We start from the raw sequence: 72,089 nt of genomic DNA, 5'->3' as shown, positions 1-72,089 counted from the left end.
ACTCATGGATGTAGTATTTTCAGCAATAGGGTCTTAGTGTCAAGTTCTAGCAGGCAAATAAGAGCAATAGCAATAATTTTAAAAAGAGTGGGGGCCTATAGGATCTCACTGGCCAACAACTCCAAAAGAGGTGACTCATTCTTTCCTGGTATTGAGCTTTTTGTTGCTGTTGTTGTTGTTAGTCTACAGTGTCATCTTTTTGAAGGGTAGCTCCATTTAAAATTTATAACGCATGTGTACACGCACACACACACACACACACACACACACACACACACACACATGCACGCACGCATGCACAAGCTTCTGCAGTGGTAGAGTTTCATGTGACTTTTAGAAAAGATCTTTGGCATTAGTTAGCCTTCATGTATTTTTCTTGTCTTAGGTTTTAGGTTACTATTTCCACACCCTAGTCCTATTTTCTGCTCCTGACTTCTTCAGTGATCTTCACTGGATATTCTGTATTAGCCTCTGAGATACGGAGCCATCTGTCTATGGGGCTGTTCTGCTCTCTACCTTGGGCACTATCTAGTATTACCTATTCAAACCTATTGAGCATTTAAGTGAGGTCAATCCCCCTGATTTTCTCTGTGATGGATAGAAAGATTAGCATGATTTCTAACTTAGATTTGTAGAGTGCAAGTATTTTTAGCAGGACTGATAAACTTGAAAGAAAAAGTTGGGTCAATAAGGAATACTTAAAAACGAGACAAAATAAAAAAACTAAGCAAATAGAGAATAAAAACCAACTTTTCCAGCATGCTCAGCATTGAGTGAAACTTCAAGAAAATAAATGTTTACTTGCAGAATCTGAGCTGGAGGCAGGGGGAATCCAAGAGCAGTTGAGAGACTTCTTAACTTTAGTTGACAGAGACTTACAAACAAGCTGGAGAAAGGCTTACTTGCTCTCCCATCAATGGAATAAATGCATTAGTGAGAGAAAGAGGAGTCAAAAAAAGAGTTGGCTTGTGGATTTGGAGACTCCACTGAGCAGAAAGCTGCATATTAAAATAATCAGAATTTTAACCCAAATGATTAAGAAGAGGGAGAGTAAAGAACCAGCCACGGGATATAGGGAGGCATTGGTAGCCTTGAGTGGACAAGGCAGTAAGTGGTGAGGAAGAAAGGCAGATTCAGGAGTCCAGACAGTGACTGGACTGGAAGGAATGTATACACATGGACAGGATACACATCTGGACATTTGCTGTCTATCAGCTGCAGTCCCCATGGTATATCACAGGTTGAATGACTGATGTACAGTAGACATTTATGTCTTACTTTTGGACATCTAGCAATTCCAAAATGAAGACACCAGTGAATCACTTGTCTAGGGAGGGCCTTCATTTTTTTTCTGCTGGCATCCCTTTGTTGTGTTCCCACATGGTGGAGGATAAAGAGGACTAAACTCATGCAAACTTTTCATCCAAGGGTACTGATTCCATTCATGAAGCTGGATCCTCATGACTTGATTATCTCCTAACAGTTACATCCATTAATATAATGTTGTAAGTTCAATCTCAACACAAATTTTGTGGAGACACAAGCATTCCAACCACAGCAAGGAGGAAGATGAGTGAGACTATAGTAAGAGTTGTTGTGAGACTATAGTAAGGTGTCTCCAAACCCACCTGATCTAAGCACATGATAACTAGACCCTGTTGCCCAGAACAGCCAAATAGCTGCAGATCTGCACCAAGTATAATTTGTTGAAGACTTACAGATAGAAACATGGTCTTGAGAGACAGCAAGATGGGGTAAATGCTCATGAATTGTGTTGGAAACAGGAGACTTGTATGGTCAGGACTAAAGTGACTTTTCATCCACGCTAGAATCCATCTGAGTTCTCTTAAGCTAATATTAAGGGCATGATACTTTCCTGTCACTGATAAGTCCAGGGTGATTTTAAATAGATGTCTATTTTGAAGACATCTCTACGTCTTTGTCTTCCCAACTCCTATCAACTTTTCAAGAAGTGATTTTTTTTAATTTATTTATTATGTATATAATGTTCTGGGCACCAGATCTCATTATAGATGGGTGTGATCCACCATGTGGTTGCTGGGAATTGAACTCAGGACCTCCGGAACAGGAGTCAGTTCTCTTAACCTCTGAGCCATCTCTCCAGCTTAAGAAGTGATTTTTTAAAAGAAGATATTTCTACTAAGTTGCTAATAGTTCACAATGATCTCTCTGCTTCTGATAAATTTCGAAAACATTGAGAGATCATGAAAAGGTTAGTAGATACAAAGATTTAATATCTGTTTGGACCACCATCTTGAGACCAAATAACAGCTAGTAAATTGATAGGGGCAATTCTCTAACCTACTGTGGACCAAAGTCCCTGTGTAACTTCATACACTTTCTCTCTGTTTGGCTCCTCAGCATCTCTCAAAGAGACAGTCACAGCACAAAAAAGTTATGAGTTAAATGGAACAGTCTCATCAGATTAAATTAGTTAGATTTCCAATGTAAAGCAGGCAGAGCTCAAAGCCAGAGACTGGATTTCTATACCTCACCTGGGAGAAGAAGGAGCACCAGGAAGACACATCTATTTTCTTATATTTGATTTGTTTGTTTTTTATTCAAAAACTATTTACCCTGTGTCTTTCACATCATGCATCTTGATCCTACCCATCTCCCATCCCCTTGGCATCTGCCCTGTGCTGCTGCCCCCCCATAAAATGAAATAAATTTAAGATTAAAAAGTGGGAAAGGGGAGGGAAACAAATATGAGAAAATGGATGCTCCTGATGTCCCTTCTTCTCCCAGGTGAGGTCTAGAAATCCGGTCACGACTCACCATGTCGCACCGCAGCTTTCACGATGAGATACTCGGTTTTTAAAACAAAATGTGGAGCAGCTTTTCAGTCTCAAAGGATGGAAACACTGAGGAACTGGCTTCTGTTCCCACATTGTGCTTCATATCCTTGGTTCACTACTGAAACCTCTGGCTCTCCAGTGCTTGCCTCTTCCTGGTCCGTGTTTATAGGTTCCCCGCACTAAAGGGTCGGGAAGGACTTGACTGCCTCATTGAAACCTCTTATTCAGAGGTCCCTTGTCATGATGCTAATCTTGGTCATAAGTTAGGTTTCCAATCTTGTTTTGGGGTCTTATCTTTGAAGCTCCTGTTCTGTATTGGACCTGGAGTCTGGGTAATGTCATCCAAATATAAATATTGCTATCTGGGCAAAAGTAATATTTTGCCTTGTTTGTGTTTAATGGTTTTTCCCATGATAAGCAGACCCAGTACTGAATTTTTAAATAGTATTTTAACTTACAAAAATGAGTGCTAAAAATGTTTTCTAAAATATGTGACCCGCCATTATAGAGGAAATACTGGATATCTTCTCTCCCTGTCCGTTCTTTTCATACCAAATCCACCATGTATACGCACTTAGGCATGACGTTAGTGATACATCTTTCTGTTAAGGTTAGAAAACCTAAGGATTCTCATAGATCAGGAGTTTTCTGTCCTGGTGTATAATCTTACATATTTCACCCATTCATTGTGTATATATTATCTTATCAATTGGTTACTGTATATAAAGCAGAATTCATTTGTGCTTAGTAAAGTATTAAATAATTCAAGAACCGAACTTGTGTATTCATTTTCAGTATAGCCTTAAAAAGTCACACACATACACACACATGTGCCCACACATGCACACACACGCACGACTGCAGGAGATGAAACAGTGAAGTACATGAGTTTAACTGCAACGTTATTTGAAGAAAGAGACTAAAATAATATAAACTATTTTTAGTAAAGGGCCTAGCTCTTCCTGGAAGGTCCTAGGAAATGATGAACCAGCCCAACACTACTGCAACATTTTTCTCTTACAGCCTGGCTTTTAAAAGGTCTATTTTATTTGAACACTATGTTCCTGAGTCAAAAGAGTACTTCAACAAAATCTGCTTTTCCTGGGGGCAAAACTAATTTTACCCAGAAAGGGTTTCGGAAAGGGAGATACTGCTGAACACTGACAAAAGATATTTTTCCCCTCCAGCAGAAATTGCTCAAATTGCTTGAGAAAGAAACACAATATGATGTTTACCCATGTTTACAGATGTTTAAGCAGTGCCCCTTTCGCAGGGTCATGTGACTACAAACAGCATCATGGTAATTATATCTGCTGCTGTAAGGAACAGATGTGTAAATTGGTAGTTTCTTGAGGGAAAATAATGCCAAGTCCACTTTCCAGAAATGGACACAGTGCAATGTGGTGCAGCTGTGCCACACTGTGTGGAGTTTTCTTCAGTGCTAGAGTGTGCCCACACTTGGGGAATATGAAAATTCAGTGGGATGCTTAGCCAGAGAATCTGGGGAGAACTAGAAAATGACTCTAGTGATTTGATGAATGTAAATTTTTCTGCTGATGTTGGACAAGTCTCAGTATTCAAACGGGGATGTCAACCATTTTTGTTTCTAAAGTTTCTCAGGCGGGAAGTAAGAACAGTGTACACTGGGGCGAGGGTAGAATTAATAGCATCTCAAACTACTTGGACCTTTCTGTGAGTGCATTTTAGATGCAAACAAGTCCTAAGTGAGGTTTAACTGTATCACAATAATCAAACTCCTGGCCTGTGAATGCCAGATTATCCTGAAATTTACTACTGATGGGTCTGGCAGGGACTTGAGAACTAGAGTCTAATGGTTCCTTATTTCTTTCATACACCTCTATCATTGTAGACATAGCAAATGAGATGACAGCGTTTCTATCATTAAATTTATCGTAGTGAGATGTGCATATACAGTCGTCAAAATTATCCTGAAAACTCAAACCAAAGGAACACCACCCAGCTTGTTGCATTCGAGTAATTTACTAGAAAGGTCTGTTACCACCATTATTCTCACTACTTTCTCTGTATAAATTCCATTTTGCTCTTAAAGGGTGACAAGCGGTGTATGTAGAATGTTGCACTATGTTCTAGTTTGTGTCTGAAGGATGGGAATTACTTATATTTTCCTAGGTATAGAAACTTTGTAGATGACTAATAGGTAGCCTAGAACTTAGTAGACAGAGGATTAAACAAAGTTAATTTACATTTATATTGGCTATTATATTTAAGAAAATTATGCAACAGGAGCCTTGCTCCTGGGGCAGGAAAGGGTAATGTGTTCTTTACAGGCCACACATTTCAGCTTTTCTGAGCCCGTACTCACTACACAGACGCACCAAGCCATGTCTCTATGATTGAAATGTAGCAGAGGATGGAGCTTGTCGGCTAATCTGTATCTTTCAGGCCCAGAATGGAAGGATAATAAATTGAGACTTGCCAAATGCCTGAGGCGAAAGTATGCCTTTGACACTAATGATCTAATTCAGTTATCTACTTTGTCCCATATTTAGCTTTCTCATTCAGTGTGGCCCTCAGAACTCAGAGGGGGTAGGAGGACACTGGAGGTAGAGAGGGTTAACCAGCCTGAGCCCTGTCGCTGGAGGGCTTAGTCTGTAAGTTTGTTTTCAAGGTTGTGCGGTAACATGGCATTATGACTTTACTTTTATTGGAAGTTAAAGTAGGAATCACTGGGCATTCTGTGGAGATAGCTATTAATGCTGGCTATCCACTGAAAGGAATGGGGTAAAGAAGAGATTTCTGGCTCGATCAATATAGCCATTTTCAATAAACTCAAAGAAAACATTTTCAAGCAGAAGTGTGGCTCAGGTGACAGCCATCCCTCAGTGTAATCTACGGATCACTGACTACAGCTCACTGGGGTACCCATCAAAAATGCATCTGGTACTTCTCATCAGATTCCTTTACTCAGTATCCTTAAGAGGTAGAGCGAATGAATCTGTTTTTATGATCACAGTAGTGGGCAGATATAAACACTGAAAGTTGCAACCCCCTGATCTAGATTGCCTGGTATTCTGAAGTCTGGTTGAGAGAAAATCATGTAATCGCCCTAAGTCTCAACTTTGTAATAATATGCCCTCCCATTTTCCAGAAAGCAAAGGTATATTAGTAGAAAAGCCTCTTAGGGAACAACCTCTTCTTTTATCTCAAAAACAACAATTGTTAAACTTGAAACTTAAAACACCTTCCCCGCTGCCATAATAACACAAGATGATGTTAAAACCTCTACCTCTGTCTATAAAACTTCACGTGGATCCAAAATGTAGCTGGAAAGCTGTACATCCGTTATGGAAACAAGAAAAATAACATTTCTGGATTATGAAGATAAAGTCATTTTTAAATTTATTGTTAATGCATTTTTATTAGCAGAGATAAATTAGACACAATAATGGTTTTCATTATGACATTATCATACATGTACATTATGTATTTGAATCATGCTCACATCTTCTCCCTTTCCCATCTTCCTTTTTATCCCTCTCTCATTCCTGATAATCTACTTTCTCTTCCTTATTCACTCCTCTTCTGATTTCATGTCCATGGATGTGTGTGAGTGTGCGTTTGCTTGTGTGCATGTGTGTACCAAGTATACTAACTAGTTTCATTAAGGTTGTTTACAGGATCATGGGGACCTTAGCAAGGGCCACATCACCACAGACAGTTTTCTCTCTCCTTCTCTCATCAACAATTAACTTCATATAAATCATCAGTTAGAGCTTTGGTTCTACAAGTTGAGTTCTTCCCTTAACCATGACAGGATCTTCATGTCTCTATTCTTGTACATGTGATCATAGCTACTGAGCATTTGAGAGTGCCAAAGCCATGTCCTGCTGGAAGACAGAAATCATGTATTTATATCTGATTTCACTGAGGGAAGGCTGTGTGCTTAAAACCACATATACACACCTCTCCTTTCTGATCTAGGTTATGCTAGCCTACCCAATGCTGGGAACCTTTGTGTCAAAATGAGACTCTCAAGAGCAATGCACTGGGAGTGGAGAGCTAAAAAGAAATTCAAAGGAACCTTCTTGCTGCCTGGCTAAATGGTAGAAGAAACTATATGTTGAGGAGAGAGGACCAAGAGAAAAGATATATTGTTAGTGGGTGCCTGAGAAGGTGATGTATTGAAGTCTAAGTACAGGATAGGAGAGAAGGTCAGACCTGGAGAGGAAGAGTTGCTATGTGGTCACTCTCAGGCAGAAGAAAGGAGCATTGGGATTTTTCAGCTACGTGTAATTACTACTGAATGCGGAAACTGATCCAGGACAGCTAGGGTATTGGCCAGTTCATTGTAAGGAAGAGACAGGAATCCAAATTACTCAATGGCTCCTTAATTACTTCCACAAGTGTTTATAGAGTGTCCCCTAAGGCCACAAACCATGCAAGGAACTGATATTAAAATGAAAAATGGGACAAGTCCCTGCCTTCAATCAACTTGACATTCAAGAAAGAGAGACCCTTCCTCATGGGTACTAAGAGGCTAATTCATCTGCATGAGTGAATGGTCTTTGTGTGCAGTGAGGTTCAAGTTCAGAGCCTTTTTGTCTGATGCAAGGCTGTCCCCAGGGAAAACTGAAAGACCACTAGTCCCCTTTCTCCAGCACTCTGCCCATACTTTGGGTGGTATACCTCAGGGGCATGCTTGGCAATCTCTTAGTTTCCCACCATCCAGTCTTCCGTCTCCTCAAAAAAATTTAAACTGCCTTCAGCGCTGTTCTTAAAATGTTTATCTTGGCTGGATGGTGGTGGCCCACGCCTTTAATTCTAGCACTCAGGAGGCAGAGGCAAGAGGATCTCTGAGTTGGGGGCCAGCCTAGTCTACAGAGGAAGTTCCAGGACAGGCTCCAAAGCTACAGAGAAACCCTGTCTTGAAAAACAAAACAAAACAAACGAAAAGTTTATCTTGGTTAGGAAACTGGTGTCAGTCTTATTAACCAAAAACGTTATCACCAAAGTCCTCCCTCCTATCATTTATTGTTAGGTACTTTTTATGTTTTGATCTTTTTAACATAATTCGGCCTTTTCTGGAGATAAGAGGAAAAGAGCAGCGCTGACCTTAGAAAAGCTACGGGCACTCAGACAAGTAATCAGCTAAACACACTGCATGCTGGTTTGGATTTGGGACACCCTGAAGCTCATCTTCTCACCCCTCGTATAAAAACATGTATAAAATAAGGAACTAACAAAATCGTGGGCAGAGCGGAGGAGGGGGGCTGAAGGCAGCTCGCTTTAGCAATGCCGGTTTAGACTGCCCTCTCTCTGCAGTTTCCGCTCTCTCCTGGACACACTGACTTTTGGCTTCCTTTCCTTGTTTTGGTTTTTCTGCTCTGCTCCCATATTTTGACATCTGTTTCCTTTGGTCATCCCTACTTTGCGCTTCATTTTCTGTCTTCTGAGATGGTCTCTGGCTCCTTCCGGTGATCTCATCGCTTTGTTTCTCCAAGCACATCTCTCAGGGGCCCCACCCCTCAGCTTGTGGGAGAGTTGAGGGCGTGGCACAGTTCTCCCGGATCCTAAGGCATAGCACAGAGGGCTCATTGCTTGCATGCCCCACGTGCACACCGCTAGTGTCACCCAGAGGTGCGGACACCTGCACCCAGTGGTGCCGCTCCTCCTCCAACTCTGTAAGCCTTCCCAGGGGCTTATTGCTCTCTCAGGGCTCTAGGGAATTCTTGTTTAAGAGATAATTGCTTCTTCCTAGACTTGCCTGGGAGAACAAAAGCTTGAGCCTATGCCCCAGACCTTTTAGAAGAGCAGTGAGGGACAATGAGCAGGGTTCCTCCTTAGCCTCCTTAGTTAGTCTGATTGAACACCCTGCTTATTCACACAGAGACCTGGGTAGTGTCAAGGTTACACAGCTGGTGAAAAAGAATGGGAGAGCTAGCAGGATCAAGTGGAAGCCTGTCTCTCCATTTTTTCCCCTGCCTTGGATGCTGCAAAGGGTACATTAGCATCTCAGGCTATGTTCACCTTTTCCCTCAGAGGGTCAAGGGATGGATGGTTTCTTTACATCAGCAGTCCCAGACCTTTGCAAACTAAGTAGAAATCCCTTGTCATAGATGATGTCACAGGAAAGAAAGCCAGCCAAAGCAAAACCAAAGATTCCATTTGAAAACAATGGTTCTTCATAATCATAGTTTTCTCTTCAGTTTTTTTAAGTTCCTTGAACAACAGCACACAAGTCTTCCTTCCTTCCTTCCTTCCTTCCTCCCCTCCCCTCCCTCCCTCCCTCCCTCCCTCCTTCCTTCCTTTCTTCCTTCCTTCCTAATTTTTAAACTTGGGAGGACAGTAAATGAAGCGGGTGGAAGGAAGTAAAATTACTGTAGATGTTGCCAAATTTAGACGTTGTGAGATTTCCTCTTACCCTGGAAACTCCTGGCACCAGCGTTGTTCATTCATTCAGCAACATGAATGAATTTCAGACACTGGCAATGATACTGGTTGTGTATGACTCCCAAATGGAGAAAGAGCGAAAAGTCCGGCAGCTAGCTTCCATGGGTCTCCACATAAGAGGTGGTGGCTGTGAGAGGACTTAGAGCATTCAAAGGCTGCTGCGCAGAAAGGTGGCACTGCACTAGCCAGCAGGATGCTGATCGCAGCTAGATTTTTCTTTCCCTGCTTTCTGACCTCCTTTTCTTGCGTAAATGGGTTGAAATCAATGGTGGCAGAGAAAAATAGTGGTTTGCACATTTTTTTTATTTTAGCAATCTGCATCTCTTTCTCCAACTGGCATGCACTCATTCTTCATACACACTCTCTGTGGCTTTTTGAATGATAGCTAAGGCATTCCTTTATAATCTTTGCCTCCTGTATCATAGAGGCTTTGCAGAAGTTATAGCTTTCTGCTGACTAATTAATGATGTAGTTTGAAGAGAGCAGATTTCAATGTGTTATCAGCTGGTATTTACAGGATCATAGGTATCCATTTTGCAAAAAAGATGATTCATTTACTACCTCATAGGTACTATAGTAAAGGAACCCTGCACTGCAGAGGGTCAAACATTGGACCACAACTGCCACAGAAAACTGTTCCCTTTTAGCTTGTGATCTGTTGGAAATGGCTTATCTTCTGTTTACATATCTATGTAAAAATAACATCCAGATGTGTAATCATACATATGAATATCTATGTATAAAATAATGATGTGGTAAAGTCAGTGACTGCAGAGGACAGAGTCCAGGGAGGAAACCCAGTCCATACTACATTCTAGGATTAAATCACCAAACTTCTCAGATGCTTCATTTCTTGGGAAAATAGAAAATCAGAAAAAATATATATGAGCATTTGCTGATAGAGTTTTGATGCATGAAATGTTTGACTCTTCAGATAAACTAAAGTATAGAGACTTTCACAAGTCTCAGCTTGGGAGGGTCAAGTAGAAAGCTCTAGACTCCTGTATAATGAATCTGGTCTTTTATAACCCTCCTTCCTTCTTCCCTTTCTTCCTCCTCATTTCTCTAAATCCAATAAATAGACAACCTCTAAAAACATTTTTCCATTCAGAGTGCTCTTCAGAAGGAACTGTGAATTTTTCAGAATAGGTATGTTGAGAGTGGGTGATGTGGCCAGTATTGTTAGCATTAATGTGCCAAGTTCAATATTCCCTGGGTTAAGTTAGAGTCTGAACTAAGAGTGGCCAGCTCCAACTGGTACAGATGCTTCTGGTTCTTGTGGTCAAGAACACCTTGCCATAGCCCGCCTTTCTTCTTTGCTTTTCCTTCACACAGATGAAGCAGCCCTGGGGATTTAAGGAGTCTTTTATGTTCCTGTTGCCAGGTCACTGCCTGCTTCGCTAATGTGGAAGCTTTCACCGCCTGTCCTCAGCCAGGCTGAAGACTGTTAGAAATCATCTCCAGAGGCAGGTGTCTTAAGCTAAAGGGTGTGATCTTTTGTCTAGTGACTTAGCACCATTTAACTTGGTTCCACAAACCTTTCACACATAAGCAATTTGCTCAACTCTGGTGGCAAAAGGAATGCCTTGTTCTGCAGCACAAGTGACCTCTGGCTGTCACTCATCTCTTTTCTTCTGGGAGAGCAGCTGGTATGCTGTTAGCTCACAGGTCTGGCCCTTCCACTGGGTCCCAGAATGTGTTCTGTGCATTTCCCCACCATTCATTCCTTTCTGTACTTCCTCGTGTTACATTCTTTAGTTACTACACGTTTGGGTGTGGTTGTGTATGATGTAAGAAATCACTGGGCAAAGGCTCTCCTAAGGCAGGCAGACTTCAGTGTTGCCCATTGCTCAATTCTCTGAAGCTTGCTTACCTCCAAAGTGCCTTTGCCATAGCCCTGTAGATTGTCCTGTAGGTCCATTTTCAGTCTTTTTTATTATAATGTACTCTAAGGATAGAAATTAAAAGATACATATCACTATGTGTATTTCTGAGGCATTATTGAGACTTTAGTATGTGAAACGGTGAGAGATGCTGAACTCCAGTCAGGCAGCTAAGGCAGCCAAATCCAATCTCCTCTATTCATTAAATATAGACTATTCCTAAACATTAATTTTCTGATAAAAATAATATTACTTAACTCATATATTATAATTATAATAATGCCTACTTCATACATATAAGAATTTCCATGCAAAGTCTTAGCTCAGTGTCTGACAAGGTGATCAATGTAGTGGAAGCAGCGGGCTGAGTTCCCGCCCGGATCCTGCATGGCTAGTTTAGCCCCAGAACAGTGGAGTTGCATCCCACCACCGGCTAGCTTTACACAAGAAATAATTACACGGAAACTGTATTCTTTTAAACACTGCCTGGCCCATTAGTTCTAGCTTCTTATTGGCTAATTCTCTCACCTTGATTAACCCATTTCTAATAATCTGTGTACCACCATAAAGTGGTGGCTTACCAGGGAGATTCTAGCCTGTGTCTGTCTTGGAGAGGAGAGTCATGGCGACTGCCTCATTGCCTTCTTCCCAGCATTCTGTTCTGTTTACTCCGCCTACCTAATTTTCTGTCATATCAAAGGGCCAAGGCAGTTTCTTTATTAACCAGTGAAAGTAACACATAGACAGATGACCCTCCTACATCAGATCAATGATTGCTAACCCCTATTATCAACATTATTATTATGACAGTTTTCCTTCCCTCCAATAATTTAATGAGTAGTAAAGTATTGGGGAAGAAAGTAAATGTGTAACTTTAACTTTAAACCAAAACAAACACAGCTGGAGATGCAATGGGGATTTAACATAAAGTTAATAGCCTATCCCAGAAGCTGGCAAGCTGGTGAGCAAAACGAGAATAGCTTTTACATTTTTAAGTGGTTGAAAGAAACCCAAATCAATAAAAATATCTTGTGTCTCCTTGATATTAGCTAGAATGCAATCATTTTCCAATTCATAAATAATTATATTAGAATACAGTCATGCTCATTTATTAGGCATTACCCATGGGCCATTTCACACTATTGTGACAGAACTGAGTAGCAGAGAAAAAGACCATATCACTCAGAAATCTGTTTTAATTTAATGTGTAATTTGACCCATTGCAGAATAAAGATGCTTGATCCCACAACTGAGGCAAAGGCAGAAAGTTCTCCAGCCAAGGAGCTAGGGTTAGGGATGAGTCATGAGGAGGGATGTGAAGATCTTCAGCAGACTTACTGTAGTGTGAAGCGGCGGGGCTGCGTCCCGCCACCCGCCGCTGGCTAGCTTTACACCCGAAATAATTACACGGAAACTGTATTCTTTTAAAACACTGCCTGGCCCATTATCTGTAGCCTCTTATAGGCTAATTCTCACATCTTCCTTTAACCCATATTTAGTAATCTGGGTAGCACCACGAGGTGTGCCTTACCAGGAGAGATCTTAACCTGCGTCCATCTCGGAGAGGAGCAGCATGGAGACTCCTATGGCGAATGCCTGAAGCGTCTCTCTCACTCTACTTCCTTGTTCCCACAATTCTGTTCTGTCTACTCCACCTACCTAATTTTCTGTTCTCTTAAAGGGCCAAGGCAGTTTTCTTTATTAATAATGAAAGTAACACATAGATACTCCTCCATCACTTCCCCTTTTTCTGTTTTAACAAAAAAGAAAGGCTTCAACTTTAACATAGCAAAATTACATATAACAGTTATCAAGCAAGTATTACAGTTACAATATTTAAATCTATTTTATCTTTTATCATAACTAAGGAAATCTATAACTATCTATTTATTCTTCAACTCCATCAAAGACTCCAGAAGGATATATTACCTAAGTAAACAAGAAATAAGTAACTTATAAAACTCTAGAAATGACAGAGACAACTCGCTGCCTGGACAGTCACCCAAAGTTCCTCTGTACCGTTAGGGCATCCATCTTCGGGCTTCAGGCCCACAGTATCCAGCAGACATTTCCATGAAGCAGAAAAATTCCAAAGACAGTTCAGTCACTTTCTGCTGTGTCCTGCAGAACGTCTCGCAGACTCTTTCATGAATCAGGAATCCTGAAAGACCATCTCACCTTTAGGCAAGTTCAGCAGTCCTCTCTCTGCGGGTTCTTTGTGTCCAGTTTATGGAACAGTCCAGCCAAGAGCAGTTTCTTGCCCAAATTGCTAACAAACTCCATAAGTAGCCTCTTCGATGCCCATCTTCCTCTTGAAGTAGATTGGTGCTGCCAGGAGCAGACGTGTCTCATTGTCATGAAAAACCCTAAGTTATTAAAACATTAAATGCCATATTCTGCAGTCTTTGAAAGATATGAAGAATGTCTATCTAACTGAAATATGTCTCTACATATCTAGAAAATCTAATAACATGACTATAAGCTTAACTATTATCAATGATTATCCATTAACAACCTATATTTCCTAATTATACATTACAGTTTTTAAAATGAACTACAATCACAATAGCTTAATCAAGATCAGAAATACATATACATATAACAAAATTGACCTTAAAATCTATACCAAAGCAAATTCATATCTGTATCACTCCCCCTTTAAATGTAAAAGAACATTTATAAGCAATATTTGGGAAAATGGGCGCAGTTTTTTCTCTCCAAACTGCTTCCTGCTGAATGGGGGCGTTGTTATTTAGGTCTTTCATGGTATAACCTGTCTGCTAGGTTCATCTCAGTCGGCAGTTGAGCGAAGTAATTTTTTGAAGATGTTCACAGCAACCTTTCAGGAGGGCGTGGTCTATCATACCATATTGGGATAGAAGCAATCCACAGAGTCTCGTCCTCTGTGAAAACAAAAGAAGAAACTCTTTTCCAAAGCATCATGTTCTTAGATCCAAATCCTGAAGTCATACCGTTAAGATGTCCATTCTGGTCTAGCCTGGCAGCCCATATAATGAAATGTCTCTCTGTACTTAGCTCCTTTACAGTCAAAAAAAATCAAAGAAAACACAACAAAATACATAATCTAGACTCTCTGTGAATTTTCCATTTTTATGTGGCTTATTTTCACTCTATCACTTTACTTCATTCTGTCTCTTTAAAGACTTTACCCCTTTTTTCAAGCATTAACTTTATTTTTTATATTTTCTTCTCTCTCTCTCAAGCCTACATACATTCATCCAACACTGTGACTCATTTAAAAGTCTTTTATGTCTGAATCTGTCCTGTTGTGAATCTGTAATTTTTTAATATCCAGGAGCACTTCTTAAAAGGTTAACCACTTCTTAAAAACTTAAGTTGCGCCAGGTAGGGGTAATACGGTACCGCCTGTTTACAGCCAAGTCCAAACCTTAACTGCGCTGTTATTGTGGTAATTACGATAGATCCTGTCTGAGATCAGTACAGTTCAGCATGGCGGAGCAGAGCCAAAGCCGCTCCTGCCTCAGTCATTTGGTGCCCCTGAGCCGCACACAGTTCCAGGAACACAGCAGTCGACATTGGAGCCGCACTCAGCAGTTTAATTCTGAGACTGAGCGTGCAGCACAGAAACTCTTTTCATCCAAGTTACAGCCAAATCTGACACGCAGAGCACCACGCAGTCTGAAAACATCTCTATGGCGGCAGGAATCCGCCATGCTCTCCCGCTCGCCTAAGCCTGATTCCGCCATCTGCCCAGGTGCAGGAAGGGAGCAGTGAGCCATTGGCATGGTCTCAGAGTACTTTCTTTCCAATACCAAGCGGGCAAGGTTTTTAAGTGGATTTAGTGACCACGTTGGAGCGCCAATCTGTAGTGTGAAGCGGCGGGGCTGCGTCCCGCCACCCGCCGCTGGCTAGCTTTACACCCGAAAAATTACACGGAAACTGTATTCTTTTAAAACACTGCCTGGCCCATTATCTGTAGCCTCTTATAGGCTAATTCTCACATCTTCCTTTAACCCATATTTAGTAATCTGGGTAACACCACGAGGTGTGCCTTACCAGGAGAGATCTTAACCTGCGTCCATCTCGGAGAGGAGCAGCATGGAGACTCCTATGGCGAATGCCTGAAGCGTCTCTCTCACTCTACTTCCTTGTTCCCACAATTCTGTTCTGTCTACTCCACCTACCTACTTTTCTGTTCTCTTAAAGGGCCAAGGCAGTTTTCTTTATTAATAATGAAAGTAACACATAGATACTCCTCCATCAACTTACAAGACAGAGACCCCCAGGAGAGCCACATTGTCAGTGAGCACATAGACCTTGGCGAGTGATGGACTTATGAGGAGTGTGAAGATTTCTTTGGATGAAGTTAGAAGACTGGGCTGACTCCAAATTTCAAAGCAATGCATATCTTCTTAGCTTGATAAACAATACGCATGCTAATTTTTTGAGGTTAGGAGGAGAAACGTACTATGATAAAGACATCATTCTATTTTTACATAATATGTTGTGTGAAACACAGACTTTGTAGAAGAGATTCTTGGACTGAGTATTATAGTGGCAACACCTCATGCCAGTTTTAAAGTTTAAAATACAGAAATAATGTGCTCAGGCATATTTTGCTAATGGAAAAGAAATCTTCATCCAGATTTCCCTTGCCCTTTCGCCTCCAGCTTACCCCATTAGTTTCCTGATTCAACACCATGCTTCAAAACATGTGCTCCATGTTTCTGGGTTGTTCCTGTGTCAGATCACTGTAACTCTGTTGACACTATTTATCACAGGCTTCAGAGCTATCAGCTGGCTTTGGTCCACTCAGTTCTGTGTCTGTGGGTTTGCTTTGGGGACAATGTAAGGAATTACTTCAGCTAGGAGCCATCATATTGCCCCAGTCTCAGGGTGAGTTACTGGAAGAACCCTGGGAGTCTCTTCTCTGTCTCTTAATCTGAGACTCACAAACATGAGGAATAATGAGTTCATAATGAATAATCAGAATTTGGGGAAGAGTAGCCGGATCCTATCTCCTTAACTAAGATGCTGGGAACGCCTCCAGACTTTCCATGGACATCAGACTGTATAGGTCCTCCCTCATTTCCCCCATTTCACATGGTGATACACCAGACTGAAAGAACAGTAGCTTTTGTTAGTGTAAGTATGCCAGACTCAGACAAGACCCTCCCGTTTCACCTGCTCTAGGTGAACTGTTTTGCTCACAAAATGAGTTACCATCAAAACCCTTGGGAAAGCCACAAGAACTCACCCAGATGTTGGAATTTTTTTTTTAAGAGTTTCAAAACAGAGGGAAGCACGTTGCCTCTTCATAGGTAGATGGCTTTGAAACATGCAGGGTTTTCTTGGAAGACCACAGAGTGGGAGGGGTTATAATGGCTTCCACCACAATAGCAGCCATTAACGCAGGCAAAGCATTCCTCTGAGGAGCTAGAGGACATAGTATGGTCAGAGCTGGTCCCATAGATATCCCCTACCTGCCTCAATGCAGTTGGGAGAAAAGAGAAATAGGTGGTGCCAGGACAAGGCAATATTTAAACCGAAGCTTGGACTGGAATTAAATCCTCAGACTGAGGAAGAAGTCTCAGAGCCTTCCTTTTATACTTTCCTTTCTGTAAGAATTCACAAGGGCAACGCTGGTTCATCCTCTTATTTTTCACATTTAATTAAACAGCTGTAATTCCTAATCTGAGCCCCCACCCTCTTCTCCCCTTTTCTTTCAGAATTGCTTCCTCTGCTCTCTAATCACTTCTCTCTCCTGCTTACAAAATTAATAGGAAAGCTGGCCTCAGAGCTGTTCTCAGCATTTCAAGTGTGAATCTTTCCCATCAAACTCCTCACAAGGAAAACCAGCCACATCACCACTGGGGTGACAAGGTCATGGTGCCGCAGCTCCTGCTATGAAAATGCGTTTCTATTTTCTTTCTATGAAAGGGGGAGATGAAACTGGGGTGACAGCGTTGATAATTCTCTTAGAAACTGACCAGCGCTGCCAGACACTGGCTGTAACAACACCCTATTCCAAACTGTACTACCCAGACTCTCTTCCTCACTTTGTCTGGGAAGTTTGAGGGGAAAATCTGCAAAAATGAGAGATGGTCGGTTCTCACTTTGGCTTCTCAACTTCTTGCCTTTCTGGAAGTATTCCACCTCCAGGTATATCATTCAAGTATTTCATTTCAAATCCTAGCTCTGCTGTTTGCCAGTGTGTGATTCTGAAAATGTTAGTTAGTGCCCTGGTACTTTAATCCCTTCTGACATAAAACAATATTGTCTATTATAGCACTGGTGCTAGAGTTACACTAACTATTATATAAAATGCTTAAGATATTAACCATGTATTTTTTTTATTTGTTGTTAGCATTACACATAGAATCATTACCCTCAGTATTAGTTTTTGATAGGGGTATATATTATTTTTCAGAGTGCATAGACTTGAGAGTTCTTATTCATTGAACTGTGAAGGAATGAAAAGCATAAAATATTTTGGTGTGGAAGGTCCTTCTGTCTATGTGTTGCTTTTATTGGTTAATGAATAAAGAAACTGCCTCGGCTTGTCGATAGGGCAGAGCTTAGGTAGGCGGGGAAAACTGGACTGAATGCTGGGAGAAGGAAGGTGGAGAGAGAGAAGTCATGGAACTGCCGGGGACAGATGTTGGAAATTTTACCCGGTAAGCCACAGCTACGTGGCGATACACAGATTAATTGAAATGGGTTAAACTAAGATGTAAGAGTTAGCCAATAAGAAGTTAGAATTAATGGGCCAAGCAGTGTTTTAATTAATACAGTTTCTGTGTGGTTATTTCGGTTCTGGGAAAGCGGGACAAACAAGCAGTTCCCTGCAACAAAATTTATCAGAGAACTCATCTCTTTTCTGGTGTTTGTGAAATAACGAATTTCACTTTATTTGCATTGTCCTGCCCCGTGTCTTTTATAGGTACTATATATTGGAACTGATATGAGGATTGTTACATATTCAACGACACTTTCTAACTGTCTATCATTAAATAACTGTCATGACTCTGATAGGTGTGAACATTAGGTGAGATTATAAGTGTATATATAAGATCCATCCTACTAGCTGTGGAGCTATTTACATATTTCACCTATTAATTTCCTTATTTTTGAAAGGTGATAGCGGAGTAGCTCATTATGTCATTGGAATTCTTTGAGAAACAAAGTTATTATGTTTAAAATACTCCACAGTGAATCATACAATTCAAAGCACTCCTCCCCCAAAAATTTGTATTTCAAATTTCTTTTTCATCACCTACCAAATAGATCTCATAATAACACGCACTCTGGTGGTAGATAACATGTACCCTTTCTAGATTAGGTACATGACATTTGGGTATTTTAATTTGCCCATGGGGGTGTGTTGGATGAAGCTGAACAATCTGAAATTAAAATGCTTCTTTGTCATAGGAACCAATATTCACAAACTAATCCCCCACACAATGTGCGACATTCACATTTGTAACTTTTAATCAGCCACGGTTATTACCAGTCATAAATGCACAGTTTCTCTCAGAACCAGCTCAGGCAGCTTCACAGATGCGCAAGTGATGTAAGTGGATCAGTGGAAAGCACTAAAAAAAAAATAGTAGCAAAACGGGAAATGTTTTGTGAGGTGTCAGGTGAAGGTCATTTATCTTGAAAATGGTTAGATTTCGTCATTTCCTCTGGACATATGAAGATGGAGGACAGGCAAAATTAGAGAGGGAGAAGAAGGAAGCAATTAGTGTGTCAGGTGGGGCATGAGTGAGACTCTGATGTAACTTTGACAGTGTAAACACATCTCTCTCTTCCCAGGGATAGGAAAAAAACAAACTTGATATTGCCACATTTTTAGATAGCTTACTGCTTATACCTTTGAAGATAGATAGCTCAGCAGTACAGGGGAGCTAAGGAATGTCCCCACACCACCCCATCTCTGGATGGGTATGCCAACAAACCAGGTGATAGATAAAGTCTAATGGCTAAACCATCTTTTTTTTTTGTTTTTTTTTTTTTTTTGTTTTGTTTTTTTTTTTTTTTGGTTTTTCGAGACGGGGTTTCCCTGTAGTTTCTAGAGCCTGTCCTGGAACTAGCTCTTGTAGACCAGGCTGGCCTCGAACTCAGAGATCCGCCTGCCTCTGCCTCCCGAGTGCTGGGATTAAAGGCGTGCGCCACCACTGCCCGGCTGGCTAAACCATCTTTAGATATATATTTATTGACGGGTATTAGCTCAGTCTCTTGATGAAGTAAACATTACTCTGAGGGTGATAATGATAATGTTAGTGAATTTTTTTATTTGTTTGTGGGTTTTTTTTGAGGTTATAATGTCATGTAATGACCTTCAACTCAATGTAAGGCTGAGACTGGTCTAGAAGTCCTGATTTTCCTGCCTTTGAAGTGCTGAGATTACAGGCCTATGCTACCATGCCTGGTATATGAGTGTGATTATGAGAAAAATTTCACATTTACCCATCTGGAGCACATGCAGTGTGTCAGGGACTGTGTTAAATGGTTTCCGTACATGAACTCATTCAGCTATAACAACACAATGGGATAGTTCTATTGCTCTTCTGCCTCACAGGTTAGGAACCTGAGACTGACCCGCCCAAGGTGGTAAGCTAAGCCTGCGGTAGGACAGGATTTCAGACCTCCATAGCCAATTCTTTAAATAATCAAGAAATATTGACTTTCTGCATTTTATTTTAAAAAGCACTGAACAAATGAGACCAAGAAAGGGCTGTATCATTGAGCACCTGGGCCACACAGCTTCCTTTTGTTTTCTAAATGTCTGGGTTCTGAATCAGGCAGCATGATGTGCCCCTCGCCCGGTCATGACGAAGACTGAACTGAAACAGTGAATGTATACACTGTCCTCTCTTTCCACATGAAAGGGGTTGAAGGCAAAGGGCTGCTGGAGAGTGACTTGAGCATCTTCAGGATAGTTGGGCAGCTGGCCGAGTGTTCCTCCCGTCTGGGTTCAGAAACACAAAGTGGCATGTGTCACTTAAAAACCATGGATGACTAATTTCTACACATCGGTGATGGGCTGACATGATTTTAACTGCTGCGGTATAGAGAGTGTGCAAAACTGAGAAAGTTCTGTTCTCAGAGGGCTTCTGGTTCATAGAGTTTAGTTAATAGTGGAATGAAGGTACGTGCCAGTTGAGAAGGGAAGGAAGTAGAAATCGGTTAGTAGCACTATTTTGTATAGTAGAAAAAATAGCAATCTAAATAAATGTGTATTTCTTTGTAGTTTGTGTTCTTGAGTGTCCAATTAAAGGGATACTTGCAGTGCCTGTCAGGGAAGAAGTTTGCTTGATCTTGAGTTCTACAAGCCAGGGGCTTCCTTTCTGCTGGGCATATCTGACCATCTTCTCCAGGAGACTGGGATGTCGTTCATTCTCAGGCCTTTTCCCTGAGAAGGATTCACCCCTGGTGGTAGTTTGGTGTGGTATGTGGGCTACTCACCCATCTCTTCCTATATGTATTGGCCGACTGCTCTTTTTCCTTACACCCCAGTGGTCTCCAGATATGTTAGTTACTTTTCTGTTAGTGAGATAAAAATACCACAGAAAAAGTGACCTACAGAAGAAGGGTTTACTTTAACTGATGGCTCCAGAGAGAGGAGAATCTATCTTGGTGGAGAGGAATGACGTCAAGAGCAGACATGGCAGCAGGAACTAGAAGCTGAGAGACCACACCTTCACCAGGAAGCATAAAACAAAGAGCAAAAAAAAAAAAAAAAGCAGTGTGATGCTAGAACCTTTCAGTGGTGTGCTTCCTGCAACAGGGCTCCATGCCTAGCCCTCCCCACATAGTGCCACCAACGAGGGGCCAAGTAGAAGCCTCATAGGCTCTCTATAGTTGGTCTGTCAGTCTTTTGGGTGGCCTGATAGGGAGTTCCACTCTCTTCCATCTTACTTCTAAAGGAATAGTGACCTCTTGAGAGAGTAGAATCTACATGTACCTGTTGGTGGCTTTGAGCCTTGATTCAGTTAGACAACCTATCCCATGTCTGCCACATCCAAATGTTTTCTATAAGAGTTTAGTGAATTTCTGTCTAGCATGTGCTCTGTGAAATGGCTAGCATAAATGTATGCCTTTTTATAAGTCTATATTTTTCCCAACTCCAGATTAAAGAGGGGATTATGACTTAACTTCAGGGCTTAAGCAATACAGGGAATAGGTATCAATAGAGTAAGAGAGATTCTGTTATAATCTTCTTTAAATATCTTCAGAAATTTCACAGATATAGAAGAGGTAGGTATTGGAAACATTTTATTGCTAAGACTTGCTAACCATGGATGATATGATTATGTCTTCTGTCTAGACACAGTTGCCCATGGCTTGGCTAATTCTACGTGCTGACTTCTTGAGTTATCATCAGTAGTGACACGCCTGTGGTCTTGTAACTTCTTCTTGTTAAATTCCTCTTTCATCTCTATGCTGAGAGATACTCTTTAACTTCATTACTGGGAATAGGAGGTTTTTCACACAGTTGGCAAAAATAAACCCTGACGTCTTTGCCTGTCTTCTTTCTGAAATGACATTACTTGGAATGTTAAATGTTTGTTTAATTTTTTAAATTATACTGTATTTTTAGTATGTGTGCACAGGTGCACATGTGGGGGGTCAGAGGACAACTTTTGGGAGTCACTTCTCATTTTCTACCATGTGGGTTCCTGGGAATCAAGCTCAAGACATTAGTTTCTGTATCAAGTGCCTTTACTCGCTGAGGCTGAGCCACCTCCCTAGTACAAGATGCTGGAAATTTTAGTTCATCCAACAAATACTAGTTCAATATCTGTCATGTACTGATTTCTGCTTCAGTCTGAAAACTTGGAATTCTGCAGCACATATAGTCAAGTTCTCTCTCAGCTTCTCTGTTAGAAAACTGAACTATGTACGCAATGGTTTAAACCATTTAAAGCACACTACTTAATATTGTAGAGGAAGTAGGTGAAATGTACATGCTAAATCATATATACTATAGACTTATTTTTTATCACTAGCTATTGTTTGAGAATTTAATAGTAGTATTAGATAGAATCTCCCATATTTGGTTTCTATTCTGAGAACTGAAGATTTTTTTGTTGTTGTTCTCTTATTGATTCTGTAAGTGGCAGAAATATACTGCACATTTATCTAAGGGAAAATAGGATCTCCTTCACCAGTACTCCACCAAGATTTCCAGAATCCTTCTTTGTTCACACGCTCTTTCAGGGAATTACTCGGTCATGAAAGTATCTCACTTGGCCCATATCTAAGAAAGGATTTTTACTAGACCCCGAGTCAGAGTGGAATCAAGTTTTGACAGTTGTTGGAAAAGGCTTAAGAATTTCATTGCTTCTACCCACATTCTCTTTTATTTTACCTTAGAGGAACCTTCAAACCAAGTAAGTACAGTGTAGAAGAAAACTTGTGCACCCAGCTGTGACCAATCGCTACATCTACCCAGAAAAATGCTAAGACATTTTATCTAAGGAACTAGAGGCGGCTCCCCCATCCCTCTTTCTCATTTAGAAGGGGGCATTCCAATATATTTCTGGACCCTTAACTACATTTAAAGAAAGTATGGAGCCACTAGTGTAATCTGGTTTGATATTTGCTTAAGTTTTCTAAAGTATGTTGATAAAGTATCAATTATGATTGCAAGTGGAATACACTAAAATAGATTATTAATAAGAATAGAATGGATCATAGCTAGGTATTTGCTAAATTTTATATTTGAATATTAGTATTTTACTCTGGTTATTATATAGGTCACATCAGATTTTTTCATATGTATGAAAACTCTGCTGTGTTAGAGGAAACATTGCTTAGCACATCTCTTGCCTTTTGGTTATGTTTATTAAAAATAACTTTTGCTCAATCAAATTGCTCATATTTTAGTTTACCAAAGATATTCTCAGCTTCTGGATTCTTTCCTTTTGCTGCGATTACAAACACCCTCACAAAAGCAACTTCAGTTAAAAGGAGTTATTTCCATTGATAGTGCAAACATGCAGTCTATCGTGGTAGGGAAGTTAAGCTATAGGAGCTTGAAGCACCTGGTTGCATCACCCCCAAAATAGGAGGAAGAGAGACAAAGGCATTTGTTCAGCTCATTTTATCCTTTAGATCCAGTCAGGCAAGGACCTGAACCAAAGGAATGGCCACCCACTTGTAGGCTAGATTTCCTACCTTGTTATCTTCATAAACATAATCCCTCACAGGCATGCTCAATGGCTAAATTAATCACACAGGGGTGTTCTTGGAGGCTGTCAAGTTGGCAGTTAACACTAACCCATCACAACTCCATCCCTTGTCAATTTGATTCCCAAACACATCACCTTTAAGCCATCATCTTCCATTCTTGTTCCCTAGGTGAGTAGTCATCTTATAGTGCAAAAATACACTATAACATATATATGTATGTATGTATACACACACACACACACACACACACACACACACACACACACACATCAGTTGAACTTTAAAATCTCTATAGTCTTTAACAATTCCAATACCCTTTAAAAGTCTAAGGTCTCATCTGAGACCTAATACAATTTCTTACCTGGGAGTGCCTATTAACAACAACAAGAAAACAAACAAAAACAAAACAATAACATACTTTCATCCTTCTAACATATGATGTCTAATAGCATGGAGTAAGCTGACGTTATTCCAGGATGAAAATATCATAGAAAGAATTACCACACGATGATGGTTTTTAAAGTATTCAAAATTGGTCATATCTCAGAGAAAAAAAAGAAAAATTGAAATGATATTTGTAGCTGACAGAAATAAGTAGTATACCAAAGCTTTGCTTTGTTTGGAGGGTTGACTGTTCTCACAACAATTGTAAAATCTTAACTGCACTGAGGAATCCCAGAAAAATGCATGTTAATTTTAGGGATGAACCTTAGTCACTCATGAAACATAGCATCCATCTCCTTGCTAGTGTGTGTGTGCTTAGCATAGACACTCTGTACACAGTGACTGTGTTAATATGATGCTTCATGGAGTGTTGGCTACAAGAAACTCCAAGCAATACTTGGTTTGTAATGTAATAAACTTGGACTTGGAGGATGGGTGTACTTAGTGAAACGAACTTAGTCCAAACCTATACTGGACTACTGACTCAATCATGCTGTGGACGGGGCAAGTTGATTTTTCTGAGTAGTTGTTTTCCGGGTTGATATCTGGTCCCTCAGGAGTCAAGTGTCCTCAGCTTTGGTGAGAAACTAAAAGCAAGGGAACTCGCTGATTATTTTGGGGAGTTTAAGTATGGGTGGGGGTGGGGTTCTCTGGGGCCTCACTGATTAATAACTCATAGTGAGGGATCTCATTCCTGGCACTGAGACTTTCATTTAATAATTTGTGTCTTATGGGGGAAACATTGTCCACCCATGTAGGAGTTCAAATATTATTTTTATAAATTGTATATTTTTGATTAGGCTACAAAGCAGGTTTCCATGATGGCTTTTCATGCATCCTTAGGTTTGATTTACTCACCTCTTTCTGTTTTCTATTTTTTAAATATTGGTGTTATTCGTGGGACACGATAGCTTTCTTGAGACCCCAGAGGGCCTCTTCTGCATGTTGGTATAACATAAAATAACTGGTTTGTTTTTGCACAGAAGGAGTAGTATTTATATTGAAGAAGCACTTGGCATCAGTGCTCACATGCAGATGTCCTATCTTATAAGATAGTGCCTCATTGAGAAAATCCACAGTGGAGTACAATAAATAACATCTTGGCTTTACTCTGTGCTCCATTCACAACTGTTCATTTTACAGGGTTATGATTTCATCTCTGAGCAGAGGGCTCCTGGCAGGGACAGATGCTCTGCTGCCCCAGATTGTGCTGCGTGTGTCCCAGTAGGAGCCATCAAGAGCAGCAGGATGGCAGGAAGGAGGTGGTGCATCCAATAGCAAAGCATTTGCAGCTTGACTCTGGGAGGAGGAAGGAGGGAGGAGGATGGGCCTCATGAAACTGCTGTCATTCATCTTTCCTTCAGTGCAGAATCATATGCATGATGAACTGAAGGAAAAGAAAAGATTGCCTTGAATTTTATGGAAAAATACTGTCGATCTTGATTTTAGACTCATATGTGTCTTATTTTCAAAGACACCTTTGTGTATCCACTAAGATTGATGACGGACCTAAGCCATGACAGGTCTGTATATTTGTCCAAAGAATGTCAAACAGGACCACATCATGATTAGCTGGATCTGGGTCACTGGGGTTGGGCTGGTACGACAGGTGGAAAAGCATACTGTGTGTCGACCGCTGTGGCTTTCTTCCTAAACTAAAACAAAGGGCAAACTCAAAGCCAAGGGCAGATTAGCACCAAGCATAGGACATAGTACACAATAACCACTTTTATTAATTTTTTGAGAACAAGTAGCTATACTGCTTACTGCCATAACTCACAGTACCTGGAAGAGCGCTCACAAATGTGAACAAAAGCTAGATGCTCAAAACTTAGCCATTGTCTTCATGAACTCGCTGTGACACAGTCTGCACGTGATTGGGCCCCTCAACATTTCATCTTCAATGAGGAGGGCCTGTGAAACTCTGCTCCTTCCTGTGGGTCTGTGGGCTGTTAACAGTTGCTGGGAGAAGGTGTGGGTGTCATTTTCTTCAGGGGTACATTTTCTCATAGGTTGCCTGTGCTCCGGCAAATAATTTCCCACCCATGTTCATGCAAGCAACTCTAAACTCAGTGGGCCACACTTAAAAGGGAGGATGTGAAACCAGGAGTGTGACTTCTGGGAAAGAAGTGTTTGACAGTGAAGGAGGGGAGCAATGAGGGAGAGCAGGAGAGGGTGTGCAAAAACAAGTAAAATTCATTATATAAGTGAATGAAACTCTCAGAAATAAAATGCATATATGTGTGTGTGTGTATGTATGTGTATACAAACAGAGTACCATGGTTAACTTCAATATGATGCAGAATTTTGTGTGCTGACCTATTCATTTTTTTCCATGTCTATACCTTTTGTTCCTACCTTTTGATTGAATTTCCAAATAGAAAAAGGTTATTTGTAGCACATGTAAGACCGTAAATGTTATTGGCAAAAGATAAGATAGTTTATATTCTAATTTCATGCCTGCACTATTAGGATGCTTTATTTATAATAATAAAAACTGATTGTGGCCATCTTTGATTTGGGCTAATTTTTTTTAAACAATCAAAACAAATTTTCTCACCTTTTAAAACTCAACGATAATGACTATTTTCTACATTCCGATTTTGAAGGCCTACTATGTTCGTTGTCACTGTTGGGCCACACATTGAGATAGTTAAGCAGCTGGTCACCAGCATCATGAATCATCACATTCTGAATTCCTCAAAGCCCTGGAATTCATTTATATTTTGTACAAAACCCTGATGGGATTTACTATTGAAATAGTTAGCATGCTTCTTTCCTTGAGTATATTAATTTTCTGATTATGCTTGGAAGCTTAGGGGAGGTAGATGAATGGGTTATTGAATAATATTTCTTAAGTTGTTAAGTTTTAGAGTCTTCAGTAATCCTGGGAACCCAATATCTTTGAGGTTCCTTTTATGGAAATCTAGGTCAAATGTGATTTGAGTAACCAAGTTACATCAAAAACTGGGTTTGCACTAATTGCTTTATAGAATAACATTGACTTGAGAAAGGAAATACATACAAGTGAACATCAGTGATTTTGTTTATTTGCTTACTTTTTGTTTAAAGTAGAGATGTGTGTCTCACATTGTAGCCTAGGCTAGCCCTGAACTCACTATGTAGTCCAGGTTGCCTTTGAATTTGCCACAATCTTCTTACTTCAGCTTCTTGAGTTCTGGAATTGTAGGGCTGCTCTAGCACATCCTTCTAATGCCTATGATTCTTGGAGGTCAGAAGGATGGTAATATTTGGTCCGTAATTCAAGTCTGTAATTTCTGAACAGGGATGCTGAGAAGGAAGAAGTTCATGCTCCAGGCCAGGCAGGGTTATACAGCAAAACCATCTCTCCAAGAGCAGAGGAGTGGCTAGAGAAATGTCTCTGATTTTTAATTTTTCTTAACTGCCCAGTAAAGTGTTTAGCCCTGAGTGAATCACTCAAGAGCTATCTAATGACGCAATTTGAAGGAAAAGAACACCCTCTGAGATTTCCTTTTTGTCCCTCTTTTGTCCACAAAGGTTGAAAAGAATGATGAGGACCAAAAGATTGAGCAAGATGGTGTCAAACCGGAAGATAAGGCTCATAAGGCTGCGACCAAAATTCAGGCTAGCTTCCGTGGACACATAACAAGGAAAAAGCTCAAAGGCGAGAAGAAGGGCGATGCACCAGCTGCCGAGGCCGAGGCAAACGAGAAGAAAGATGATGCCCCCGTTGCTGATGGTGTGGAGAAGAAGGAGGGAGACGGCCCTGCTGCTACCGATGCAGCCCCAGCCACCAGCCCCAAGGCTGACGAGCCCAGCAAGGCAGGAGATGCGCCTTCTGAGGAGAAGAAAGGTGAGGGGGATGTGGCTCCCACAGAGGAGAAGGCCGATTCAGCTGAGACAGAAAGTGCCGCTAAAGCTACCACTGATAACTCGCCCTCCTCCAAGGCCGAAGATGGCCCTGCCAAGGAGGAGCCTAAACAAGCCGACGTGCCTGCTGCTGTCACTGATGCTGCTGCCACCACTCCTGCTGCAGAGGATGCTGCCACCAAGGCGGCCCAGCCTCCAACGGAGACTGCAGAAAGCAGCCAAGCCGAGGAAGAGAAAGGTGAGTACTGCCACAAGGGTGGGGCCATGGGCGTGGTGCACCAGGGACATTAAGTTCGGAGCCAGACCACTCCCACCGTCCAGGAGAAACTGTCTAGACAACTGTCTGGATATCGCGAAAGTTATGCTGAATTCCCCCAAATCTACAGCTGAGAAAGAATTACATGGCAGCCAGTACTGGAGAGTCAGACAATTATCTTAATTGGATTGATATAAACAGTCAAGCTTGATAATCCCAGTTAAAAGAAAATGTGCTGTATGCTGATAGACTTAGTTTAATAAGTAATTACTGAGACTACATTTATTTCATGGGTGGGAATTAGCTAATGTGATTATTTGGCTCTAGGAAGAGCCTCCTATAAATACAGCCAACTCTTTATTGATTATCTAGTGTGTGAACTGCCAGCAACAAAAATGTAATCTCAGCTCTCCTTTCCTTATCCCACAAAATGTTTCTGGGCATTCCACCCATCACCAATTGGTGAATGGTATGTGTTCATATGTGTATGCACCGGAGAATGTTAGCTATGACACTAATTAGGGTCAGACACAATTAGGAAAATAAGTCGGTTGGTTTTGCCAAAAACAAAGGAAAAAAAAACCCAAACACATAAATTATCATTTTATTATCAAATACACAACTCTCCTATGCATAACTAATTGAGATTTGGCTGTGAATATGAAAAGGTACTGGATTCTCTTCAGTTTGGAGCTTGGAAGTTGGAATGTTTTTAGTATGATGGCCCAAAGAGCCTGCACAGAACTGGAAAGGAACATCCTAAGAGTAAGACAAATCTAATACACTTTCCTACCTGGAAGTTGGTTCTGTCCCTCAATCCAGCATACCCACAATGTGATGTCTCCAATGTCTTTCACTAGTTTTGGCATAACCAAGAATACCTTTTATGTTGCCTTCATCTCTGTGATTATTATACAAGAAAAACAACTTAAGGAAAAGAAGATTTTGTCACATAGCTTCAGGTGTTTGGGTCCATGATGGGGTTGCTCTGTTGTCACAGGCCTATAATAAAACAGAATATTATGGCACCAAGAGTGTATGGCAGAGCAGAATTTTGTAGCTTGTGGTAGCTATGACGAGAGAGATAGGGGATAGAGATAGATGGATGGATGGGTGGATCGATTGTTAGATCAATAGATAAGTGATAGATAGATGTTAGATGGATGATAGATAAATGATGGATGGATACATAATGGATAGACTGACGGATGGACAGACAGACAGACAGATAGATTGATAGATGAGGTGTCCTCTTCAAAGGCATACACATATTGTCTTCAACTAGACCTCCTTAACCTCACTAGCAGTTCAAGTCTGAGTCCATCAGTGGAAGAAACTATTGATTAGACAAAGCCTTCTGAATCTGATCCTCCCTGGGATTCCTCTCATGGACACGCATACACTCTGAGGTGTGCTTTACTGATCTCTTAGATGACTCTCATCAAACTGACAATCAAGATTAACCATTGTACCTCTCAATTCCAAAGGTTTTTAGAGATAAAGTTACTTTTGGACCAGTTTAACTGGGTTGCCTTGCCCCTTTATAACTTTATAGATTTATCCCACATACTAAGGGTCTACATTTAGGCCAGACCACTGTTTGGGGGAAGTTTATGAGACAAGATTATGAGACTAACCTAGGAATGATACAACTTTTGATCTTCAGATTGAGAAGGCAATCACTGACTATTTGCCTAGATATTAAAACATGGCAGATGATTATTCTGTAGTTTCTTAGGAATATTTTTTCATATTAGCCCCCATAGTCCATAAACCTCTAGAGTGCAATAATTACCATAGTTATCAGCATACTCTCGCATGATTCTTTTTACCAGTGACTTATTTTCCCAGGAGCAGCAAGGTACGGTACTAGGACCTTGGTTTCAGTTCATCCAATAAAAGTGTCTTGATTTTTTTTTTTCTTTCGGCTTAGAGTTTAAGCCTAAGATAAGATGTCTGGGAATCACTTAGCAGATAACTAGAGTGTCATTCTGTAACTCTTCGAAGCCAATCATGCTTTCAAGTTCATGACATGTTTGATAGTCCTAGATCATAAACTCAGATTTTTAAAGTTTGGGGGGATAGACATAAAGACGCAACAGTAATTATACACAAACACACATACACACACACACACACACACACACATATATATTCTTTGGTTTTATAGAAAGAAATTGGTGAACCAATGAAAAATCAAATACATATTTTTAAGGATAGGCATGGAACTTCATTTTCTTATTTAAGCTTTGATTATTTGAAATGACTGATTATAATGTTTTAGTATTCAATAAATGTCAAGTATTAGAAGACTAAAAATTGACCAGACTTAATTTATAGGTAGTATGTTTTTAACCTATGTTATAAGGTTCCTCTTATAATTTTGCAAATTCTAATTATTTAATTCAAAATGTGTCTAGTCACTGGATGTCGGTAGAGATCATACTCTGTCTTAAGCTTTTCAAATTCCAGATGAAAAGATGTCTGAACTAAAGAGGCTGTATAATGTGCATTGAAAAGTTATTGAGAGTGGAAATGAAGTTCAGCATGAAGGTGATTCAGGAGACAGCAGATGATGTATTTGGATTCCTCCATAGGGTTATAGTTTAAATGGAGATTTCTGAAGTTTGGAGAATAGACACAAAGACATGGGATAACTTTAGGTCTACTGCATCTTAGCTTTAAATTGAGACTTTTATCTCAGGTAGAATCTGAAATGTTGCTTGTGGCTTTTTAAGACTGAATTCTATCAACTTGGCTTGCTGAATGTGACAAGCACAAATTATTCAGTCATGGTGAATCTCATGGAATCTCAGAAACTAAAGGTGACAAGGAGATCTATCATATGCTATCAGTCCCAAGAGGCCCTTCCTCATATTTCCTCCCCCTCACTGAGTTTCATTCTAACCCTGGTTAAAAAAGCAGAGTATTTTCAATCTGACTGTACTATTTGGAAATGGATAGCTACCAGGGGTGGTTAAAGTTTTCATGGCTACCTAAAGAGGAATGACGAGATAAGCTAGTTATGTATAGTAGAGGCAGGGGTCAAACTAATCCTAGGAGATAATCTTAGAAAATAATATAAAATTTTCAAATCAACTTTGATCATGGCTTTATACACATGGAAAGTACTTGTAAACTTTGAATATATTACTTACCTATGCCTTCTGCTGTTCATGGCTTTGTTATTAATGGGCAACACTTGCAATGATATTAATTTCTTTCATTGTTTTTCTTAGTTTCCTAACTATATATCTCTCCTTCTGTTTGCACATGCTTAACACTCAGTATGCTTAGGACCACTTTGTAGAAAGATGATTCCTTTATTGGAAATAGGATGTTGGAATACCTGTAGGAATACCTTCCTTCATTGACGAGGGGAGAACCTTCAAATATTCTTTAATTAGATTGTCCTTGGAGTTTTGTGCTAAGTAGGCAGCATGCAAATTGACTTTCAATGATGGAGATCTCTCTGTCCCTTATCTTCAGTGCTGCCAATGAATTTTCCTCAAAGAGGACTCCAAAATTTGTGCTGATATAGTATTAGCAATGTTACTGATGTAGGAGGCTATCAACCAATGATATTGTCTGGGTTGTTGACAGAGAGCATGTAACAGATGAAATAGGAAATATAATTTTGAGTCACCTAAGTATTCTGGGTGTTGATTAGGTTAAATTACATTTATTTATTTTAATTTAAAAATTATGTTCTCTTGTTTAGTGCTGGGCATTGCCACATGGCGGTCAAAAGATGACTTGCAGGAGCCGGTTCTCTCCTTCCACCATGAGGGTCCTGGGAATCACATTCAAGTCAGCAGGCTTGGTGGCAGGCGACTCTACCCACTGAGCCACCTTGCCAGTCCTACACTTTATTCTAGTCTCATTACACCTTTCAAAGTGGTGAGATTATGAACACTGATTAGGAACACAGAAAAGTTTAACCCATGCTATTAAAAAGTGTTGTAACATACATATACCAGTAGCTAAATTATGAGCAAACAAAACAGATGAAAATAGATACTTTCTAATGTATAAGAAAATGAAACACCAAGCCTACATTTACAGATTTAGAGAAATTTCTTCTTTTTTTTTTGAAGCCCTATTCATTTTTAGCTCCATCCCACTCTTTAGCTGTCTAAGGGACAAGCTAGTTTCACCAGGCTGTGTGTTAGGAGTGGGATTTCCCCTGGGTATCCATGCATGTTTGGCAGGGTGCCTCAGAAGAGGTTTAGCTTTAAAATGTGGCTTCAGTCACTTCCCAGATTTATATACAACTCATAAAGACTGAAATTTTGAATTGTGAAAGTCCATAAATGTTGTTTATAAAACATGAGCACCCTGTCAGCGTACTCAGTGGTACGCTGCTTAAATACAGTTGATTATTAAGCTTTTATGGAACACTTTTATATTGCTAATCATTTTTATTGACTTTACTTGACAACAATCCACTCGCATTTGTTAATATTTTCCTTTCTATTTTATAGTCTGAAGGCAAAGGTATTCTGCCCACAGACAGAGTCACTAACAAAGGAGGGTCAAACTGATACATCTCTCAATCTATCTTTGCATAGCTAAGCAGTTTTCAAAGCTAAAATGTTCAATCTCATCTCTCTCTTTTTTTCAATTTTAGTAGTTGGGCAATCTCGGATTGTTCCTTTGAAGTCCTAACCAGGAAATTTCTGGGGCATGTTCTGTTCCACAAACCTCTAAGGTAGGCAGGGGAAAGTCTGCTGAAATGAAGCGATGGGAGGTCTGGTCTCAACAGTACACAACCTTCAGTAAACAATTGTTTAAGAGCCAGGCCCTATGATAAATGCTGCATGGTAAGTATCCCATTGAGCCACTGTAACCACTCTGTGGTATACGTTAACATTATTTCTGTTCCTCCTTTACATGAGAGAAATGTGAGGTTAAGAGATTAAGGGAGCTACTGAAATATTTTCTTATTAAATATGTTCTTCTTTAGTGCGATGCATCCCTAATGCAACTTCCTTTCCTCCACTCTTCGCTGGATCCTCCACCTCCCCTCTCCTCGAGATCCACTGCTCTTCTGTTTATCTTCAGAAAAGAGTACATGTCTAGCAAGCATCAAACCAGAAAGCCTGGCCCTTACACGCTGAACCCTTATATACGCACAGGCAGATGCTATTCTGGAAGGAAAAGAGAAAAAAGGTGTCTAAGGACCCAAATAACTGGTCTAACCTAAGAATGTCATGCTTCTTTGTATAGTTGGGTGCTACATGGTGTTGGTGTGGAATTATTAGTGACCACACTTACAGGGAGGCATCCAGTAGCCCTCATAATCCTGATCAATTTTCTCTCAACTCCATCACCCCAGAATTATGAGAAATAGTAAACTAATCTTGATCCTAAAGTTTGTACCTAACAGAACTACCCCTTTGTTAGAGCCAGGTGGGTTACAAAGATCAGCTGAAGTGGTTCAGAATAGTATTGCTGGTATCATCAGATATGCTTGGAAAAAGTGAGAATTAGAAATTGAAAATTTTAGCTATTTGTTGGCTGCTTGTTACTTTCTTTACAATTGAGATGTGCCCAAACTAAATTTGGCTTCTCTGAATCAGATCCTTTTTAGATACCCATTTAGACTACACTGCTTTTCCCAGTATGTATGTTTGTAAATAATCCACTGCCTTTATACTATCTAGGACCAGACTGCTAACAAACTTTTTAGAAAACACAAATTGGAGTGCAAGGTCTATTTTCATAGTTTACAAAGAAAGTAGCCAAATAAGAAGACTAAGAAACAAATTTCAGAATCATGGAACATATTGTTGAGGCCTTTATGCCTTCTTCCATTGCTCTTGTAAAATTATTGTTATCATTTAATAAAAGAAGCTAGCCAGAAAGGCATGCATATCAGTGCTTTAATTTTAAAATTTTCATATAACATTTGGCACTGAAAAGAGAATATATAATAAAATAAGTAACAATATTTTCAGGTATAAGTAGGCATTAATAAAATACTTTGTTTTTTATTCTGCAAACATGTGTGTGCACATATATGCACACCATCTCAGGAGTATTACGAAAAGAACACGAGCAGCAAGAGTTACCCTGAGATCTCATTTAGCTAACCGTGGAGATGAAACAGAATGTTCAGTCTGACGTAGTAGAAAGCACTGATTGCTCACCACTCACTCTCTTCCCACAGTCATGGCTCCATTACACGCTGAGCGCTTCCTAAAGCCAAACGTGAATGGAGGAAAGAAGGAAACAGTGGAGCTGCTTCAGGCTCTAAAAACAGTGGCCTTAAAGATGTCTCAAGATGAGATGGCTTACAGCATAAATATAGATGTAGAAAAGGCATGAGTTAAAAAAAAAAAAAACAAACAAAGCCGGGCGGCGGTGGTGCACACCTTTAATCCCAGCACTCGGGAGGCAGATCTCTGTGAGTTCAAGACCAGCCTGGTCTACAAGAGCTAGTTCCAGGACAGGCTCCAAAGCTACAGAGAAACCCTGTCTCGAAAAACCAAAAAAAAAAAAAAAAAAAAAAAAAAAAGAAAAGGCATGAGTTTTATATGTTGAGAAATTAGAAAATCATTCTAATTCATTTTTCTATAATTTTCTATAATAGAAAAGCTTTTCACTTTAGTCTTCTTCAAAATACCAGATGTTGATTTCACAGGAGCAAATCTTAGCTTTTTAAGCAAATATTTATTTGGGGATTGCTTAAAAGAACATTTACAAATTGTCTTCTTATGGGTGATGGATAGCATGTGTCCTAAAAAGAGCCACCTTAAAGGTTATACTTGGTACGATCTCTCTATGGTTTTAGTGCAATAGATGGCATACAGCATCAAATTATGAGATGAGCTCATAATCAGGTTTCACTGATCTTTCAGGCTCACTGCTCTGTACTTTAAACTTAGTTTTGGTATCCTGTAAAGTGTGTTTGATTAGGTTTTCTCTGCCTTCTAGAAAAGGCAAAAACTATACCAAAGAGATACATTTAAAATGTGGGCAAATGGCTTCTTTCCCAAGCCTGGCCACTTTTCTATTGTCCTTCCTTATCTATTCTAGACTGTAGATTTGGGGCAAGGAGTAGAGAAGAGAAAAGTTTAGATAGAGGGAAAGAATCTAGGAAGTCAATTCTAGGAAACTTTGTAGTCATATTTGAATTTCAACAAACAGCCAAAAATGGAAGGTACTTTTAACTCTTTATTATACTTGAAATTCGAAATAAAGACTTTGAAATGATGATTCCCAATAAGCTCCTATCTTATACCCAGACTCTATGATAGAAAACTAGAGCTATGTTGACTATATTTTCTTGTCAATAGTTTCCTCCCTTTCTTCCCAGACTTAATTCATTATTTATGCAATATTATATCCACTTCATTTCATTAAGTAATTATAATGGTTTTATTGTCAGCTTGATTGGATTTATAATCACTAGGAGATTGGCAAGGTACACATTTGGGTGTATCTCTTAGGGTGACTCCAAAATGAATCAACTGCTGGGAGGAAGAAACCATTCTGATAGTGGGGAATGGAAGGAATGGAAGGAAGGGGCTGGAAAAGCCATCCGAGTGCTGGCATCCCCTTCTTTCTGCTTCCTGTCTACTATGAAGCAATTACCCTGCTGCACACTTCTACTGTCATGACACGTAACCAAGTGTGTGGCTCCCAATGACCATGAAATGGGCCATCAGAAACTATGAACCGGAAAACCTCCCTCCTATCCCAAAGGTGTTGCTGTAGGGTGTTGGTCACAGTGAACACAGTCAGTGAAATGTTAAGCAATTGCAGTAACTTGGAGCATTGGAACCTGTCTTGCTCAGAAAAAGAACACATGCGACTGATGTCTAATGAGCTTTGGAAAGTTTTGCAAGCAGATAAGACACATAATATAGAAAGACATAATTTTCTTCTAATTCCTTAAAAAATATATTCTCTGTATTAGGTCATTTAATTAAGCATTGATAAAATTGGCTAGCAGTCTTCAGCATTTGCAATTAGGCAGTATTAAACATCTATGTAAAAGATAACACAGGTAAAACATAATATATTTGATTGCTCAACAGTTCTCCAACCTGTTTTCAGTTTTCAAGCCACAAATTAAGAAACTGTGAAAGAGAAAATACTTTGATTTTCTTCTCATCCCATCCTGTTTGGGGGGAAATCTCAAGTCTTTACTATATATTCAGATACAAAACATACACAATAAAGGATATTTGCCTTTCTTAAGAACTGTGCTCAGTATAAGGGCTCCTCATAGGTGGCACATGAAGAGTGAAATCATTTCTGAAGGCTAGTCTTTTCTACCCCAATACAAGTTTTTAAATCAGGAAGAGAAGCCAAAAAGCATTATCCCCCCTCAAGTCACCCCATATTGATGCATGATGCAAGTGTATTACAGAAAACCTTAGATGAACATTTTTATAGTCAGTATAGTCTTTTTTATGTGGGGTAGGAGCAAATGAAGAACAAACTTAAATATTCTGAAGTTCTGTATCCATGCCTGTGATATACCCTTCTGTCAACACAACACACACACACACACACACACAGACACACACACCTCCAATCTCTCTCTCTCTCTCTCTCTCTCTCTCTCTCTCTCTCTCTCTCTCTCTCTCTCTCTCTCTCAAAATGTCCGGAAAGATCTGCCCAAGAATTTAGGCTATCAGCATATCTGGAAGAACAATAAATAAATTGCACATTTTCTTTGTTCTCTGGCCAGGAGTGGCGACAGTTCCAGGACCAGCTTTCTGTTTCTTTGAGAGCAATGAAATTTTTTTCTTCTTTCTTCCCCCCGAATCTACAATGGACATACAAACCATAACTAAGACTATTTATACAATCTATGAATTAAAAATATTCTTTTAGTTACATGTCTTTGCGACATGTATATTTATGCGAGTGCTGGTACCTTTAGAAGTTCAAGGGTCTCCTAGGACTTGAGTTAGTGGTGGTTTAGTTGACCAATGTGTGTGCTGGGAACTGAACTTGGGTTCTCTGCAAGAGCAATATGCGCTTTCAACCACAAAGACATACCTGCAGCTCTATTTGCATAATACATAGAATCTAAAAATGAAAATTTTGACTTAGGCTAATTAGAGGAAACTTCCTAGGAGGTCTTGGTACATAAGTTGCCTCACCTGTCTCAAAGAGCAATGGGTATCTAATAAAAAAGATAGTGCTTATTTTTTTTAAAAAAATCACACTCTACTTTTCATTCAAATTATTTAAAAAATGCAAATATTTAAATTCAAGCCTTAATTCGGCAGCAGGTAGTTAAAATTTTCCCTCAGTGGGAAAACTGATTTTTGACTCTGAATATTTCCTAGTGGTTTGGCTGGAGCAGGCAGACAATACAGATTTGGTGAATAAGTTAGAATGAATGAATAATATGATTTCTTGTGGAAGCCCTTACCTGCCCCAGGGTGCTGGTTTATAACTCCCAAACTTGGCACAGGCCATTCTTAGGTTCTCTCATGTGAATTATCTTTTCATAAAGCACAAATGTTGGGCAGAGAGTCGCAAAATCACTAGTGAAAGATATTGGAGATGGCCATGTTATGATATGTTCCTGTTTTATATGCACACTCTAAATAACAAAGGGTTATTGTCTCTCATTTATACACAATATCTGCAGTGCCGTGGATCCTCTCCACTAAATTGGAATCAGAATACAGAAGCTCCCTGGACAGTATTACTGTTATCTGGGACCATACGTCCTCTCTGTGGTGGCCAAAATTGAAACCATTTAGGACTTCCTAGACCAAGGGAGGCATTTTGCATTATGCTTAGAAACATATTGAGAACGGGAGGAAAAGCGGGGATGCTCCGTTTTGAAGCAGGTGATTAATTTCTTGCCAGCCCCATGAGTGACCTGTGGGTGACTCTTGCCAGTGTGTGACAAGCACACCCAGAGAAGGAATAACCTGCCAGGTTTCTTGGCTCAGTTCCTTCTTCTGACATGTCTCAGTAATCTTTGAAAGGTGTGTAAGAGTCCACTGACCCTTTTGCTGCCCCACCATGGGATGAATGGCTTATGCCTTCCCGAACCAAGAGTGCTGGGACAGAGAGGAGAAAACGGGCTTTCCCACCGCTGCTGTCTGTTTTCTTTTCCCACAGTCCTACAGACAGAATCTGTGCGCAGCTGGTGAATCTTTCAGACAATGAAACAAGAGAGTAGGAGATCAAATAGGTTCCTCCATATCCATGAAGTGCAACTTGTCATTACTCTGATGTATTCAGCAAAACAGACAACAATCTCACTGCACAAAAGTCCATTCTAATTTAAAGGGCAGAGCATCCCAGAGTTTAAGCAGGTTAATTGCTTCATTCTCCTGTTGGTAAGGCCACAGCTAATATGAAAAAAAAAACAGCAATGAAAGTATTTCATTTCTCATCTTCTTGTCCATTTAATCCTGATATGGTTAATTATAGAAGCTTTAGGAAAGAACCCCAGAGCTCTGGACGGGCACATTCACCTCATGGGAAAGTGGTTGGAGATTCCCTGCTGCACTTCTTTCTATGGTATATTGATGGTGGTCTGGATATAAGGTCAGTGCAATTGTTCACTTAGAGATCACCTAAAAACCTAGGGAGAGACCTACATTTTCTTAAAACCAAGTTAAATCAGGCTTTATGTGTTGTGTCAGAATAACATTTAGTAAAGGGAAAAGAATGTTTATTATGGCCAAGATTAAGCTGGAACTTGGGTTATGTGCCTCTCTCCACGAGAGTCTTTTCCACAGAATTCACTTCAAATATGAGTTGGAATGAACAATTATGAAATTCTGAGGTAAACAAGGATAATATTTTTCTGTGTTCTCTATCTATTTTCATTTTAGACATGCTAAGTCATTTGCTCATGGATGTATTATGACCACACATAAGTATATACTATACCTTCTGGGTATATACTACAATACTTACACTATGTATACTCTATATACACTATATATTTAAAAGTGTGCACCACCACTGCCTAGGCAGAATATTGTAATTTTAACCAGTAGTAACTAACAATTGCTATTCTGAACTTAAGGCTATTTTCCAAAGACCCTGGAATTTTGGTATGACTAAGTTCAACCAAAAATTCAGAACCCATTCTTTTCATGTAGCCACGCACTCTGTACTTGGCTTGAAGTGTGTATTTTCTAAACAGATATTCTTGCTACACACACTATAGAAATTGTATATATTTCAAGAATTTTCTTATTCTGTAAATCATAAGCCATTAAATGTTAGGTGACTCACCTAACATTAATAGCCAACGCTCTATAAAGCAACAATATCTATGGCTTCTGAGCTTTCAGGAAAGGCAAACTGATGATGCAATAGTGTATTCTCTCCTCCAGCTTGCCATAGAATCATATAAACAAAAAATTCTTTCAGATGTTATCCTAAGACATCTCTAAAGTTTATCTACATAACTGAAACATCCACAAAAATTGGATTTACAGAAATTGAAAAGTGTGAACAGGTTTTAATATTTAAAAAATCCCTAACCTTTTTTCTACTGTTCAGCCCCAACAATTGATAGCTTGTTTGCATGTCTGCCTAAAAAGATGCCCCAAAGGGAAACATTTGTGGACTATGGCGCCAAGTCCTATTTAACTCCAGGGACTGACATCCTAAATATCATATTAGTGAGCCACATCACACACAGCATGACAAACCCCAGTAGGGTAAAGGAGTAGCTTCAATAATTACAGGCTTCAGATCTGAGGTGCTTCTGATAATTGCTTTCTTCACTTTCATTTTTCTTACATTTATTTATTTTGGGGTATATGTGTGTGTGTGTGTGTGTGTGTGTTGCACGGGATGGAGAGGTACACTCATGGAGATCAAAAGAACTCCTTCCACCATTTGGGTCTCCGGGATCGAACTTAGGTCCTCAGACTTGGTGGCAAGTGCCTTTAACGCACTGAGCCACCTTGCTGGCCCAAGAATTTTTCTTAATTTCCAGTAGATGGCTCTAAAGATCACTCATCCAAAGCTCCATTTTTATACTTGTCCAAATCCGTATCCTTCAGAAACTCTTCCAATGCTTATCTTGGCAGCTGGAATGAATTTGAAATTATTACTTTTGCCTACAGGACCTCCTTCGGGCTGACTTCTGTTTGTCTCTCTGATGGTGTGTTCTTTGACACCGCCCCTTTCTTACCTTTCTCTAGCCACACTCTCTTTCCTAATATCTCTAACAGTTTTGTTTATTTTCATTGGAGACCTTTGTACTTGCTTTCTCTTGGCTGGGTGGGCTCTTACTATTTAAGTCTTGGATTGAATGTCATTTGCCAAGAGAACCTCCCCAGGTTTTGGTCTGAGTAGGAGCACAGCTGCCAGCCTCATAATTCTACCACATCAACCTGTTTAGTTTGTCTAGAGCATCCTTGTTTAGAGCATCCTTGTCTAGAGCATCCTTGGGCATAACATGATGATATCTCTCTTTGATATCTGAGTTTTCTTTCTCTATCACTAGACTTTCCATTCCTTAAATGCAGTGACAATATCCTTTCCCACAATTCTCAGTATGAGAGCTCAACACATAGAAGGCTCTCAATAGACATCTACTGATAGATTAATATCCTACATTGAGAGATTTCTTTTCATAAATAGCTTGCAAAGGAAAGGATATTTTCAGTTTTCAAATTTGAAGTCCTCACCACGTTTAAAAAAAGACTGTATTTTTTCCAGTATCTATATTGCTTGCAACCCACTTCTTTAAGTGCTTCAAATAATCTATTTCCTTCACATGACCTATTTCTGAATACCATCCCCCCAACACACACACACACACTATTGCCTGAATTCTTTAGCATCTGATTCCAGTCAACTCCACCTCACCCAACCAAAAGTCGCCACCTATTTGCTTCCAGGTAAGAAGAGAAGAGGTTGGTGAGGTGAGCTTCAGTACCCCCAAGTTTAAATATTAGCTGCTTTCACACTTAATATATTGCAGATTTCAAGTCAAGTTCTAGAAACAAGTTTTACCTGGACACCTCACAAAGGAATAGTCTTTGAACTTTACAGGTAGGCTTGGGTTCTATTCCAGGCATCAATCCTCATGATTTAATGATTTGTCCAACCCCTAGACTCTTTATCTATAGAATAAAAATATGAACACTACCCCTATACAGTTATTGTATTTAATAAGGTACCACAGGTAAAGAACTGCTTGTCAAGTGGACCCTAATTCAGCCCTTTCTTCTGATAATATATGAAATAATTATTTCTCATCATATTCTTCCTTTGCCATATGGAGAAGGTCCTCTGAGCAGATCTTTTAGAGAAAGTAAAGACAACGATTGCCATCTTTTCATGGAGAAAACAAGAAAAGACTTGCTTGTCTGGGGGATGAGCATGACTTGCTCACACTAAATACATGGATTAAATTGTTTTTAAATTTGTTTTAAAACAATGTTTAATTTCAAGGAAAGGTTAGTAGAAGATGTTATTTTATCCAGTAAATAGTAGATGACATTTACAAAGGGATGTATTTGAATGATGTAAAGGATTCATTTTAAAAAGGAAAAATACATTATGCAACAGTTGTTGCATCAGTAGACAGAGCATTGCAACAGCTGCGGGGTTAGGTAAATCTCTTCTTTGGCTGTGACAAAGGAGGAAGATCATGAGTCTTGGAATTGAACCTGAAGCATAGACATGGTCCCCAAGGAGCTCCGTCAATTGTGCAGTATAGGTTTTATCATTGTGAAATGGTCTCATTGATTAACCCAATCGGCATTAAATGTAAAATATCTACAATGTGTTTTATTGTTTATACACATAGCAAGAGTTTAATAGGAACTGACTTCTTTTTGTTCTGTTTTTTTTATTTGAAGTTATTGGAAAATTTGCTTTTTCTTTCTTCACTCCAACGCCCTGACTTTATAAAGGAAATTAATGTACGACTATGACTTAATTTACTATGGTCAGCTACAAAGACAATGATCTGCCATGTCTTCTGGGACTCAGGGGCTATTCTATTTGGCCTACTTTGTAGCTCAGCAACATCACCAAGTACTTACATTATCAGTAATGATTGAGCCTGGAAGTTAGCCAAGGCCACCAGGTAGTGATGGTAGGATTAATTTAGGCTTCTTGTAATTGGTCCCTCAGAAACTGCAATCTAGGGATTTGATAGAAAGAGTCAGAAAATCTGGAGAGCATGACTTATCCTCTTTCTAGGTAGATAGCAGTCTAATAGTTTCATCTTGGATTTTAATCTTATAGGCTTACACATAGAGGAAAAGTTAGACATCACCTTGACCTAGGAGTGAAGGGTTTCAGGGGAGCCCTTTTATCTCCTGAAATTGTTTGCAACATGTTTTACTGTGTGTGCATATGGATGATATTCTAGTCTTTCATCGGTTACTCAGCTGGGAACAGTCTTCAAAATTGTTCAACCCACTGCACTTGAACAGGATAGGTTGTGCACATGTCCATTGTAAAGAAGATGATGTGCCATGTAAGCTGCACCTTGAACAGTCACATAATGAGAGTTAGGAATGGAGTAGAGGAGACAAGCTATCCAAGGAGCACTTCTCAATGTCATTCAGATCACTTGCTAGTGGGTTTAATTTACACAGAGCTCTAGCAAGACGAAGGATACAGGTGTATAGAAGTGGAAAATAAAACGCTGTCATTCAAGGTACCTTCTGGTTGGGAGCAAAGTAAGGCCTTTAAAAGAAGCATGAAAGCAAACAGCAACAAATGACACGAATTCACAGCTGGTCAAGAACAATGTAAAAAAGTGTGTGCTTGGCCGAAAGCTGCAGTCTAACTGCAGAGGGGGAGTTCAGATGCCCTGGTGTGTAGTGAGAGTTCGTTTGTATTTTAATAAACAAAGCTTGCCTGAAGGTCAGAAAAGCAAAGCAGACAGCCACTGACTCTTACCTCTACCTCAGACTGAAAATGGCTATCCTGCCTCCACGAATCCTCAGAATGAGACTGAACTGAGACCTGTCTAATGCTGGGATTAAAGGCGTGAACCACCGCCTCCTAGCCTGTGTGGCTAACTAGTGTGGCTGGTAGGATGAAAGGTATGTGCCACCACTGCCTGGTCTGTTTGGCTAACTAGTCTGGCGGTTTTACACTGATCTTCAGGACAGCTTTGTTTATTAAAACACAAATAATTTACCACTACAGTGGTGGTGGGTGGGAGCTGAGTGAAAGAAATGAACATAGTTAGTGAACACTGGTGTAGTGTCGGGGAGGGGGAGGTGAGCATGTTGAACCCTAAAATGCTCAGACTTGAAGTGATTCGGGGGGGTTAAAATTAAGGATGGTAAATGTTTTTACTGTGCTAAAGCAGCATGACTGACCTACTCTATCATAGAGTTAAAGGTCTTAGATATAAGGTAAGACCTAATCCTATAGAGAAGGTTGATGCAAGGCATAACCCACTTTTGCAATGCATTCCACAATTTAATAATCATTTTAGTTCATCCACTCACATGACCTCAGTAAACACTATTTCTAAACTCGGTTTTTGACAACCTTACAAAGGGCTGGAAAAATAAAATTAACTTTAGAGACACTTCAAATGGGGACCTTGTCACAGTAAATCCTTCCTGTCCCATCTCAGGGCTGTAGGCTTTGCTTCGAGTCCCTGCTGGTTTGCCCGCCTCACGGCTGGGAACAGCATTACGCTGTTGCCCTCTGCTGGGTTGATGTGGGAAGTTCACCAGGAAAACAATGGTGCCCGGTCTGGTCTTTCAATTCAGGGACTTTCGGTGATGCAGGGCCACAGCAGCCTCCAGGCGGGATTCATTTAGGGCTATTTACAGGCCTCCCAGTCAGGTACGCTTGGGCATCGTGCCTGTATTCATTAACTAAGAGGAGTAATTGGATTTTTACTGCAAGTATGTTGTCAGCTAATTTTAAAAGTAGATCAGAAATTGGCCCCGCTTTATCTTTAGCTGAGCGCTAGGCGCTCCTTTCGCAGAGCACTGTACCTGATTCATCGTGGGTGGCGACCATCTTGCCACCAAAATAAACTAGGGCGGGGTTCCAAAGTCGTTTTTAATTTCTGTTCGATTATTATATTTTTAATGGTGAGGAAAGCACATTGATATTCGTGACTGATTTCCTTGTCTCAAATAATCGAAATAATGCCTTGTTGTTAAATTAGATTCAGAGTGTCCTCTTTGGTGTTCCTTTAGTTCCCTGTTCAGCTGAGTTTTTTTTTTCTATAGAGGTGAAAAATCATTCGTTGTAATTAAGAAAGGGGTGGGGTGAATGCTGGGAAAGAAAGAGAGAGAGGGGAGCTGAGAATTGTCATGTGTGCAAATTGGTGACAAACTTCTAAAAGAAAACCATGGGAACTGAGGGAGATAATAGAGAGGACGAACTGGAACGATGCATTCTAATGCTCCATTTTTATTTTTATTTTAAAAGATCAATAATATGTACATGACGGGCTGTCTCCGGTTTCCATAACAACCTGTCTCATTGAAAGACCGCAGGCTCCGCAAATCTCCAATTATCAGCCTTCCAGGGCTTATTAATGGAGCCGAGGATCCCAGTGAGGCAGGCAGCTCATTGTTGGCACGTGCCTGGTGGGCTGGCAAGAGGGTGGGAGCGCAGTGAAGTGGAGCTGCGGTGTGGCGAGACAGCAGCCATTTGTCCCTTGTCGCTTCTGGGGGGTGCAGCCACTCAGAAGGTTTGAGCTCATCTTCTGAAGCCCGAGGGGTTTACTGATGTTGCAGGCAGCTCAGAAATGGAGGGCAGAGATTGCCTTTTCTGCTCCACACCGACAGCCATCTTCCTGTAGTAGTAACGCTACATGAACATAGTACACACTCCATATGTCTATTGAACTCCTGTAATTAATATAGGATTCCTCACAAAAAAAAGTGATTCTGTTTCCAATACTACCCCCAGCCTTAATTAAAATGTGAAACCAATCTAAAGCATATCTGACAGCTCCGAGCTTCCAAATCTTTGGTCTGGCATTTACTTATTAGGTCCTCACATAAGGTCATTGACAGAGCAAATATAAGCTGGGCTTCGTGGTGAGTATCTTTAATCCCAGCACTGGGGGGCCGAGGCAGGTGGATCTCTGAGTTGGAGACAAGCCTGGTCTATAGAGTGAGCTTCAGGACAGCCATGGCTGCACAGAGAAAAAAACAAAACAAATCAGAAAAGCAGGGGGGAAATGAGGGAGCAAATATAACACTAATGAAAAATAGAAATTATATATAGATTTGTTCTACCCTTAACTGCTAAATTATGATATACAGTATCTTGTTGAGCAACTCTGTGATGAGGGCTAGTGTTGTTGCCTTTCTTAGACATAAAAGTGAGCAACAGAAAGCTTCATAGGTTGTGAGTCTGACTGCATCAGGGTCTTGGTCTGTTCCCTCTACATAATCCTTATGTTAATACTTTATTTTCCTTTATTTTAACTCAGATTAAAATGAAAAGGACCAACACAATTGTGTAATCCAATGTGATTAAGGAAATGGTTATTCTAATGTTTGATTAATAATTGCTATCTATATCATTATTGGATTTCCAATTGGGAAAGGTTTTGATATAATAAAACATATACAGCATTAGAAATTGAGTAATCACAGTCATAAAATGCTTCAGGAACATTATACAAACGTCAATTTTTATGGGACGTCTGCAGTGTTAGTTGATAAAGACTTCTGTTTGACAGAATGCCAGACGAACTGACTTTGGAACATGGAAATGTCTGCCTTAACATTTTGAATAGTTCTTCACAAACCGCCATTAAATTCAACATAATTAGGAAAGAAATCTTTTGGGGTCTTTCAAAAATAAAGAAATTTGAGAAAAAAAAAAACCTTCAAACTCAAACTATTCAGAATTGCTAGACTGCCTTTTAAAAACCTGAAAATTACATTAAACGGAAGAGTGGACTATGGCACCCTCTTGCTGCGACTCAATTGTTAGATGTCATAAAGCACTATGATAGAATAGACCAGCCTTGGCAGTATTGTCGCCAACGTTGCTAAATAATGTTTATGGTTTTGGACTCTAGGGCTTAGAATAGAACTTGAGTCATCTTTTCGAGGATGAAGGGACAGTCTCATTTACTCTTTAACCATGTCTGTGTCTCACACACCACAACAACCCTCTGCAGAAGGGTTTATAGCAGAAGAAGTGTAGGTGTGGACAGGTCGGTCACATGAGATGCTTAAGGCCACACATTTAGGAAGTGGCAGGTTCCAGATGCACACATACAGTCTGGCTCCTGAGTCTTATGTTCCCACAAGAGGGTTGTTTATTCTCAGACTCTAGGTTACTTTGTTTTATTCTTCTCTTGATTCCTAATGACCACACCTATCTTTTCAACTTCCACTAGAAGCACCTTGTCCCAAATCACAAATGTCTGCCATAGTGGGAAACCCAATAGTTAATTCGAAATTCTTACCTTCTTGACCCAGCATTTAGTAGTTAGCTGGTCACTTCCTACACTGTGAAATAGTTTTATATGTTCTCTTCCATTATAGTTTAGTTTCCTATCTGTTATGGTAATAAAACTGACCAAAAGCCACTTGGGGAAGGAGAAGATTTAGTTCACCTTACAAATTACAGTCCTTCATTGAGGGGTGACAATGGGTCATCCCATTGTCAAGCAAGGACCTGGATGCAGGAGGTAAATGTGAGACCACAGAGAAGCATTGCTTACTGGGTTTCTCCAAGCTCATCCAGGAACCTTCCTTATACCTTATGCCCGCTCAAGGGTGGCACTAGCTATGCTAGGTCCTCCACCATCCATCAGCACTCAAGAAAATGCTACACAGATTTGCCTATAGGTCAGTCTGGACAGATATTTCCTCAATTGAGTTTCTTTCCTCCTAGATGTCGATATCTCTGGTTTGTGTCAAAGTTAATAAAAATCCAGCCAGCACACAGTACTTTTACCTATTCTTTCCCTACTCATTTTTCTTCTGTCTGACTTCTCAATCTTGGGACACCTCAGAACTTTGTTCTCTGATCTCTAATTTTCTCTTTAATGTATGCCTTTGATGAGCATCTGTGTTAGTTACTCTTATATAGCTGTAACCAGAACACCTAATAAAACATCTCTAGAGAGAATAGACCATGGTTTCATCTACAGTTCTCTGGCCCATAGACCTAAGCAAACCATGATAGTGCTGGTAGCATGTGATGGGGGCAGTCTTCATGGTATACAGAAATCAGAGAGCCCTAAGAAGAGGTGGTTTTGATCACTCAAAGGAAAACAAAATAGCCAGACCAGTTCTGAAAGATAGCACATAGGTAGCAAAGAAAACATATTCAGTTTTATTACCTTATTACCACTTCTCTTTACCTGGACAGATTCTCCCCCATCTGCCTTTGCTACTGTAGGCTCTTTGATAATTAATATCATTCATTTATAACATCCTCCCAATGACTAACAGCCCTCAGCAGGATAGGGCACCAAGGCACTTGAGCCTTTGACCTTGTTTCAAAGTCTCTCTCTGTGTGGGAGACCAGCCATGGGTGAGGCACATTGTCTTATTCTTCTAAGGCAAACAATATATAAAGGGCAGAGAACAATTTTAACCAATGTTTTGGTATAAATGTAAAATGTCCCTGACAGCTCATGCATTTGAACAATTGGTTTGAAGCTGCTGGAATCTTTAGGAAGTGGAGCTTTTCTAGAAGTGGGCCACAGGGATGGGTATTAAGATTTTATAACCCACCACCATTTGCTCTTCACTCTCTGCTTCCTGATTATGGACACAAGAACCAGAGCCCCTCACACTCCTGCTACCATTCCTTCTTCACTGTGGTGGACTGTATGATTTCAAACTGTAAGCCAGAACAAATTCTTTCTTCCCTGTGTTGCTTCTTGTCAGGGTATGTAGTCACAACAAGAAAATGAAATAATACATGGGTATGATTTTATCCCAACCACTGGAATTTCTACCCTGACTTAAAATAGACAGTAAAACTCATGTTTGCATAGGAATGAACTGTCTCTCTCGTTGAATAAGCAAATCAAAGTCATGGAAGTTTCAAAGTAGTTTCAGTGGATTAAAATTTTCGGTCATAAATTATTATTAGCTCAACATTTATCCAACGGTAGTGATGTTTTAGTATGCTGGATCTTCTTACATGCTGATTATAGCTCAATATGACTTAAATATTTCTTTAATGGGGCCACTGTATGAAAATCTATGGAATACACACACACACACACACACACACACACACACACACGGGGTGGGTGTGTGTACTTGAATTAAAGCAGCATGCAATTATACATATAGCAACTTATAAGCATGCACACACACATGCACACACGCAACATATGTATTCAGGTCACTCTTAGTTTTGAGTGACGTTGAGTTCACAATTCAGACAGTTTCAGTCCATAATGGCACAGAAAGTATGCAGAGCAGCCCCATTCATAGCAACAAGAACAGATGGTCAAGGCTATTCATATCATGTGGGCCAGTAAACAGAGAGAGTGGAACAGGTACTAGAGGCCAGCCCTGCTCTGACAGTCAAAACAGGCCCCACCTCCGGAAGATTCTGTAGCCTCCTGAAATAGTATTACCATCTGGGAAAACAGCTATTCAAGACGTGAACCTATAAGGGATGTTTCAGATTCAAAGCATAAGAACTGATCGTAATCTAAGGTTTAAGTTCATGTCCATTTGAAAAACAGTTGTGACCTAAAAAGATGCCAGTAAACTCAGTGGCTCTTCTGCCAAGAGCAACAATAAACCTAGTGTGTATGACTGCTGGTGAACTGTGATGAGAAAGGACTTTGGAAAGCATTTATGCGTGGTTGCGTTTAGAAAGTGAAGTGGAGGGAAGTCACTAGGGAGTAAATTGGGAACAGAGTGGGTGATGGGGGAGCTAAAGGGTGCGAGTGTCAGTGCAACCTGAATTTCCAATCCAAAAGAAAGTTGTAGTCAGGAAGGACCAGGATTCTAGGAACTGACCATAAGGCAGAATTGGTGGACTGAGAATTCCAAGGACGGGAGACTATATGTGAATAAGAGAACCGAATACAGTTGTGTGCTTAATGATTTTGACCTAAGCTGATAAAATAGCATTCCTTACTCAATTCTCAGTGTAGCCACCATCACCCTGTTTTATGGAAATTACTGACCAACTTTTACATATAAAATGGGAAGTGAGAAGAGCACAAAGCAGGGAAAGAGATGAGAGAATAGTAATTAACATTTACTGGCGGTTACTTGGAAATGTGGTGGCCGTTCTTGGGGTTTTCCTCCTCTCAAGGCTTGGGTTGGCAATTTTCCGTTGAGTCTGTGTACTGAGCGAAGCACTGGCTCACCGAAGAAGTGCTTTGGCACTGGCAGGAGGTTGATGGGAATATAATCATTCTGGCTCAGCTATTCATCTCTAGCAACCTGTGTCCTAACACCTGCTGGGTACAGTACATTTATAGCTTGTCACTGTGAGTGAGGTGTTGGAGAGCAACTGTAACAGGGTTAATGCTACCCTTTCACAGAACACTTTTGTTTTGCCTTATTGAGCCCCATGTTATTCTAACACCTTCTGTGCCATCCATCCCAACCTTCCTCTGTCTTCCCCCACACCAAGCTCCCACTAGATCTCCAGAGAATCATTGCTACTCAGCCCATCAGCCAAAGTTAGTGGGTTCCCATGGCAACCAGGCAGCTGGTGTCTAGACACTAAGAGAGAAGCTTTGCAATTGAACTGCAAATCTAGATTCTAATACACCCCCTCCTCTCTTCCCTCCTCCTCTTTCCTCCCATTTCCCTTTTATTTACAACAGGCATTAGTGCCAACATTGGATGAAGTTTCCTTTTGACAGACCATTAAGGGAAGGAGGGGGGGAAGAGAGAGCGTGTGAGAAACCCAAATGTACTGTCTTGTCATATCAGTTCAGGAAGAGGACAACTGAGTTGACAGACTCTGATCGCGCCTGCTCTTTTTTTCCTCACGAAGGATTTTATTTAATTAAAATATTTTAAATTAGAAAACAGTGCCACTAGTCCACCAGGAGTCATAAGCATCTTTAAAAGCCAATAAAAGCATTTTCAGGGTAAGTCTTCAGCTAATACACTGGGGTAAAGCAGAATTTTTTTACTGGTACCAGGTGATCAATATAATTTCTCTTTCTATGTGGCTCAGGGGAATTTCATGTCTTTGGTATTATAGGAAAATACAAGAAAGGGCTTTAAGTGACACCTCATATCTATAAAAGTCAAGTTGAAACCTTCCTTATTTCTCTTGAGGAAGACAAAAGCTGTCCGTAACAACCAGGGTCTAGTCTGGTTCTTATAGGTAATTTTAAGCATTCTCCTGTGTATATAAACATTTTACAGAGCACAAAAATTAGGCAAAGGCACTTTATATAAGACGGCTAAGATATCTGAACATAGTCTAAGATTAAACATTGTCCAAACTACAAAATGGCCAGTTATATCCTTAGTCTGACTATATAAACAATTAAGTTTTTCTAGATGATATTTGTTGAGGTGCCCAGTCATAAAATTACCTATCCATGACATTATCCCAATGTAGAACAGTGTTCTGTTTCCCAATTCATCACTAGCTTACCGAACACCAACTCAAATAAATCATTTCTGATTCTTCTGAGATGTCTCATGGTTCCCTGTGGTGCATTTTTTCATGGTTACAACCTGTCGATAAACTCAGCTACATTTAGCTACATATACGCTCCTGGCAGTCGTTGGACAGACAGTGTTGATGCTCCATAGAATTTCTTTGTTCCCTTAATTAAAAAGTGTTTTTCTCAAACATTTGATTTTTTTCATGTGATATGTAATTTTTATTTTACTTTATTTATTTGTTTATTTATTTATTTTTACTATACCTCACTGAATTCAGAGATTATCTTCGAAAATCTTATCAAAACCTAATGGAGAAAACAGAATTAGGGCTGGGAAAATGACTCTGTGGGTAAAGAAAAGTTAGAGACCTGAGGTCAGATTCCAGAATCAAGCTAGTCATAGAAGTGTGTGTCTTGTCATAGTTGAGCTCCTATGGTAGATGGGATGCAGAATCAACAGACTCCAGCAATTTGCAGTCTGGTGTATGCAGTGGTGACAAATAATGAGACACCCAGGCTCAAACCAATGCGAAAACTGACAGCTGAGGCTGTCCTGTGACTTCATATCCACACAGTGAAACATGAACCTCCTTTTTCTCTCTCTCAGTCTCTCTCTCTCTCTCTCTCTCTCTCTCTCTCTCTCTCTCTCTCTCTCTCTCTCTCTCTCTCTCCTCCCCCCACTTCCTCTCTCTTTCACACACACATACACACAAAGATTCAGAGGAAACAAATTAATTTTTTCCTTTATAAGTTTTCCACTTCTATCTCAAACAAATCACAATCCACTCAGGACAGTGTGAGTTTGACAGCCTCTCCCCGTACTCCTTAGGTGGGAGTTGGCAGTGATACTTAGGCGTGTGGATCAGACAGACAGCTGAATCTAACCCTGTTACAGCAAAATTATCATTTTCAAATTCAGCACATTTCATTTAGCTCTGAAGGCTGATTATATCCCAGGTTTCAGATTCTAAAGTTTCAAAGAATTAGTTTAGTTGGTGTATTGGTCATCTCTTTCCTCTGTTACATTATCATCCATCAGTTTTGAGTGTTTTTAGCTCCTTGAGAACAAAGGCTGATTATGATGTAATTACATTAGTTCAGATGTTAATGTCTTCTCTGCCACTCTCTGCAGTGACAGCTGGACGTACTGTCTGGTAGCTATGTAAGTCTCTCCAATGAATTTACCATATGTGTTTCAGCCGAGTTCTGTCCTTGGTTTTGGAATGTTCTTACTCCTAGGTTAAGGGAGCTGAAAGAGCCCTTCTCACAATTATCTCAACATTGAATCAATTGGTGCCAACCGATAGTTTGGAAACTATGCTACTATCCAGACTTTTGGCTAGTTTGCAATACTTCAGGCCCTTTATCTCTTACCTCCTTTAAAATTCCAGCTGATTTGAGACTCAAATTTGAGTCTTATTTGATTTGAGACTTATTGTCATCCACACTCACAGAGCCAGAAATACTATTCTTCAACACATGATTCGAGAGAGGCTCTGTGCTTACTGATCAATTTCCATAATTTAGCTCTGATCTCTCTGAACTGGCCTCCTCCTAATTCCTGTGTTCCAGCAATCTCTACTGTTTATTTACTGACTGCTGGACTATTCCTATGACCACGGACTTCAGATATATTGTTTCCCCTCTTCCACCCATTACCTGGGTCTGTGCCCAAACAGTAGTTGTGTGGTCGATCTCTACTTCATTTGAACATTAACATCATCAGTACTCTATTGGTACTTTTTAATTTCATGTTTATGGCCTCAGTTATGGAGGTGCGCCAGGGAAAGAAGAATGAAGAGACGTAGGTATGTATAGTGAAAGAAAATTTTAACGTAAATTACCGAGAAATTGATAAGCCCAGCCTGGTTGTATTTATAGAGAAAATGGCCAGGTGATGTTTAGTGTAGTTTTTAAATACGGAACTGAAATTATCAGGAGAGTTAAGTATATAGAAACATATTTGGCAACAGAATCTGGAATTTGGCAAGTGTGATACAAAGGTAAAATTTTGTCATAAAGAAAGCAATACGCTTACAAGATTGTTTAAAGAGTAAGAATATGATGTTTGGGCTGAGGAGATGGCCTAGCAGCAGGCACTTGTCACTAAACCTGATGACCTGAATTAGGTCCTCAGAACTCACATAGGGGAGATAAAGAGCAGAATCATTTAATTAGTCCTCCCATGTCTACCTACATACTTTGGCATGTGAGCATGTATGTTTGGATTCCACAGTAAATAAATCAATAAATATAATTAAAAGTATTGTTAAGGTGATAGCATGCTTTTAATGGTTCACATTAAGCTCATTAGAGAAATGAGTCTTTGAAACAGTCTGCAAAGATGATGTGAAGATGAGTCATGGGTAATGGTCACATTAGGGGACAAGAAAAGGAAGTCTGGCTCTACAGGACCCAAAATAAACCCATAACCTATTCTTAATTAAAGATGTGAAAGAAAAACTAGTGTAAGAAGTCAAATCCAAAATGTGCCAATAAACTGAGATGGTTTTCAGTAACTTATAGCAAATAAGTTGCAATACTTGCAATTCCACTGCCATCTTCACAGTATCTTGGTTTGCTCTAAAAGGGCTATAGATAGGTAGGAACAGACTGGTCATTGGTGAGGTGATTCACATTTGGGGTTGCTTTCGAATAGAGGAATTTCATTCGTTTGAGGAGGATTTGTTTTCCATGTGTCTAGTTCATTTCAAAGGAACAAACAGTTCTAGTCTCAGCTAAACATTTTATAGACAGAGCTGATTTACAGCTTCCATGTCTGGCCCGGTCTTGTCAGGAGTTTAGGCATGGGGGGAAAGGTCAATGTTTGACATTGTTACTGGTAAACAAGAGTGACATCCTGGAGTCTTATGAGAGCCCTGATTGTAAGAACAGCAAATCACATGAAGAGGTTCTTTGTGGTAAGCCGTTTCCTGGAGTACGAAAGGATACGGGGGTGCTCAGGAAGCCAAATAATGGGTGAGTTTCTTAACTATCACTGTTTTCTTCATCATAGATCTCAGATAAAAGTTAACATTCAAAAGAAGGAACAAGAAGTCAAAGAAAGGTCTGAAACAATGGTAGCGTGATAATAAGGGTAGCTGAGGTTTATGGTTTTTAGTGTAATTGTTCTGTTTTGTTTTGGTGAATTCAAGGAGGGCACAGACAGAAAACTAAGGAAGGAGAGGAAGAGAAGATATACAGTTGATAGTGTTTCCTTATGTGAAGGTCATTGCTTGGAACAAAAGGAATAAATAGGTTAGTGCACATCACCAAGACAGGTTACTTAGACTTTATGAAAGGCCCTGGGTAAAAGACAGATGGCTAATTCTTTTGTTCTGTTATTCCGGCAATCAGGCTGCATAAAGCATACAGTGGTAGATTTCTATGGAATATCAGGATAACTTACAATCGAAGTTCTCAAAGTAGAGACTGTCCATTACTGGAGGTGTCACTGTGGATACCTGCAACAGATTGGGGTTATGGGAAGGTCTCTAAGGCCCCTTTTAACACTAAGGTGTTGTTGGTACATATCTTGGTCAATTTCAAATAATTTTGAAAGAAGAACTTGGAAAAAGGTAGATATAGGAGGTAGTTTCTATAAACAATATGTCTTAGAGAATGATTTTAACGGAGAGTAAACACTGGGTAGAGAAACTGGTGGGGAGCCGAGGGGCATGACTTTCTTCAGTTTTGATTTCTTTTTCTTTCTTTGTTTGACAGAGTTGCGCTCTGTAGCCCAGACTGGTCTCCAGCTCATGATAGCCCTACCTCATTAGCTTCTCTAGTTCTGGGATTACAATCATGAGCCACTGTGCCCAGCTTGAAAAATTTCAAATTGCACTTTATTATTTTTTAAATTAGAACAACATTTATTGAGTACATATTTCATGTATGGAACAATATGGAAACTTGGAATGCAACAGTAAATGACACAGACTTGGTTGTTTCCCCTTGTGCAAGGCCTACAAAACTGCTAAAAAAAAAAAAAACCCATAAAGAACTATTCATTGTAATTGGAGGCACAGAAGAAATGAACAAATGGCTGAATTTCAGGGTCAGCGGATGATGCAGGGTATATTCTGAATTTGGTGGTCAGAGAAAGGCTTTTCAATTGAGAAACATAAGTGAAAAGGCAAATCATCCATCAATAGAGAGATGCCCCACACAAAGGTTCCAGAAGAGTCAAAAGCTTGAGTTTGAAGGAGCCATAAAAAAATAATTCTCTATAAGGGAGTACATGAAATGTAATGAGGATGGAAAAGTAGACAGTGTTCACACTATTGGATGAACAAGGAAGTTTAGATTTAGATTCCAGGCCTAACTTAGTGTTCTAAGCAGGACAGAACTTCTCAGTTACATTCGAGGGTCATGATAGGTAGGGATATAGGGATGTAACTAGGGTTGTGAGAACTCTACAGTTGATTTCCACTGAGTTGCACCGAGCCTGCTGTTTCTACACACTATGGTCACTAATAACAGGTAAGCAGATTCCCTATCTTTCTGATGGGGAAGTTAGGAAGGCAGTGGGTGATATTTAGACTGTTCTTCCTTTCATAAGAAGCTATTGGGTTAGGCCATGAGCACTCAGGGGGCACTGCCTTCAAATTGCACTTTAAATAATGGATCTATGGTTTTATCCTGAATAAGATTCAGACCGTAGGAATCGTTATTCTTTTTCTGATTGTTCTCCCAATGTTCCCAAATAGCCAAAGTCATAACATTCTGTCACTACATATAAGAGAAAATCTTGGAGATTGTGACCAAAAAAAGAAAAAAAAAATCGGTACTAACACTAATATTGCTTTTCCAATAGTTCCAAGTGAATGCCATTGATTCCTAAAGCAATTCTTTTACTCAAAGGCAGCACCATAATTTGACAAGCCCCAGGAAACCAAAGCATACAATAAGTACAAAATGAATTGTCCCAGTAAGAGATGGGATTGCATCTATTTACCCACGTGTAAGCTTATAATATAAACGCCTTTTATGGGGTTTGCTTGTTACAATAATGTTTTTTAAATTATCTTCAAAATTGGGTTAAACCTTCACAGTTGGTTTCTTAACGTTCTGCGACCACTGGAATCTGGAGGGGGTGGTTGATAAAGGTATTCACTTTTATTTCCTCCTTTGCAGGACATAAAAATGATCTCTTATGGATTTGTTGATATGACAGCATCTGTAATAATTTTGGCCACGTCTGATCTCTGACTATCCAGTAACTCATTATTTAATTTACAAAATGTGCCATAATCAGTCATTACTCTTCAGCCTAATGAATGCATTCAGAGGTCCATATTTTTTGCCCTTTCTCTGTAGGATTTCTACTTCATCTCTTACAACCTGAATGCAACATGGAAACTTTATAAAGCAGTAATTCTCAGCTCTGGTTCTGTGAGCCTCCAGAGAGTCCAAGATTACTTTTGATAGCTCTTACTAAATTATACTGAATTGCCTTGTGTGTCGCAAAGGAAAATAGGAATGGAGGAAGAGAAAGATGGCGGGAAGAGAGAGATACAGTACATTTAGGACTGCAGGGAAAAGGCATAAAACAAAACCACTATTAGAATCCACGCAGCCCTGAAGGTGGCGAAAAGCACTATGGTCTCTTGGAAGGATTCCTGAATTCTGATTTATCCTGTGACTTTAGCCAAAGCACAGAACCTCTGTCTTCTGTTATTCTCCTAGGGAAGAAGGGAGTGAAATGAGATCATCTAAAGGGCTCCCCCAGCTTTCCCTAATTACATGAACAATTTACTGTAATTTTATGAATCATCACAAGCCAAGTCTGTGATAATATATACAGACTTCGGATTTTTTGTCCTGAATTATGTAGTTCAGCCATTTGCATTGATAAAATTAGCAAGACAACTGCCAAGTTTCTAGTTTGCTTTGTGCTGTGTAGACACAGCCATAAGGGAAAATTACACAACAAGGATAAATAATTGTCTGCCTACTCTCAAGTTCTACCCAAACACATCACAGCAAGTCATGGCAAGAAACTCGCTGAGTGTGATCCATGGGTGCAGTGCTCAGCTATTATATAGGTTTACGTCTCACCTAGACAATGGGTGTTCACAAGCGGGAGAGCAGCTGTAGCACGACTGGTGTCTCTCTCTTAGAACTGGAGTCATGCCCAGTTTTAATTTCTAAATGTCAGCCCCGGAATCAGATAACCAGATCTTATAATCTGATATCAAATTGTAGGATTTCAAAAACGCTGAAGTGGTTTTTTGCTTTTGAAGATGAATGTTTGAACTATTAGCTTTGCAGTGAGCCATGTTAACTCAATATATCTGAAAACATTATTGTGGATCAATGTAGGCTCTTTTAAATAAAAATCATTACAACCTGAAGAGAGCTCATTAATTTTCTCTAAGTCATACTCAAGAAACAAATCACAGGAGGAGGCCTTCAGGTCAGCTCAAGGGCCTCTGGGTCCTCCTTTGAGTGCTTGGTGTCTTCAGTAATAGGGACTAATCTTCCACCTCTGGGAGTCAACCAAGGCCAATAGTCTGTAATGTTTTGGGAATCTCTTGGGTAACCATTCAAAAGGGGTTTCCCATATCTGGTATTGGGGTCTATTTAGAATAGACGATCTTTGATTCTTGGAGGGGGCATTGTCAGCCCAGATGGGAAAATTTCATTTAAATTATTTATGTGTATTTATACACAGACTTACTTATCTTATATTTTTGGTAGGTAGTTAATAGTATGATTCCTTGTAACTTTTCAGATATTCTTACTATCTTAAAAAATAAAGGAAACAAACAAACAAAGATACAAATCATTAGCTAAGGTCTTGGGGTGACTCTTTGAAATTCCATACAAAGCTTACATATAATTCAATAAAAGAAAACTTCTGATAAAGGAAAACCAAGAAAGTATATTGATAAAAATGGCCAATAAGCTTGATCATCCTGTTAAATGCAGTAATGAGAAAAGCAAAAAGAGAACTCATTTATTCGGCATCCATGTGAGCCAGGAAGTGTCAGCATGTTGGTTTCCTTGTCTTCATTTAATGTTCAGTTTTCTTCATTTCTGAGAATTTATCATTCCTGATTTATGAAAATATGAAAAAGCATGCAATGTGCATGAGTTATTTTGTGTCCAGTTCCTAAATATAATAGTTGGCCTATAGCAAAAACTGAAAAATGTTCTCTTTCAGAGAATGCACATGACTTAAACATGCAGTGCATTGTGAAGGACCTTAAATCAACATATTTAGTTCTTATAACAGCCCCACGAGAGAGGTGCCAACATTACTGCCAATTATAGATAAGGAAAATGAAGCTACAAGAGGTTAACTAAGTCACCCAAAGCTATAGTGAAATGTCATGGGGGAATTAATGTTCAAGGATTATCCCATAACCACTGCTCTAGGCCATTTATGAATAGTCATGCTTAAATGTCTATCTTTTAAAACCTTTCTTGCATATTTAATAACTTAGTGAAATTGATAATTATAAAAATTAGGCTTACCAAGGAGATAGAGGATGTCTTCCATAGCTACTAACTCCGGTTTATTGGGATTCATTTTGTAACCCCAATTTTGAAAGTTGGAGTTACTTTATATGTAGGTGGAGGCTGCTTGTTTGCTTCTGGGCCACCCACACCCAAATACTAACACAGAAACTATTCTAATTGCAACACTGTTTGGTCTATTAGCTTGGGCTTCTTATTAGCTAACTCTTACATCGTAAATCAACCCATTCTTATTATTTTGTATTTTACCGCAAGGCTTGTGGCTAAGGTTCCAGGATGGGCATCTTTCTCCTTTGGCAGCTACATGGTGTCTCTTTGATTCCACCTTCTTTTCTCCTCAGTCTCTACTTGGAATTTCTGCCTTGCTCTATTCTGCACTGCCATAGGTCCAGATTCTTTATTAACCAATGGTATTAAAACATGTTCACAGCATACAGAGCGTAATCCAATATTAATTATAGGTACACATTTTTCCTGCCTGAGGTTATTAAAGTTTTATTTATGTTTAAAAAACATTCATGAATGTTCTTCTATTTTTATCGTTTGCAGTTTTTTGTGAGCATAGATATTAAGCATGATGCTAGAACTTGGAGACAATACAGATACATGTTAATCTTAAGGCATGTTTTAAATATTGAGATTCATCAGCTAATCAAATAAAAAAAAATCTTATTTTCTGGAATATAAATTTGTGTAAATATATCCCAGGAAAAAAGACATTAGTCTATAATCAAATGAAGACTAAAAAGGACACCACAAATCAGAATATCATGCAAGAAATTTCAACATGAAAAGAATTTTCAACATGAAAGAAAGAGTGATTAATTTTCCCTAGAGTAGTTTAGAAGAGGGAAACATAGTTGAGCTAGGTCATGAGAATTGATGAGCATAAATTCAAATGACTCAACTTTGAGTATTTTCTATATACATCAAATAAAGTACCGGCTATTCCATCTTCCAATCACACCCACTCTTGGTGAAAAGGGTATCTTTGGACTAGAGCCTGAGAACAGAATTCTTGTGTAACTAAAGTATTAGTGGCACACGTGAAGTACGGAAATAGGACATAAGGAAATGAAAGTAGGGCAGAAGATAGGCAAAGATGAGATTTGAGAAGTGTGGTCTTGTCTCATCCCTCAAAAGAACTCCAAAGCAGAGACTGCACCACAGCACAAAAGTAGGGTTTGCAGAAAGATATGACCCCTTTGGTACCTGAGATAGAGGTGGCCCCAGTTTGCATCTATAGGCCAAGAAGGCAGATATGGGTCATTACCAGCCAAACCTGCAGCAACTGAAAGATGGGAGTCCTGGTAAGGTAAGATTTGCACAGGTCACAAATAGCATCCATTACAATGCACAGAAGCCCTGGACAGGCACAGGTAAGGATGCAGAGATGTAGAGTACATCTGAATTGCAAATGAGGGATAAAGTAACATTGAGAAGGCTTTTCTCTCTCTCTCTCTCTTTTTTTTTTTTTTTGCTATAGTAAGCTATTTACAAAATCAAAACCAGGTATGTGTTTTATTCATTCTCAAAAGAATATTAAAATGTTGTATGTAAGTGAGTGTGTATGTATGCATGTGTTATTCTCCCGTTATTTTATTTTTAAAAAAGAAATTTTAAGGTTGTAAGGCAAACTGGGCCACTATTACAATGATCACTTGCAGTCTATTTACAGCAAACTGAATAGGATCCGCAATGCTGAGAGAACAGACACGGAACTTACTTAGGCTTTTAGAAGGGTCTGAGGAAGCTTGGACATGCCCACGTGTCTTGTCAGATGAGAGTTTTAATCTTCAGAAATACAGTAAAGTCTACAGGGGAAAAAAAGGAATCAAACCAAAGTCCAGAGACTGAAATGTATACTTGCCACTGGGTGACACTCAATATCAAAGTTACCTTTCTATCCCTGATGTCACATTTCACAGAATTTCTGTGCTACTGAAGCCATGAATGCTTATCTGTCTGCTGACCCCACATTCTTCCTGTCCTCTCACATGCTGACAGAAGTGATGCCTTAGAACTAGAGTCAACCGCCAGGCCACTCTGGCATATTAAAGAGCTAACACCTCCGTAGAACTATATATGACTGCCAGTTCAGTATGTAAGTGATCTGGGAGGACAGATGCAGGAATAAGTGAGCCTTATGGTTACGCTGCTGGGAAAATGCTATCAAGTGTGGCGTTTCCGTTTCTACTCTTTGAAGTTGACTTTTTCATTTTAATCACAGTAAGAAATGAAGTAACCAGACTAGGAATGTGGCTAAGCTTTAAAGAGCTTGCCTGGTCCTCGGTTTCAATTCCCAGCACCACACACATACACACACACACACACACGCGCGCGCACACACACACACACACACACACACACAATTCAATTAAAATCATTTAATTTTATATATTTATTGCATCGTGTGCCAGAAAATACTGACAGCTACTAGACTAGTCGTGTAAGTTTTAAGTGTTGCTCTTTCTGCTTGTCAGTAATGGGAGGAGATGGGCTATTAATTTTTGCTGATTGTGTAGACTAACTGTATAGATAAAATTTAAGAAGTTTGTAAAGCAAGTTGACCTATCCTTCTTTGACTTTTGTCTTTAATCTTTGGGTCTACTTTCCTTTCAAATAAAAATACCAACTTTTCTTTTGTGGACTAGACTGTATTCCCTACCAGCTCCTACAGCATTGACTTCTCTTGGTAATCTTCCTTGTATAAGTGTCTGCTTTTTTGTGTATAGCTCTTCATAACACACATATTCTTTTTAGCCAGAGATATAGAAGTGTTGTGAGGGGTATCATCATATCTAGAAAAGTAAAGAGAAAAAATGTTATTTTTTCTTTCTTTGGGATATTATTTTCCTGTCTTAGAATGAGAATTACAAAATCCATAAGTTAAGGAATCTTAAATCCCTAGTTGATTAAATATTCAACAGACAATATGTGGAACCCTTTATGTTTTGTGAAGTATTCTAAAATATCTTTTGACAACTTCTATGTAATTTTCAGTGAGATGGGCAGGTACAATTATCCATATTATTATTTCTAGGTTAGGAAACTAAAACAAAGAAAAAAATTTAATTTGTTTGAGCTCATATGACTAGTTGGTAGAAGAGCCAGGGTGAATGATAGAGTTGCTTAGTCCCACAACTTGTTGGGTAGTAGAGAGAACGTGTAGATGGTATGTTTGGGTATTGCTAAAACCCCATTGCAGCTGGTTTTGACATTTCTTCTTAATTAAATTCTTATTTGTTACTCTTTAAAAACATAAGTGCTTAATAGATTATTTTCTCTTTCAAAGACTCAGAAAGCAAGCGACAAGGGTAAAGGTATAATTTAAAACATTATCCTGATATCAAAATATATGTGTACAGGCTTGGCATTTTAATATAATTTAAAATATGAAACAATAACGACAAAGGAAAATATGGGTCTCCATGTGAACTAAAAGCCAGTCGAGGCTCCAGATTGACATTTGGTGTCCAGCTCCAGAGAATGGCCATGTGAGTCAAAAAGGGCCATATGTGAGTAAGCTGCTAAGTACTGCTTATTGCTTTCCTTAGAGCTTTGGAGGTAACGATGGTGCTTAGTATTAAAGAAAGATGAAAATAAAAGGGGAGAGGGAAGTGCACCCCAGCCCAGTGGTGATTGGTAGAGTAATTGTGGGCATGGCCCCAGGATGATAGCAGATTCTGTTTAATCAATGTTGACAAGGCTGGGGAGATCTGGGCAGGTCCCAAGAGGTAATGTTTTACTCGGAAATCCACTCAACCTAATTTCAGTAATGTAGGGCTGTGGAGGGACCTGGAGGAGAGCCAAGGAACAGGGCCATTAGAACTCCATGTGGGCGACGGCAGCTGGGAACACCGCCATCCCTCCAGCAACTCTGCCACCAGACTGCCTGGATGGGCAGGCAAGCAGCCGCCACTGCATATGCTCCTGGTGTTTGCTCATCAACAAAAGGAAGGCACATACATTACTATTCTCACCCTTTCGAGGAAATGAATGAAACCCATCAAAGGCAAGAACTGCTCCCAGAATCTTTTTCAGCAAGGACGGGAAAGTCAGGTTGATGTAGAACTTGAATGACCACGGTGAACTTGGCCACTCAAATGTCTTTTGTAGCTTTGTATTTATGACTACTATTATACTGTGCAAATGCATACAGAGCTATTTTACATATTACTGATCTTTTAATGTGACTTTGATCCTTTTACTTTTTAAGAATGGTAGCCATGGAGTTAAGGGTACAGCTCACTGACAGAGCACGTGCCTAGCATGTACAAGAGAAATGATGGAGAACTCTACCAAGTATTTCTTTCCTTTACCACTCTTCTCCAATGAGCAACACCTCATTCTGGAAACTACTATACAATCCCAAAAGACAACATTTTTTGATTCATGCTTCATTATATTCGCTGTCTAACCCTAATTCACAGAGCAGCAGATAGCTCAGCTCCTTTCATCAGGCATATTAATGAATGGAGGAGCACACTTCCCTTCATTTTGAAATGTCTTTCAACTTTGATGCATGAATAATATATGACTTTATTGTCTATGATATTGACTTTCTCTTTTTAACTTAACATGTAAAAATGGTAAAATTAAAAGAGGCTTCCGAGAGATCATTGGGATTAGAAAAGCAAGTTTTTGCAAAGGCTAAGACGCTGCTAAGACAAGTTAAACTATTCGTTAAATATTAAAATCATCTCTCTAAATTGTCTCAATATTCTTTTTATAACTAGGTAGCATTCTTGTGATTTAGATTATGCATATAGAAAGTAGATTAGACATTTTTAAGTTCCCACCTTAAGCTCCTCCTGTGGATACAATTGTTTACTCTTGAACATATGACTATATTTTATTTGAATGTTCTCACAATCTCATACCTTATAGCACATAAATACTTTTTTTTCTTTTTAATGAAAGCCACTAAAACACATCTTCAGTCCTCATAAGGGGATCATATTTTGGTGCGATGAAGACCAACATGGGAACACATCATACATATATATTAAAATAGTTTGATTTTATACACACACACACACACACACATACACACACTGCCTGCTTAAAAAAATACTGAAACTGAATGTCTTTTAAGAAACAGAAGTCTACTTCTGACTGTTTTGGCAGCCGGACGCTTACAACTAATCCGCTTTGTCATTGAGATCCTGATGTCTTAAAGATCTAACATCCTCATGGTGTCTTTCCTCATGAGGCGTCAGGAACTAGTGAGTGCTCAATGGCCCATCTTTTAAGAACCTTTTGCCAAATCCCATGTGCTCCATCTTAATCACCTAATCGTTGGCTAAGAACGCCACCTCTTATTATTAACACCAGAGATCAAAAGATTTCCACATACCAATTTGAAGGAATAAACGTTTAGACCATAGTGCCATGTTTCTTTTTCCTCTAATATCTTAATCAAATAGCACTGTTAATTTTATGTGCCTACTATGCTTAAAAGTAGCACCCAGAGCTACATGACTGGAGATGTGACTTCCTTTAGCTTCTTCAGCCTGTTAAGGAACGACTGTCACAGAGGGAGAGGGAGAGGGCTGCTCTGCTGCGTGAGGAATGTAGTTATCTATGCTAATTGGGCTGTGGTAATTGGAGTGACCAGCTGGCCCCAGCCATTCATGTCTTTCACACTCTCCACCATGATCAAAGTTTTTTTTTTTTTTGCTCAAAATACGGAAGATTACATATTAACTCATCTCTAGAATTTACAAATTACATAATTAGCACCAGAATGTGCCAAGGCCAGCTTTCAGATTACCAAACACTAATGAGGGCTCTTCCCACCATTTTGAGCCATTTTTAGCAAGTCCAACTTCTAGATTGTACTGATACTGAGACTGTGCAGCTATGGACTTGTGTTACAGTTCCCACTGAGTCCATCCATCCTGATTGGGCTAAGGAGAGAGCAGAGGATATGATATCAAGCAGGAAGCTTAAACAGGCTCTGTGACAGGCTGAAGCAAGCTGCCGCTTACCACCCATGAATACAACTTTATATACATTATTTAATCTCTTGCCTCAGATTTGCCAGATGTAACCTAAGTTGGCTATAATAGCAGCCTGGATGGAAATGAAACAATACAAATCTACTTACAACTGTTCTGAGCATTGACAACAGCTTAGGAGTATTAGTTTAAGCAAAATACCTTACACAAAGTGTCAGGACTCTATAATTTGCATCTACATCCAGGCATTGAGGCCGAAGAAACACAAAACTGTAGCTCTACAGCTGTATGGCCAGCGTCATGTATCATCTGTAAGACTTGTTTATGGCTGGCATCAGTGTGGATGAAACCCGTTCATTACACAGAGACATTCTTTTCTGCATGCAGGTTCAAATGGACCTACTCTAAATCACAGATGTCCTAACAAGTTTCCTTCCCTTTGATCTTAAAATCCTTCACAGGATGCATTTAATGCCTATAAAAGTGGATGCTTTTAGAGCAGCCATAGCCCCACATCTGACTATGGTTTCTTTAATTTGTAGGTAGGGTTTTCTTTGCATGTGTTTTGGGTTCTTCATCCTAGCTGGCTTCACTTTGTAATAGTTAGACATAGGGAAACTGGCACTTTCCAGGGGTTTTTCCATCCAAGCTTCTTGCTTTTCTTCCTTCCTTCCCTTCCTTCCTTCCCGCTCCCCCCTCTCTTTTCCTTCCTTCTTTCCTTCCTTCCTTTCTTTTGTGTATTTTCTTGGGGGATTATCAAAACTTCACTGAACGCCCTGAATTGGTACATACTACTTTCATGAAGCAGCCAGCTCATCATCTCAAACAAAAATGACCTTTCTGCTCAGTGTTCAGTCAGAAAAGTCACACATGTTTCAAGCAAAATAAGATATACATAGAATTAATTTTATGTATTCCTCTGAATTAAGCTTCAGCTAAATGACTGACATTTCAGTTGAATCTCATCAATTGTCTGTTTCTGGTGTTTATGTTGAGGAGCCTTAAAAAATCTTTTTTAAAAGTTTTATAGGGAACAAAACACTTCTTTTCTGTAACCACTGGTCTTCTAGTGCTCAGTTGGTAAAACAATTCTCCTGACTTCTGCTGCTCAAGCTTGTTCCCCTGATATTAAACAGGTAGACGAACCAAGCTCTAGCTCTGACTTGACTCTCATGAGTTAGGGAACATCTATCTCTTTCTGGACTTCAATTTCCTCATTTATGAAATGAAGATACTTAGGTATGTTTCACTCAAAACTTATTCAGGACTTTCCTTGTATTAGCTCTGTGCTGAACACTAGGGATTCAAATGGAAGAAAAGTTGATATTTTGCCCCAAAGGAGTTTATATCGAAGTTGTTATGTTGAAGGTCCCCTTCATTGATCATGCTTTGTAGCTACAAATATGTCTTTGTGTTAAATCAATGTGATGACAGATTTCAACTTGGATCAGATATTTATTGCTGTTTTCACAGTCTCCCCAACTCAGAATATTTACCACACTGCAGATGTGTATCACATCAGTTAAGAAAATAACATATATATATGTACACACACACACACACACACACACACACACACACACACACATATATATATAATTTGAAGCATCAATGGAAAATTTGTAGGCCTCAAAGCAGCCTTGACAAAGCACTATCAAAAGGACTTTGTGTCATAATAAGCAGCTTTTTACAAGTTGTCATCTTGGTGTCCAGGCAAAGAACACCATGAGGAAGTGTTAGAATTGAAGGGCTAACCTGTTTCCACCCAACACAGAACAGAAGCACACTGCATTCAAAAGATTCAAAAGCAATGGGAGTCTCTGATTTCTGTTTATTCTCTTAGAAGTTCCTTCCTTTATATTCCATAAGCTCAAAATCCTTCTCATTTCACCCACCACACAACCTCTTTTCTCTTGAGTTTCCTAATTTCCCTCAAATCATATATATCATAGTTCTCAAAGCTTTATTTCAGTAGGAGAGATCCGAAGTGTTCTCCTGCTTCATCAACTGACCCTTCCGTATGTTGCTGGGCTATTTGAATCTTGATTCTGTAGTTTTAGAAGAGCTCTAAAATTGCTTTGTGGAACCAATAAAGATATTAAACCACTTTTGGCAAACTCTTAATATCCAAAGGTTTGAACGGGGCCAGGCTCTACATGAAACCTCTACAAGAGTTCTAGATTGCCACACAAGGACTTCCATGACCTAAGTCATTGTAATCTTTTCTTCTGGATTATACCAAAAGCTCACAATTCTTGAGGAATGCTGGTACATACAATATTATTTGACAAGACTGAGTTCACTTTTTTTCCAATAGCTTGGATTGAGACAATGTTTTTCAAAAGTTAATAGTTGTCTCTTGGAAAGCAGTCAGTCTGGTTGAAGGTTCTCTCTGAGTAACCACTGTGTTGCAGACGTATCTTGCACCAAATGGTGAGTCCTACCGAACCAGGGGGACTTAAAAGTTTCAAGTATAATGAGCCATTATAAGGTGATATTATTCTATAGCTGCTTACATTAACTACCAGATAGCAATGGCTCAATTATAGAAACCATGAACATTTTCAAGGACTTTTTTAGATATTTTTACAAAGGTATGTTGATAGTGGTGGCCTTATTTAAATGTAAATATTCAGCTTTGAGAGAATGCCAGTCTATGTGTGAGTGACTTGAAAGACACATACATTTTTATAATTCTTCTAATGGCCTCCTAAGTGGGATCCATTTCTCTAACCTCAGCATCTCCTTTCAACAGTAATCCACTTTATTTAACACTGCTTGTTCAGTCTCCTTTAAATATATCTGTTATACATTGCCTTCTAATTAAATAAAAATCTGCCAGGCTAATAATATCCCACTGGCTCCAGTTTATCTGTCTAAGGAAAAGTGGCAGCGAGTAGGTATTAAGAGAGGAAAGCAACGATAAAAGCTGCAGTTTAAAGAGCATAGATATCTTTAACACCAGGGAGTGTGGAGAAAACAAATGCTAGCACATTAGGCTTGGGGCTTCTGTCCTTAGGTTGGCTTATAAAACTGACTCATGATTGGCACATGTGAACTGTGACTTTGAAGAGTTTTCACAGTCCCCTGTTTGATAAGAGTGATTTCCCGAGGCTAAAATCTGTGTAAGCCGGGTACTTTGTGTTGAACATCTGTTTTCATTCTGGGAGCCTGGCTTCAGTTCTTGCTAAGCAGTGGACACCTCCATGACCAACCCCTAGTGCATATCTGAACTTGTGGACTTCAGTGGGCGTCCCTAAGAGATGCTGTCTTACATGTGTTCTCTCAATTCGTGACTGGAAGGATTAAGCATATTTTAAAATTCCATGGGGAGAGGACAGAGCTCTTTATGTCTGCCCGTCTCCAGCTTATTTTGCTTGTTGTCTTCTGCTATCATCTATTATAGCCATAGATAAAGCTGTTTGCTGAGTTTATAAGGCCTCTCTGAAAAATTACTGGACTTAGGGGTGGTTGTAGGATGGGGCATAAGATATGTCCTTAGTTGGTACCATGGATTCTATTTAGGCAGACTGGCATATTAGTAAAATGTCTTTTAGTTTATAATCAGTTGACAATTATCAAGGTAAAGCTTTGGAGTTGGCAGGACTAACCTTCATAAAGACATAAATGTACCTTGTTAAGCAAAGCAATGCTCACTTCATGGGTCTGTGAATTCCCTGGGAATGTGTTCAGTTGTAAGAGACTGTAACCCATTACGGTGCTTTAACGTCGTTGGTTGTTTATCTCCCTCAATGAGAAGGATCATGGGTAGGTGTTCAAGTGTTGTGCACCCCATGTAATGATAAATTTTCTTTCTGTTCCACCATATTTAGTATAGATATTGTTTCTTTGTGATCATAAGATAGGTGTTACAGTGTCGGGTATTTTTTGGGTTCTTCCTGTATTGTGAAGAGGAGGCCACAAAGGAGAAAACCAACTCCATCCTCCCAAGGAAATTTCCTTCCTCCTAATCAAACTGCAGCTCTTAGTGGCCTCCCCTGGTTCCACCCCGGGTTTAAAATTTATGCATTGTACTTCCCAAACTTCACATTCCTAGAAATTAATGGTAAGATAAACTGGAACAGATAGTCAATGAGCCCTATGAATTACTTGCCACAATTATTCTGACACTAAACAACAGAAAAAGAGGTTATTGTGGGTGCCTCGATTGTGAGACTATAAGGTTAAAATCCACAGTGATGGGCTGGCGATATGGGTCAGTGGGTGAAGGTGCTCATCACCAAGTCGGACAACCTGAGTTCAACCCGAGGGACCTACACAGTGGGAGGAGAAAACTGACTCTTTCCTGCAAGTAATTTTCTGGCCTAAACCACACACACACACACACACACACACACACACACACACACCAAAAAAAAAAAAAAAAAAAAAAGCACGCACGCACGCACGCATGCGCACACATGAAAGCACTGTAGATTCTACCGAGTGACAACTTGTCCTTTACTTCCTTATGTATTCCTAAGCAGCCTCCTAGAATAAAAGCTTCTGGTCTGGGAAATAGGAGAATTACTGGGATATTAATCACTACATTATTGCAGTCTTTTATGTAATGACTTGAAAAGAATCATTGAGCGGATTCATGATACAAAATACTAACCTTCCTCTCTCTCCCCACATCTTGTTTTCTTTCTCAGAAGCTGTAGATGAAGCCAAACCTAAGGAAAGTGCCCGACAGGATGAGGGTAAAGAAGACCCCGAGGCTGACCAAGAACATGCCTGAACTTTAAGAAATGGCTTTCCATGTTGCCCCCACCTGAACCCTGTCTCTCCCACCCTTTCTCTGCTCCGCCCTGAAGTTTCCTCTCCTGTCCCGCTCACGAGTGTGAGCCTGTCCTCTCCTACCTACTAGCCCCCTCTCTCTGTGTGGCAAACATTTAAAAAAAGAAAAAAAGCAGGAAATATCCCAAGTCCAACAGTGTGGCTTAAACATTTCGTTTCTTGGTGTTGTTATGGCGAGGTTTTGGTAATGATGATGCAGTCGTCTTGGGAAATTCTTGCACTGTACCCCAGTTTTTTGATCTGGTGCGTGTGGCCCTGTGGGAGTCCACTTTCCTCTCTATTCTCTCTCTGTTCCAAGTGTGTGTGTGTGCAATGTTCCGTTCTGAGGAGTCCAAAATATTAAGTGAATTCAAAAACCACTTCTGTTTCCTCATTTTCGATGTGATGGAATGAACAAAAATGATTAAAAAATTCAAAAACCCGGTTTGTTTTAAAAAGTAAATAAAGCAAATGTGCCAATTAGCGTAACTTGAGGCTGTGAGGCTCCTTTTTCAATCTGAATATTAATAAATCATGAGAGTAATCAAGTTTGGTGTCTCTTGTGTTTTTTTTTTTTTTGCTTCAACATCCCTTTGGTTGCTTTGTTTCAACGTATTGGACTCTTACAGGTCATCTGTTCCCTGAGCTCCTACACCGCCACCCGTAGTCCTGATGAGGGAAGCTCCTAGCCAGGACCAATGACTGCCATCCTGCTGAGACAACTGGGTACCGCACAAGCTTGCTAGGGGTGCTGTGACAAAGAACCGGTCGGTGTCACTTAAGCTACAGACATTGATCGTCTCACAGTAGTGAAAACTAGACGTCTGAAATCAAGATGTTGGCAGTGTTGATTCTCTCCGGTGCCAGTTAAAGTAGTGGGTTGCAGGCTCCTCACCATGGCTTATTCTAGATAGCTATCCTTTCCCTGTGTCTCTTCACATCTTCCCTCCACGCAAGTCTCAGTATCCAAATTTTTCTCTTTAGGATCATATTGCATTGGTCCTACGCTAATGACCTCATTCTGACTAGATTGTGAAGACTCTATTATCAAATCACATCATTTTCTGAGGGAATAGAGGTTAGACTTTAACAAAGGAATTTGTGGGAGCATAAGGTTCAGTCCATATAAGAGCTAAGGTTTGCTCTTACTAAAATAACTTCAAGTATGTTCATGATTCGGAAGTTTGGTTTATTGGATGGAAAGTGCTTTAGGTTTCACTAAGTTCAATATAGAGATGCCCATATCTCTCCAAAACGCAACGGCTTTTGTTTAAATGATTTATTTTACGATAAATATTGAGACAGTCTGTTCTATCCCCCCTCCAGATTATAAATGTCTATCCTTACAAGGGCAGGTAAATAGTTAATAACCATTGCACCAGCTGATGCTGACATGAAAGGAAAGACATACCTTATAGGGAGGGGTTTGAGGCCCATAAAGTCCTTGCTACTAAGCATGAGGGCACAAGTTCGTTCCCCCACACTCATTTTAAAGAAACACAAGGAAGGAGGGGCTTGCTTGTTGTTTCAGTTCTGGGGAGGCAAAGAGAAGTGGATCTCTAGGAAAGAAGTAACGAAAGAGAGAGAGAGGGAGGGAGGGAGGGAAGGAGGGAGGGAGGAAGGGAAGGAGAGAATAAAGAAGACTGTGTAACCTTTATTAGTTTCATATTAGTCATTTTCAAATTTCTTTCTAGGTTTAATTGTTTACAATGCCTCTGTTACCTGATGCAAATTCCTGAGTGGTCATGTCTTACAATAGCCATAAGGTTCTTTCGAAGACAGACATGGCCAAAAAAAATTCCCTTCTGCTCCCTATGTTCATCTACATACAGAATTTCTAAGCTGGGGGAGAAAACTAAGATAAGATCTAAAAGTGGTAATGTGTGTGGGTTTAAATAAAATCATCTTAAGTGACACAACCCACACTTTGGCAACTCTGATCAGCTCCATACAGTGACTTAATGCTTCAGAGAAACCTAATGCCCCATGGAGCCTGAGTCCTATGTGAGCCAAAGGAGATCTTTACTTGGTTACTGACACTAAGAGAAATTTCCGTTGGGAGAAACTACTACAAAGGAAAAGACTATAAACCATCACACCACATATTAAGACAATTTGAATGTTTGACTTCACTGTGAATTGATGGTGCTTGTGCAAAAGACATTGAACCAAGTGCTTGGAGCACAGTCATAATAATTATCTCACTAGAGCATCAGCCATCATAAAATATTAGGAAAGGTCATTCTTAAATTGTATCCACCTCTAATAGAGTTACCAGGAAGCTACCTACTACTTCAGGAATTTTCTTTTACCTCACTTTTTTCCCCCAATAAGATCAATGCTTTCACCAGCCCGCTTCAAAGCTATACTTCAGATCAACATTGCTATGACTTTTGGCATAGAAATTCTTAATACATTCTGAATGTTTGCCTTCAAATCCACTGCAAGAAATCATGGGGGTTTTGGAAAAATCATGTTAATATACACTGTTTACTGGTTTTCACCATTTTGTGAGAATTGGAATATTCAACTTTCGAATGGTTATCTGTTTACATTTTTCCTCATAAAGTCCTGGCTTCTTAATAGAATTTTAAAAGTGAGGAAGACGCATTGGAGTCTGACAGCAATCTTGGAGACACATGAAGGAAACTTAGTCTGCACTTTGATATAAAATCATTCACTTAAGTTAACACATCACACATGAAGTCAGGGTGATGAAGTCATGGACCATTGAGCACACAGAAATATACACTCTGAATTATAGAGCAGCATACCTGTTTACACTATGATATCTACTTTACATTACTTTGAATATTTAAACTGGATTGAAGAAAAGTCCAAAAATCTTCAGCAAGGGCAGGTGATCCCATCTGAGGGTAAGACAATAAGGCACCAGACCCAGTGTCCCATTCATAGCACAACCTTGACCTTCTCTGCAGGAAATAAGTTCTTTGGACCAACCTGCATGATTTGGGTCTACAGTGTTCCCCAATGATGTACCTCTTTGATCATAAAGGACTGTGCTAACATAGAGCTTGTCAGCTCCGTAGCCATACTCCTAATTTGCTGACCCTCCAACATGCTCGACATTCTGTACCTGGTGGCTTGGCTCAGCAGTCCAGATCCTAATTTTTTAGGACACCAATTAATTCACATGGTGGAGGGCAGAGGAGGATGAGGGTACAGCTTGCATGTGCTGTCCTGACTAACCCTGTACTTTCCCTGGCCAGATGAACTTCTACAGTTATTCTCCCTCTGTTCAAGCCATCAAACAAAACAAGAACAGGATAACTAAACCTCTCTCTAAATATCCGACCTTATAGGCACTTGGAAATCTCAAAATAAATAAATAGATAGATAGATAGATAGATAGATAGATAGATAGATAAGCATTGTTCTCAACAATGGCCAGCCCTGTGAAAGCCCGTGCAATAATAATAATAATAATAATAAAAAAGC

The 72,089-nt window shown here is 39.7% G+C and overlaps 1 protein-coding gene across 1 annotated transcript; it reads left to right on the top strand.

Moving 5' to 3' along the window:
- Nucleotides 1-25,277: 25,277 nt before the first annotated feature.
- Gap43 (growth associated protein 43) lies at nt 25,278-68,592 on the top strand. The gene is made up of 3 exons (XM_038344389.1): nt 25,278-25,361; nt 27,281-27,851; nt 68,507-68,592. Exons 1-3 carry the CDS (start codon nt 25,278-25,280, stop codon nt 68,590-68,592), a joined length of 741 nt encoding a protein of 246 aa, XP_038200317.1.
- Nucleotides 68,593-72,089: the final 3,497 nt, after the last annotated feature.

Source organism: Arvicola amphibius, chromosome 10 (genome assembly GCF_903992535.2).
Source record: "Arvicola amphibius chromosome 10, mArvAmp1.2, whole genome shotgun sequence".
Classification (NCBI taxonomy): Eukaryota; Metazoa; Chordata; class Mammalia; order Rodentia; family Cricetidae; genus Arvicola; species Arvicola amphibius.
This window is presented reverse-complemented; position numbering and strand designations above follow the sequence as displayed.

Coding starts and splice junctions, on each gene's coding strand:
- Gap43 (XM_038344389.1), top strand. CDS start 25,278: ATGACAGGTCTGTATATTTGTCCAAAGAATGTCAAACAGGACCACATC. Junction 25,362..27,280: donor GGGTCACTGGGGTTGGGCTG/GTACGACAGGTG, acceptor TTGTCCACAAAG/GTTGAAAAGAATGATGAGGA. Junction 27,852..68,506: donor CCAAGCCGAGGAAGAGAAAG/GTGAGTACTGCC, acceptor TTTCTTTCTCAG/AAGCTGTAGATGAAGCCAAA.